Source organism: Strigops habroptila, chromosome 10, assembly GCF_004027225.2.
Source record: "Strigops habroptila isolate Jane chromosome 10, bStrHab1.2.pri, whole genome shotgun sequence".
Lineage (NCBI taxonomy): Eukaryota > Metazoa > Chordata > Aves > Psittaciformes > Psittacidae > Strigops > Strigops habroptila.
In genome coordinates, this window is record NC_046359.1 from 11,242,739 (window position 1) to 11,314,827 (window position 72,089).

At 38.9% G+C, this 72,089-nt stretch overlaps 2 protein-coding genes across 6 annotated transcripts; one reads left to right on the forward strand and one right to left on the reverse strand.

Moving 5' to 3' along the window:
• Positions 1–15,925: 15,925 nt before the first annotated feature.
• On the reverse strand, positions 15,926–43,395 carry RNASET2 (ribonuclease T2). 4 transcript variants are annotated; one of them, XM_030499341.1, is made up of 11 exons: positions 43,279–43,327; positions 43,205–43,239; positions 38,842–38,946; positions 36,147–36,213; positions 30,316–30,371; positions 29,320–29,377; positions 28,444–28,514; positions 24,026–24,139; positions 21,718–21,763; positions 21,416–21,490; positions 15,926–18,881 (listed from the first exon to the last, which is right to left on the reverse strand). In XM_030499341.1, the coding sequence occupies exons 3-11, from the start codon at positions 38,928–38,930 to the stop codon at positions 18,690–18,692; spliced, it is 768 nt and encodes a 255-aa protein (XP_030355201.1). In that variant the 5' UTR covers positions 38,931–38,946; positions 43,205–43,239; positions 43,279–43,327; the 3' UTR covers positions 15,926–18,689. The 4 variants fall into 4 exon arrangements, with proteins under 4 accessions (XP_030355201.1, XP_030355200.1, XP_030355198.1 ...); XM_030499340.1 differs by lacking the exon at positions 43,205–43,239 and having other exon boundaries at positions 43,254–43,395; XM_030499338.1 differs by lacking the exons at positions 43,205–43,239; positions 43,279–43,327 and adding an exon at positions 43,346–43,373.
• A 5,329-nt stretch (positions 43,396–48,724) lies between these two features.
• CEP43 (centrosomal protein 43) lies at positions 48,725–70,215 on the forward strand. Of its 2 annotated transcripts, none has more exons than XM_030499343.1 (12): positions 48,725–49,040; positions 54,672–54,725; positions 55,756–55,810; positions 56,467–56,555; positions 58,366–58,500; positions 59,257–59,340; positions 62,590–62,807; positions 65,153–65,262; positions 65,848–65,916; positions 66,644–66,683; positions 67,363–67,456; positions 67,896–70,215. In XM_030499343.1, the coding sequence occupies exons 1-12, from the start codon at positions 48,951–48,953 to the stop codon at positions 67,968–67,970; spliced, it is 1,113 nt and encodes a 370-aa protein (XP_030355203.1). In that variant the 5' UTR covers positions 48,725–48,950; the 3' UTR covers positions 67,971–70,215. The 2 variants fall into 2 exon arrangements, with proteins under 2 accessions (XP_030355203.1, XP_030355204.1); XM_030499344.1 differs by having other exon boundaries at positions 65,153–65,214.
• The last annotated feature ends 1,874 nt before the right edge of the window (positions 70,216–72,089 follow it).

The following is a 72,089-nucleotide window of genomic DNA, read 5'->3' on the forward strand; positions in this document are numbered from 1 at the left end:
GCTTGCCCCCTCAATGCCATAGCAGCAGGGCATGCTGCAAGGCCCACAGGGCACAATGGAGAAAGACAATAGCTTCAACCTGACCCCTCCGACTACTCAAACTTTTCTTTATTAAAGGAGCAGGAACAGCTCCATGAAGAAAGGAAGCCATGATCAATTTTTGGCAGAAACATTAACAAGACAATACAGCAACAAGTCGACATCTCACCAGTGTGGATGTGACTGCACTGAAACGGGAGAAGAGCATCTGTCCTACTCCAACATACACAGAGGGAATTGAGCCCAGAAATAAGTTTAGGTCTTCATTAACATTCAGTGATGGAACAGACTACTCTTACACAGGTCACTGTTTCTGTCAGTAGTCACATTTAGAAGTACAAGGAAATTGTAATTTCATAACAAAAATATTAGTTCAGATATAGAACATTATTCTGGTGACAGAATGCTCAGTAAGTACATTTTCCAATAAGCAGCCGTAAGTCAGGAAGTAGCCTAAGAAACACTGATAGCAAAGAAGATAAGATTGCCTGGAAATATATGGAGAAATATCAGGACACTGCAAGCAATACTTCACAAGCATAAATCGACAGTGGTTACATTAATGTGTCACAAGATTACACATTGAGTCATTGAAATCCACATGGTAATTTACCCAATAACTGTGACAGACACTCTAGGTGACTGAGGACAAGGGTACCAGATCACTTCAGGGCATGCTTTCATTTAGATCCTACTAAATATGTAGTCAGCTTAAACACATCAAGATAAACAACTTCAGATTATAATGTTCCTAAAGAAGATCCATTTTCCAATCAACATTAGGGAAAGTAGCAAAGTATCAAGAAAAAGGATTGCCACTTTAATACAGCATGTTGTATTCGCTAACTGCCCACTTTCCTTTTAGTATATCTACTCAGACAGAAGAAACTCATCCAACCTTTAAGAGACAAGCGTTCCTGCAACTACAATGATATTTGCAGAAACAGTGGAGAAAAAACACACCCATTCAAAAAATTCACATAGAGCCCTTCTGACTTTGGGAGAGTTGAAGCTGCTCTCTTGAGCAGAGGGAAGGACCAGGACATCAGAAGGTTTTGTTGGTTTTCACTCAGTAAATCATGATCTCACCCACTCAGAACATGAGCAAATGCAGCACCAGCTGAAGTCATAGTGACATACTTCAGCTCCACCCATCCCTCCTCAAGGGATCTAATCTACAGTCAGGAAACCAATAAAGACTGTTCAAAGTAAACTGCATCAATCCTCTATTATTAGAGAAGCTTTACTACATAAAGTTTTCTTAGTTTCAAATGGAATTATTACCTCTGAAACAGAACACGTGACATTCAAATCAATAAAGACTGCAGAAAGCATACATACAAAATAAATAGAAAATTGAGAATTTCTAACCCAAAAATGAATGTTCAGTATGATTTCTTCCCCTTTAACCAGTTTGCATTTGTCTTTTTAAATATGACCTTAGCTTGAAGATGAGAAAGCAAAATAGAGTTGCTAAACATTGCAGGTGTTATGTATCCAGTTCTGGGGAAAAAACACATCCAACCTAAAATTGATTTAATTTCTTCGGTGTTTTGAATTTTAAACCACACAGAAGTTTTATAGGTTTGGGTTTTTTTAAAGTATGTCACATGCTGTATTTTGGTTCCTTTTCCCAAATGAATACCATAGTAGCTGCTTATTTTTACAGACAAGTATATGAGATGGCTGAGGTACAGCCTTAAATGTGTGAACTCAAGAAGTGAAAAATATTATGGGTGATGGTTGAAGGCTTTTTAGATTGCAGCCCAACCCACATTCATCAACTGTGCGATTCCAGGAAGAACTCCCCCTCATCGTTGCAGTTGCTATTAGCAAAGGTGAGGGCACAGGGGAGAGCCGGGGACAGAAAGCCACAGACCAGAGCTACAATCCTGTCATGCTGTGTGAGTGAACAGAAAATCAGGCTACGCAGCACAGCTGTATACCACCCCCACATAGCTCACATTTCATATTTCTTTTGGGAAAAAAGCCCAAAGAACAGCTAGATGGGCAAATTAAAACCACACTGCACAAGGGACTAAACCATTTATCACTCATACTGCCCACTGGCAGAGAAAGAGACGCCAGCTGAAATACAGCCACTCTCCAAAATAGATATTACAGGTCAAGTAAGTGATTTTCACCGCAGTATCACTGAGAACAGTTAGATGCCCAAACCAGAATTCCTACCTGCCAGCAAGGCAGGAGCACACAAGGCTGGGACAGGGGTACCCACAGGTGAGCCTGGCATGCCACACAGCCAACCTCCCTCCCCACAGCACAACAGCAGGATAACCCACATAGAAGCAGCAAGCCTGCTCATACAGAGCATACATTTTCCACACCATTTATCACTTTCTCAAGTTCAATAAGACAGGCTGGTATCACATACCTTCTGACCTCTAGGTGCCCTTCTTCCCTCACCTGAAGAGCAATAAAGAAATGAGGCTGGTCAAAGCCACTTTCCCACCTTCAGAATTCAAGGTGTAGCAGCTCCCAGAGTCCACACCGGTGATGTGCTTCAACAACCACCATAGAGGAAACATTGCTGTCGCAGAGTACTACCTACACACACAGAAGTTGTAAAACCTACAGAAGAGACCACAGCCAGAGAAACTTCTGGCATACCCACCCTGTGCTAATTTATAGCTTCTCATTAGTGTAATGAGGGACACCTGAATGAGAGCTACATGCACCTGGGCTCCAGGGGAAAGGACAGTATTCATGGTGTTTGTGCTGGGAGTGCTTTATGGGTTGGAGTTTTCCAGAAACAGTTTCCTGGGAAGGCTGGAGCTGTTGCTTCCCTTCTGCATTAGTAGTGCTCAACCTTTCATGGTCTTGTTTGCTACAGGTCAGACACATGTCCTCCCTTGGAGTAAAGGCAGAGAGTTTGGAGGTGAAGAAACACAAAATGCAGGCACCTACATAGTCTCAAACCTGATCCATCGGAGTGTCAGTCAGATATGTAGTAGCTCACTGCTATTTTGATTCAGATTAGTGTTAAGTTATAGTAATAGTAACTTGCTGCTGGCAGTAACTATTGAGTGGAAGAGGGTATAACAGCATAAATCCAAGCTAGTAAAACACACTCATGTTCTGAGTTACTGATTTCTTGGGTTTTCTCTTATCATCCATTTGCTACCTTGCTATCTATATAATTTTAAACGCTCTGGAACATGTATAGATTAATAAATTTGTCCCAATATTCATCTGTTCTTCTTGGCTGTAAATAAAATTAAGCCTGCACTAGAATTTTATATTTGGCTTATGTTTGATGTCCTCTAAGTTATGATTTCCATGTTCTGCTTCTAGAATCTTTTTATGTCACTAGCTTGCTTTTATATTTCTCAAAAAACAAAATAAAATCAAAGCATAATTTGTGAAGCAAGGCAAGAAAAACACAAGCCTGCCAAGGCTGTTGTATGAGTACTGATCAATAAAAGCTTACTTTGTGTTAGAAAAGAAACACAGTTGTTCTGCAAGTATAGCAGAATTTATTATCATAAATTGCTTTTAAGGCCACTTCCAAGAAAATTTCAAGGCATTATGCACAGGTGAGCTTGACCATCAGCTGGCCAAAAGCTTAACAAAACCAAATAAAAATTAGACCAGAGTTGTAGCGCTTCCATAGCAGTACTAAACCAGAGAATGCAGGGCAATGGTGACCAGAGGCAAACCAAAGGTCTTAGTTCTGTGCAAATAAGGGACGATTTTCCTTGCAAAGAGCAGAATTCTGCAAGAGCAGTCATGCTTCTAGATTTCAAAACAAAGCTCCCTTGGCCTCATTAGAGCCGTTCAGACACACAGGGTATGCTGCAGGCTTTGAGATGTTGTTACCCAGTAGACCTGCAGTTTGCTCTTCAAGCTTTAGGAAGCTTGTATAAAACCAAGGTCATAGCAGAAAGAATAAAAACAAAAGGCTCGAGTTTAGCTGGATTGCACAGGCTCTCAGTCAATTCAAATCTGGAGTAGTGTGGTAAAAGTTCCTCACAGCCCTTCCATCTATCCTCAATAAACAGTAAAACAAAATGCAAGGGAGAATTCCTCTCTCATTCCCCAACTTCTTTTAACATATCCACACTCATGTTCTCTCAAAGGTCTAGTGTTTCCCCAATCTAGCTTCATTATGTCTATCTGGGTCTTCAGGGCTTAATTAACTCCCACACATACTGATTGCCTTCAGCTGATTTTTTGATGCTAATGCTGGGAATTAAACATAAATGTTCAGCTGTTCAGCTAACCTGGACCATCCATACTAATGTCCCTGCTAAGGACTTCAGGGCCTTTGTAATGCTGACAGAAGTCCTGTCACCTTACCCGGGGACCTCCACACTCAACTATTTTCCACAGGGAATATCCCCTTGACCTTCTCCGGCAGCAGGCTGCACCAATCCCTTTTGTATACAGCTTTTGACTGCAGTGAGCTCCTACTTTCTGCCTCTATAGGCTGTGCACATTGAACTGGCATCTTAAAGGACACCACATGAACCTGCTCTCACCTTCATGCTTCCCAGGTGGCAGCCAGGCATGGGCTGTCTGATACCTCCTGTAACAAGTGCACGAAACAAGGGCCATGGAGCCTATTGCTGCGATGTTTTTCAGTAAGATGTGTTGAATCTCTTTCCATCCTTCCAATTATAAAGCATTTTCAAGTTTTCTGAAGGCAATTATCAAGTTCAGTGAAGAGGAACTGGATTCTAAACTATTTGCATTGCAGAATGACATCCCTCGTAAGATCTAAAAAAAAAGAAAAAAGCACAGAAAGACAGAAAAATAATTTTCACCTAAACAAAATAATTATGGAATAATGAGTCTCCAGATTAGTTGACAACTACCTGTTACTGTATCTACATGCTTACTGCCAACACTTTTCTTCCCCATACCTCATTCTTTGATATGAAAATGTCTGCTAGGAAGTAAACAAAAAGAAGTGCATTGCAGGATTTGCCTTTCCTTTTCAGCACTGCAGATCTGCTGCTAACTTTTTGCCCTGGGGACACTTTAACCTATACTTCCTACCCTCCACACCCTGGTGAGTGTCCTTGATTTTATTTCTGGGTGGAGAAACACCTCAGTCTTGCTGAAAAAGTTGCCAAAAAACATCTGAAATTTCACCAAGAAGTAGAGAAGAGGAGATTTGTGACTGTATTTAGTATCTCAGATATTTAGCAGATGGATAGGAGTCCTGAGATCCAGTCCTGTCAGCAAAGACTCTTGATCTGTGTAAAGGGAAACAGCAAACAGTTGCTGCGATCCAAACCAGGGTGTTCTGCCAGCTGAGGGGCTCATGAGTGGTGAGAAATATGGATTCTCTTGGGCAAAAAAAGGAGCTAAAGGAAGGATCCTTACATCCTGAGCAAGTGTTAGCCCCTCAACTAAAACAAAGTATCACCTCACAGGGTATTTCTTAGTATTTGTGTTGCTTTTCTACATATCATTTCTTTACATCCCTCCATATATGTAAAAATACCCCATAAGGGTATTTTTACTTTTCAAAGTCATTGGGATCTCGTGCTCCCACTCGGCATTAATTAAAGTATTTTTTCACCTTTCTGCATCAGGGGTATTGCTCTGTCTCACACGTCCTCAGACTTCCTACCAAAGCTGTCCCAATTTAAGACTTTGTTTAACTTTCCTAAGTAGTTTTCAGCCAGCACTATCACAGAGTATTATTTTATGGTAAAACTAAGATTAGATCCTACCTATCTTGGCCTTGAAAATGAGCTTTAAGACCAAGTAAGATCATAGGATCAGAGCATATTGCAACTAGAAGGTTGCAAAATGATACTAACTGCACAGAAGGCAAGCAGGAATTTCTGTCACGAAGGACTCTTGAATCCACTGTTCAATGCCAATCAATGAAATTGCTATGTCAGTCATCTTTGTCCAAGCCAGTGTTAGTGTTCTAAGGATCTGGGCTGGTTTTACACACACACACACACACACACACACACACGCGCGCGCTACTTTTCCTAGACCTTTCCTAGTAGCATTAAAATACAACAAAGGAAAATGATGCTTAGAGGTCCTCAAAAGATTTCAAATTTAATTACTTGCCTGAGGACTCTACCAACAGGACTTGAAACTGAGGGTCAGAAGTTCCTTTACCAGATGAATTAGCATTCTCATTGTCAGCCAGAAAGAAGTGAGGAAAATGCAGTTAGTTTTAATGACTTGTTTGACTTCATATGGACCCTAACATCACTGCAATCAGAAAACTATGTAGATTTTTTTTTTTTGCTATGGAAACAAATCTATATCTTGCATAGATTCCTGCAAATGTTGCAATATATTAGTATAAATATTTTGTATCATTACAGAAAAAAACACATTTGTTAAAAAGTCTCTCTACATTCTAGAGGGTTTTTAAACATGAAAAGAGGCTCGTGTATGTCCTGGAGGGACTGTTCTGATGGATGAATCATTACTTCTAGAAATCTATTTAGGTACAGATTCGTAGGGTCTTAAAGACCTTTTTTTGATAATTGAATTTTGGCTTGAAAAAGAAGCTCTACTAATGCAATGAAAAACTCATGTTCTACTTCCTTCCCATTGTACCTGATATTCTGTGACAACCATTGAAAAAGTAGGAAGCCCTGTGTCCTTGCTGAGTCACTTCAAGACTTACACTTTTGCCAAGATAGTCACTAGCCCTTCTGGATAACCTCCTGTATATGATGCCATCATGAAGAATACAGGTGACCTCAGGGATCACCTGTACAACCTGGGCCACCTGAGCTCGCTTCATGTCTCATATTAGAGTGGAGAAAAAGAAGTCAAAGCTCTCTAGAAAACCAGTTTGTGTAGTGAACAAAGAATTGTAGCTTTGCAGCTGAACAGAACTGGTCATGCACTTCTATAAAACCAAATGTGGCATTACATTGACAAATACTTCATGCTAGCAACTATTATCTGCTACATATATCATTTCTAGCCCATAAACATATAGAAGAAGACAGTATCAGAGGGACCAGAATTATTTTGCAGATGGCATAAACCCAATTACAAAATTACTGGACACATTTCATTCTTTAGTTTTGTTCACACAATGGAGAGCGAAATGCAGCCCTTTTCCTTTTTCGAATAAGGGCACAACTAGTTTTCCAGAAACTGACTTTGTATCATTTCCCCAGAGCTCCTTAAAAAGTATTCCACTTAATGGGTTTGTTTTATTTGTTTGTTTGTTCTTATTTCGATTGGGGATGGTTATTTGGGATCTACACGGGTGGAAATTAGGCAAAGAATGAGAATGAAAAAGAGTTCAATATTACCGACAGCCACTAGAAGTCTGGAACCTACCTCGTGCCGGGTATTCCTATCTTTCTCTCTTCTCCTCCCATTGCCTCCTCTATGATTGCTACTTTGACAATTGACCTACAGTTAACTATAAGCAAATATTATTTCGCAATGGTTTCCACAACAATTCTGCAATGCTTAATATTAGGATACATGTTCTTAGGCACCTTGTCCAATAAGGTTGAATCACATGTGGTTATGAAGAATCTCTAATTTATCCTCTGATTTTAACACCATAATGATGGCTGACCTTTGTATTGTCTAATGTGGGAAAAGTTATATTTACCATAGCTACTTTAATACAGAATATGCATAATTTCAGCTTTTAAATTGTTCATAAAAAGTAGTTTTATCTTAGAATTTGCTGTTTTCCAAACTCCTACGTTCCTACCTCACATTTAAAATATACTGTTTAATTACTTCCTTTTACTGCTTCTACTAAAAGTATTCCTAAACATGCTTCCACATCTTATATGCCTAAAGTAACCACTGGCTTATATGTTCTAGAAATAATTATACACCTATCATTTCTATAGGTCATCAATATAAATTCCTGTATGTATCTCTGAATCTTCATTCTGCTCACTTAATTGGGGTATGGAAAATCTTATTTTCTCATGTCAGGGTATTCTAACTTGAGTAATTACTGGTATGATTTTCACTCTAATAATCACCAACCTTATTATAAGCAATAACAAAGCCTCACAATAGCCTGTTGAAAGAAAAAAAAAAAATTATCCTTGTTGAATAGCATATGAGAAGGCGGCATATGAGACATTGTATTATTTTCAAAGAGTGTCTTAATCACCTGTCTGTTATCACTGGATAGGCAAAGGCTTACCTGAATAATTATGATACCTCAGTATCACCAAAACCAGGCAAATGTTGTTTATGACACCCTGTATCATTTGCAAAACATTATTCCAAGCTTTGCTGCAATTTCCTTGAGGCATTACTGTGACACGGTTGACTAGAAGTTTCTTACATAAAGAGATTTAAACCATTGCTGTGACTGTATTATCTTGCAATATAACATGAACAAGTAGCTAGATGTCACGTAGCAGAAAAAAAACCCCAGGCAAACAGCTGCCCTGACCTAGATGTGTATCTAATTACTAGACCTCTCAGACAGCACCCTCCTAACAGATACAGCAGAGACAATTCTTCGCCTTTGGCTCTTGTTCTGCTTGGTTCCAGCCAGAAAAATCTGTTCCTGCTCAAAATGTGCAAACTCCACCACAGATCACCAGCGGAGTCAAGTAACTACTTTAGGTTTGGACCAGCCTATTCATCGCACTCATGCTTACGTCCCAAAATAAGCAAATAGCTATTAAAAAGTTCTTCAGTTCATTTACTTCTTTCTCACTGGATCTAATTGAATGGATTAATGTCTGCGACTCTGCTACCTGTTTTCAAACCTCTGACACTCAAAGACATAGAATCAGAAGTAAAATATCCACCAGGAAGATGAGCACTTTCTGACCCATGCCTCCCAGTTGCAAAGCTCTGTCCTGCCTCATAGCATCTCTCAAGGTGCAGAATTTATTTCAAAGAAAATCTCAAACCCCTTGCAGAACTCTAGAGAAAATGGCTCATGTGTATCAGGCTTTGCAGCCTCTAGGTACAGTCTCTGTTTTGGGAGAGCCTGATACAAGCATTTATTCTGCTTGCTAAGAAGGAAAGCTTTTCAATCCTAAATAACCCAAATCAAGCAGAACAGAAATCTGCAGCAGTGTCTTCCACAGGCAGCACCCTTCATGAAGATCAGGAAAGCTTTCTGAAGGGCCAGTGGTGGATACTTCATAGAAACACACTCTTTGGGTAACTGACAGCACACCTTTCCACCAGCTCCTGTGCACAAAGTTTTCAAGGACAGTGAAAATTCATGTCCACATGAATGCACATTGTCTGGGGGAAATGGAAGTCTTCTAAGAAGTGCTTCAAAATGTATGCTGACTTAATGTTATAAATTAGTACACTTTGAACTCAGATATGTGGCACTTTATTTTTAGACTCTATTTCTCCTACAGTAATTTTATTTGTAAACCTGCACCTGTAGGAACAAAACATTATTATTTATAACTCCATTCTCTGTCACATAAACAACCTTCTGCCAAATTCCTTACAATACCATGCAACAAAACACAGCAACTAATGCTCCAAATCTAATTTTACCCAATACATGTGGCACTAAATGAGGTTCTGGCCATGCCTGGTTTTACTTCTCTGTGTAACCAGCAGCAAGTCACTTGGTGTTTCAGTTGCTTCCACTCTTCTAAACAACCCAGAATAAGAAGGCTAATGTAAATGGGGCAGAAGTTCAGATTAGAAGTACAAGTAGTCCCAGAATTTCAGAACTGAGTAGTCTGAAATGCTGATGTTTTGATCCATCTACAGAATAAAGCACAGCTCTGCATTGTGATACTGTTGGAACTGCAAATATCTTGGCTGCATTAGGAACGCTTTCTGGCAGTTGCTGAAGTCCAGGAAAAGCTCACTGGGAAATAAAATTCAGACTTGCAAAAAATGGTTGGCTTGGGAAGTTGTTCTTCCAGGACAGAAATGAAAATGTTGCCAATGATCACAGTGTGAGCAACCAAGACCCAGAAATGTTCTGTATGAGTCTGGGAACAAATTCCCTGTTGGTCCAGCCTGGACACGGTTGACATGCCAGCTGGTTGGTGGCCGCCTCTTCTGATAAATCCCACTTTTCACCTGACAAACTGGAAAAGATTTCTCAAAACTAAAATGTTTCCCAAAAAGGCACAGCTAGCAGAATTTGGAACTGCTTATTGTCTCGTATAAATGACATCAACTGTACTTTCTCTATTTTACAAACTACCCTGAAATGCTTCTGAAAGCAGATCACGTGGTAGTTAATTTCAATAAATATATAAAGTGTGGAAGAAAATTTAGGAATAAACTGTCTGGCGCAGGCAGGCAGCATCATGGCATGCTCACTATCTTAGTGTCTTTGTATCTAATTGCCTGTGTGGAATAAATTGCTCTCTTTTTCCTATAGAAATGTAACTACTTTTCTAAGGCAAAACTACTTAATTAAAATGCTTTTCTCTGCAAACCTTTCTGCTCTGTTGCTTGAATACAAACTCCAATTGTCTTGACAAACCAATGTCTCTTAATGAAACTGAAGTTGACATTTCAGGGAATGCTCATGTAAATTGTACCTCCACAAAAAGAGAGCACAAAACACAACCTCTCAGTCTAAATGTGAATAATGCTAAATAACCTACAAGAGACACATGCTGTTACTGAAAGGGATTTAAAACAGCAGCTTTACTGTAAGTCATTTGTGATGCAAAGGTTATTGATTAGCAGAGTCTGACTATGATTTGTTCATCTGACAATAAAACTTTACCTTAAAGCAATAAGACACCCCAGTGCCTATAGCTGGAGCCAATAGCACTGGGCTCTTGTGCTGTAAAGAATTTCAGGGTGAAAAAAAATGTTAAGCAAGTTTCTGAAAAGCAGCCTCAGCCTGGTTTTCTTTCTCTAAATCTAGTCATGATGCTACTTAATATTTCATTCTTAAACCCTTGGCTAAATGGAAATAATTTTATCCCAATTTGTCTGCTACAATATATTAGTATTACCCCAATACTGGTAATTGGCTTTTGGCAGCCTTGTTACACCTTAGGCAATCTTGTAAAAAAGATAAATATAATACAAAATTTACAGAGACGGGTGGAATTGAAATCATTAAAAATTTCAATCATAAAAAATTGAATCTGTGTGCATTGAAGTAAGTGTTCTTCGTATTGCTTATGTCACTGAGCTATAAATTACTGGAAAATTCCCAGTGTTTTCCAAGCTAAGCAAACATGACAAACTAAGCATATCAAATATTATATTTTCTTGATTTTTCTTTTTTTTTTTTTTTCTGGCCAATGTACTGAAAGTCATTGGCTGCTGAATCAGTTCCTATTGCATTATCTGAAGCAAGTCTTTCTCTCATTCTAGTCAACACGTAAGCAAAAACTCAAAATAGACTGCTAAGAAATTGCCAGCATAACATATATTTTTCACACTCACTATCTCATTTCCCAGTGTCCTATGATGACATACTGCTGTCAGATCACCATAAAACATCAGGATTGGAAAAAGATCTCATTAGAAGTTATTTATAAAGAAGGCAGTACTTTTACATAATAACAAAGAAGCAGTTTTTTCTCTCAAAACAGCTAGTAAAATATTCTTTTGAGAAACTGTGATAAATACCTGCAATTTAAGTCCATATAATTCTTGACTGATTGACTCTAATGAGTCTCCATTTGTCTTGTAAACTGAATATTTAATCACTGTGTTCAAAATGACATCAAGTTATTAAAGTCTTTGGTATGTCTAAAATGAAAAGTTATTAACTAGCTAATTTGCAAGCCTGAAGGGACTTCAGAATCTGTATTAAATAACACATTATTTATTTTTCAGAATTATGGAATTGGCTCCTTCTGACTCTCTTCTAAAACAAGCTGCCTCTACTTAAAATTTCCATCACTGACCACTGGTGGCTTCCAGCAGATTTCAGCTGGAGAAGGTGAAATGTGCAGAAATACTGCTTATCAGATTTTAAGAGATGGATGCAAAAAAGCCCGCGTGCTTCTTGTGAGATTTGGGGGATTTTTGACATGCAAATCATAAAATCTGATCTGATCTGGTTCACCTGGCACCTAGTCCTGCTATGTCCTTGCTCTCACCTTTTTATTCTGACATTCCCCAGGCACTTGGATGCGGATAGCTCACCTGGGTGAGGAAGAGGAGTTCAGCACCCAATGCACTCCTGCCTGGCCAGTTTATTCTTTCACCCACCAGTCCTTGGGGCAGCTTTCCAAGAGCCCATGTCACTTACACCGACAGGGTGAAGTTTGTTGTAAAAGACAACAGCATTGTGTTTAACACAGAGATGAAAGTTTGGTGCTGTTTGTTTGTAGGACCCACCAGCAAGTCAAGCAGTGGTGCCAGCCACAGGAGAGGAGGTCTCTTGCGCTCTACCCTTTGAAGGGTAAAACAAGGACAAAGACTTCTTTTTCCCCATTGAGCATTCAAACCTCCAGACTGGGAGCTGTTTTGCACAGAGTGTCCTCCAAGTGTCTCCTTGTGAAGCTGTGAATAAAACTGGCTGCAGAGGCCTAACGCAGGGAGAAGCCCTGCGTTCTCACCTCTGCTACAGAACCCACACATGCATTTTCTCCAGAGGCCATTTGTAGCTGCAGAAACCTTTCCTGGTGACTGGAAGAGTGTGACTGTGCCATGGGACTGTGTGGTGCTTATTTACAACCAGTGCTATTTGGGCTCCTTATGGGAATGCCATACTGGGTTTATCCAAAAGGCTGAGGGAGGGCTGCCCCAGAGCAGCAGGGCATGACCCCTTGCCACCCTGGGAAGGAGCCAGATATAAGACAGTCCAGCTACTGCATTAGTCATCCCTCTGCAGCAGCGCTTGGTCCCCACCATGAAAGCACAAGGAGCTCAGCTGCTTAAACCAGGATTTCAGTTCCACTGTAGGGACCGGATGTTCTAATTGCCTCCCAAAGCTGTAACAGTTTTAATAATTTAGCCTAAACTTACTTGTCCAGGGCTAGGGAAATGCCCCTCTGCAGACAGTAAGTACATGGAAGTCTTACTTCATTTGTGTGGGACTTAAAATTGTCATCAGATTTCAAGTTTAATTTCACTCTCAGAGGTATAGCAGCACAGTTAAGTAAGAAACATAAACCGATTTCCCTGTTCTCCCATCTGCCCACACAGACCAGGCTATCCATGCTGTATTTCTGCTGAAGTAATTATGGAGGTCTCAGACTATGAACTGATTTAATAAATATCCATTTTTTCCGTCTTTTTTAACTAATTTTTTGACACATTGTTCTTGGTGAGGTGTGAGTGTCACAGTAAGCCTGTTAATCAGCCAGACATGCCAAAAAACAGATGCCAAAGAGATAACAAATATAGGATTAACAGCTATCCATCAATATGCCTGCCTTCCTCCAGACCTCCAGTGACCCTTGCAGTCAGAATCTCTCAAAGCAATAATAGAGAGGAAAAAAGGAGGGAGGGAAATATGTATTTATTATGAGTGTATTTTGTCCATGAGATTTAAGAGATTTTTCTCTGCTACAATATCTGTGCCTTCATAAATGGTTTGGTTACTCTGCAAGATCAAAGAGCGTGGTCTACTCATCCCTCAAGTCACCGAGGATAATGAAGGGAATCAAAGGGAAACGTGAGGCATTGGAAATGAGAGGGTAGTTTGTGTCCAGAGCTATTTTGTAACAGTAATCATCCTGCAGCAGGCTTCAGAAATGACAAGCTGCTCACTGAAATCCACAGAAACTGAGACCGAAATCTCTTAAGATATCTAGAGGCTGGAGGATAAATAAGACAGGGCCAGCTGTTATGTATAAAACTACTACCACAGTAGGATACCGGCATTGTAAGCCTGGGAGACAATAAAGCAGTTCCCACTTCACGCATCAGTCAGCCAGCCTCCTGGCTAACAAATCCTTGACAAATGCATGCCCTAGGCATTTGGCAAATACTTGCAAAACAGGGTTTATGGGAGAGGACAGTCCCTGCATAATATTCATTTGAACATAAACCCGCACCAGCTGGCACTGGGAACTGATAACTCAAGTCATCCAGACACATGTAGTCTCCATGATCATAACTTAACCAATGAAATCTTGGTAAAGGACATGGATCTGTGGGTAACTGATGGGCTAAAATGACGGCACTCAGGTGATGTGACAGCTCTTCCAGTCTCTGCTGGAAGCATGCACAGCTTCTCTACACTCAGCTGAGCACTTTGGAAAGAGGGAAGTCCTTCTCCAAAGCTGACAGCACCAAGTTCTACTCAACAATACTAAACAGAAGTGATCTAATGGTGGGTACCTGCTGGGATGCAACATACTTGTTTGCAGAGATTGTAATTATTACAGGGTAACTGCTGTGCTTTTAGTTCTTGCTGATTTTGTTTTGGCTTGTCTTCTCTCATTTAAATGCAGAGCACGGGTAATGCAAACAACAACTATGTGAGTTATAGAAAAATCTTAAGTGAACAGCCTCTTTTCTGGTAAGTGAGGCTGTGCTCAGGGAAGTATTTCTTACAGATAGGACCATGGTATTCTTCAGATTTTTTATTCTTCAGAATTTTCTATCACCTGCTTACTAATTTTCTTATCAAATATGGTCATTTTTGCTTCTCTTTTATAAAGATTCCGGAAACAGTCCTTCAAACTGAGCACTGTGTTTGAACATCAGTGCTGTGATTTTCATGCTGAATATATTGATAGGATTCATACCACCAATCTGTGACCATGGTTGGGCTTGTCTGCTCTTGAGGTCTATCTAATGCTTGCCCAATCTCTGATGTTCTGGTGTACTTTAGCGTAAGGAATAATGAAGAACACAGCATGCAAACATAAAATAATTTGCCCGTCTACCACATCAGGTCTTGCTTAGTCTGCATACTAAAGCTTTTATCCTCCAAAGCACAAGAAATTGAAAACCCTTCTAAAATGAATTCTTGATATCAACTCTGGGTGATCTACAGCAACTTCATGGAGCAGGAAATACCTACACACAGGAAAGGAAGGTATGCAGTGAGCCTTATGAAGGAAGCTGCCTGAGCAGCAAGACAGTCCAAATTTAGAATAAATGCAACATTCCTCATCATCAATTGCTCCATTCCTGTGAAAGTGACTTGCAACATCCTGACATTTTCCCTTTGCATCATCAGTACCATCATGAGGCAGCAATAATGTTAGCAGCAATATAAACCTTCTGTGGCCTTGGCAAAGCCAGATCCAAACAGAGCACATCTGCCTGAAGCTCAACCACACCAGAGGTTGCCCAAATTCAGGAACCCACCCCTGTGAAAATCCCCCTTCCCACTGCAAAAGCCTGCAGCTGCTGCTTTGCTGCTGGATACCTGGGCTACCCACGTTTGTGCGACTTGAGCTGATTGACATGCTGTGTGGGCACTGCAGTCCTGCAGCCACTTTTTCCCTTCCCCTGGGCAGTGGCTGGGACCAGCAGCATAGCACAGTGCTTGCCAACTGCTGAGGGTGCAGAGTGGGTACGCAGCAGAGGCTTAGGCCACCTCCATTTCAGCCTGCACAGGTAGCTTTGCCTGTCAGCTGGGCAATGGCAATCGGCTGCTGCCCCCAAGGAGAACAGAAGCAACGGGGAGCAGTCTCCTCTGCTTTTCCCATCTCCTGATCCTGCTGGCAGTGGCAGATCAACTGGCTGCTGGTAGGGAGAGATAAAAGTAGCCTTAAACACAATATACATGGGCATGGGTCATCTGGCTGAAGCTGGGTTCCTGTGCAGCCAAGAGCTGCAGCACAAGCTCAGTGCAGGCCAGGAAGAGAGCAGGAGAGAGAAAAGAACCTGCCCATGGTCTAGGAAGAGGGGCTGTCCTTGGAAAGATGACAGACAACCCATGCTCTAGTGTAAGCCCAAGGGATGCTTATGCATTTTGCATGATAATGCACACATGGACAAAGAGTATAAACAAGCTAGGTCCCTTTGTGGAATTGACTAGTGTTTTAATGCACAGCACAAACACTGCCCCTGCTGGGATTTAGTTCATTTATTTAACGACGCAGAAAAGAATATAGCCCTTATGTTCCCCAGGCTATGCTGAATCTTCAAGGCTGATAGATTTTTATTTTGCTTAAGGAAGTGAGTGACACTTTTCAGAACTGAAGCGATTTTTAAGGCTCCCAATATACTTTTGTTTACCTCTTGTATTTAAATTGTGTTAATCCAAGTCTTGAAATTATATAAATTCTGATGGAAAGCAATTTCCAAGGCAAGTAACTGGCTGTAAGCCATTGCTAAAAAGAACATAAAGGACTGGACATGACCCTTGGTCTGTCATCTGCTCTCCTGCATCTCCCACATCCACATCTCTTAAATATATCACTTAAAACCTTATAGTGCCTTTTTCTCTGCATAAAAATCAGTCAGTAGATTTTAAATTACATTTGTATCTTCCTTGAAGTTAGGCACTTGGGATTGTCAAAATCCAAGCAATGGTAGTCACATATAGTGTTTTATTGCTACTACTAATAAATAAACCATGGCAAATTAAAATATTTAATGTGTAATAACATTGGCATAGCAAAAAAAATGTGGGAATGGCTTTATTAAGGCAAATACAGTACCTCAGGTACGTCCCTTTAAGCAGGACTTCAGAATCTTGAGAGATTATTTTTAGCCAGTCTTAACACTCATCAGTCATCTTTTACTCAGTTGCACACTGTTTAGCATGCTGCTGGCTTCGCTCTCTCCCTTTCTTTCTCATTTCAGATTATGCTAGTTTCTCCTCAGTGTTTTAAAACTTATCAGCTCCCTCACATTTCTTGCATTTGAAAATAAAGTTATCTGTCTACTTTGCGGCAGAGGCTGAACTTTTCTGACTCTTGTCTGAACCCACTACTGACAATTTGGCAAGGGTCAGTTTTGAGCCTCACACTGTGAAGGCTGTTAGTGTCTGTGTCACTTCATTGTAAGGTACATATTTGCAGCTGTTGGCTTTGCTTAAATTAATGCATTCTCTTGAACTGTAGAGAACTCATACCGTTTAGCTCCCTAAACACTGTTTGGCATTATAAAAGAAAATACAATTTATACTGAAATGAAAGAAAAAAATCAGGCTATTGATTTGAGCTTTCATTAAGCATATGTTTGTGCAAGAACTAATGCTACCACTGCTTCCAGTAACTAATAATGTTACTACCGAGGCTTCCACATTTGAGCTTTCTTCTAACTGTGAACAGGACCAAGGAATTAAAACAACTGCAGAAAACTAGAAAATTCAACACTCACTCATCTGGCAGTACAGCACACTGCTGTGGATTTAATGGGATTGTTTTTCTACTGCACCTGCTGATCCAAGGTGGCAATATTTATAGTGAGATTTTGAGAAGCCTACTGTTCTATTTAAGGACTGTGTTCATAACCAAACTGATGAATTAAAAGCCCTGAGGAAGATGTTCATGAGATTGTCTGATGGTGGTTACCAAACTCTGTCCTGTTTCCACTTCCGTCACTGCTGATTAGCTTAACAAGCAAGGATTTGGCACCGCGCTCTGAGAGCTTTGAAAGGAAAAAGAACAAAGGACTTCACAAAATGACAAAAACAAACAAACAAAAAATCCAAAACATTAAAAAATAGCACAATTTTGAGGAAAAGATGAGTCTCACTTCTTTAAAAAAACCCAACAACTTATGACATGAAATGTAAACTAATGTTCATTCTAAGTTGTTTGCATTCTATGCAGTCCACCCCAAACCTATGCACCATTTAAGTATTATTTGAAAGAGTTAAGAGAAATTTGTACTTTCTACTGAAATCTTGTGGCATTTACTGTTTCATTTATAAAAAGCTGTTTCTTGGAACAAAGAGATAATGTGACAATCTCATTTGTAAATAAAAGCGCAGGCACTCATATTTGTGTGGTAATGTTAAATGTTCAAATACAACGGAAAATTAATAACAATGTATTTGTAGGGCCTAACATTGTCCTATACTACAAGTAAGTTCTAAGATTGGTTGTTCTTCAAGACTGTATGGAGCTACTATAGCAAAATCATGTAGCAAAATCAAACAAAGAATAGGTAAGGTTACAAATACAGTATTCCTGGGGTCCTTCCAACAGAAGTGCCAAAACCTGGTGAATATTATTTCATTCACTAAGAAGTTATGCAAAAATTATCATCTTTGGTCCACTGTGAACTCTGAGTGAGTAAAGGTTTAATGTGTCTCAGGGGATGCAGCCTCTGATCAGCACTTCTGGAAAGCAAATTTACACAATTTGCACAATTTCTGTCCGGAAAAGGACCCCCAGACAGGTCTCTCAGCTCTTTCTGTTTACAGTATTTTCTTCTCAAAAATTTTTTATCTCATCTGAGAGAGACAAACATCCTTTCAAAACAAAGAATGACTTCATTCCCTGACTCACTGGCAAAAACCAAAAGTGGCTGAAGTGGCAGACTTAACTGCAAGTGAAACTAACAAGTCACAGTTCTCTTTTGAACATTGATTCAAGCCATAAGCAAGCCAAAAAGTCCAAGCAAAGCTGTAAATCAGATTCTGGTCCCATCAATATCAGAGCCAAAATGCAATACTTCAGCCTGTGTAACTGACATTATAATGTGGACCACTCTCCTCTCATGGCAAAGGAAGTGTGTTTTCCAGCAGTAATCTTCACAGTATGCCTGTGATATGGACAGGGCTTTGTAATATTGCTAAGTCAAGACTGCTTCCCAAGGCATAATGTTTTAAGGATTTGGGGTTTGTTACTGTTCAAAAAGTTTTTCAAACTCTTATGGCTTCATTTGTGATCTTGAACTTGTGAAGGATAATATGTTGGGAGAGTATCACTGCAGACAGACAATTCCTCAGTTCCAAGCTTATAGTCAGCCGGCATTGGGTCGGATTCACCCTTCTGTGCTGTGCAGTTTCTCAGCTGCAGTTCTTTGGTGAAGCAGAATTCAATCTGACCAATTGTTTGTGCTTTTTCACCCTAGAAACAGGAAGGATGAGATCAGCTTGATGGAGAGAAGAAATAAATCAATTCTTCAGATATACTGCCTTATCTATAGAATACAGTAGTGCTTATTTGTATATTTGCTACTTGAAAAATGGGAAAGAGACAGGTACCAGAGGCATCAACTTTCAACAGCTTATCATACATATTTGTCTTTAAGGAGCAAGCAGACAAGGAAGCAAATTCCAACAACATAATTCAGTAACAATTTGGGGAATCTGCCTAACTAGTAAGTCTCATTACGAAATGCTGTGACATAGATCATCTTAGCATTTACCAAATCTGCACTATACACAGAAGCTGTCCACCTTAATGACGAACTCTGGCTAAACTCTGAATATTGAAGGGTATGTGTAGCCTGAAAGCCACCTTTCATCAACTCTTTTGTAGGATGAGAATTAAGGCAAAGAAAATTCTCCAAAAAGGAGAAAATAAACTTGGTTCTTTAACAGCTGTTACTGTAAAGAATACAGAAGCAAGCTCTCAAAAGTATCAGAAATGTCATTTTTGGACTACAGGACACTCTAGGAAGGAAAATATCAACCAGGAATAAGGCAAGCAGGCATGGAAGAAGTTTATATGAAAATCCCCCAAAATACTCAGGTGTGACGAAGTGCATGTGGAAAAAAAAATGGTTTTGAAACCACTAAGCAGGACAAAAATATGTGTACAAGACAAAAATTACTATGGTGGGTATTTTTTCGTTGTTGTTGTTGCTGCTTTGGTTTGGTTTTGCAGTTTCTTTTGGTTGTGGCTTTTTTTTTTGCTTGGTTTTGGCTTTTTTTTGTTGTTGGGGATTTTATGTTTGGTTTTGTTTCTTTTCCTCTTGTTGGGTTTGGGGTGTGGTAGTGATTTGATTTTTTTGTTTTAAAAAACTTAAGAACACAGCAAGTGTGTAATGCTTTTTAAACATCAAAGCACCTCCACAACACACTTCAGGCATTGACAAGGCTGGAACTCTGAAAAGGGCTATCTTTCAGTAACTGGAGTGCACATTTTCCTTTCTATTTACCATTAGCTTCAGCTATTAAGCACAGGAGACTCAAGCTGTAAATTACTTTCACATAACTTAAGCAGTATCCCAGTTGTACTAAAAGCAATGGCAGAACTACAGCAGAGCTAGAAACTGGGATTTGTTTTAGCTCTGTATTTCTTCAACATCAAGAGGTGGCTGAGTGTGCAACCCACATTCAAGTCATATTCCTTTGTGGCTTAAAGTAACTTAAAAATACATTTTAAAAATGTAACATAGAATCCTTTTCCATGTGAACAAACATCCGAGTATAAAAACCTCAGAGCACTACTAAAGCAAATGAGCTGACAACACACGAGCTATTAAACTCCAACAGCAACTTTATCTTGGCAAGTTTTCATAAAATTGTTGTCTGCGTATGGGCAATAACTCTGCCAAGTGTTTTGTTGTAAACCACTTTTATCAAGCTGAGATAATAAGGAAGCAATTGTACGAGGGAAAACTATCTTGTGGGTTTGGTTTTTTATTTTCTTTTTCAATAAAAGCAGAGTAACCTAGCTGGAAAAGGAAAGAAACAGTTATGCAGCCTACCCACGTAATTGTTCAGAACACTATTTTGTTCCTTCAAAATCATTTTTAGGTCAGATATGGTGACCTGCATTTTACACTACAGCACACTCTCTCTGCCTACCACATTCCCTACTGCGTCATGATTCACAGTATAATTGTTGGCAAGGAAAAGTAGAAGTTTTAGACACTGTTGGCTCAAACAGAAAGACTATAGTCATCCTGCCTTTTTTGTACGTCTTTAGGTACAGGCTTTTGACAACAGCCTCTGAGACAAGACTCTGAGCTGCTTTATTTCTGAACGATTTTGACCACTGAGTAACAACTTCATGCAGAACCTGAGTGTGGCCCAGTGAAGGGAAGACTGCTGTTGACAGACAGTACCCTTGTCAAGGCCAACAGTGACCAGTTCCATTCAGCTCACTCTTACTGGTTCTAGTAATTTACTATATGGCAATTAAGCTATAGTAGGAGGAGTGCAAAGTACTCAACTACAGCAATACTTCTCGCGTGATGGTTACAGCATTCATGGAAGGGATGCTGGTTCAAATCTTTTAAGACAAAGAGATCTTTAAAACCCAGTGCTCCCAGTTTCTGGGTAAGTATACTAACAGCAAAGTTCCTAGGTAAAGAATGGACACTTCTTGCACTAAAAATATTTCTGCATTAGGAAAAAGCTGTGGCAACAGTAACATAAGATGATATCAGTGGTGCCAGTATGTAAGCAATGTGGTTTCACAAACTCAACTCCAAGAATCAAGCAATAGGTATCTGCAAAGAGCTGTATATACAAGTAACATCCACACCTAAGTTTCACCATGCTGAAGATTTTTCACTCTTTTTGCCTTTGTTTTTTGATAAAAAGTGCTCTTTGAAAAAATAAGTTGTTGGGTTTTGTTTGGTTGCTTTTTTGTTTGTTTTTCAGTTTGGGGGCGTGGCGTTGGGGAGTGTGTGTGTTTGGGGTTTTTACCTCTTCTGGAGGAAGACATTGGATCTTTGGCGTTACACCATAAAATCTTGTAAGAGCTTCCTTTATGGCAGTCATCTGAAAAATTAAAAAGCTTATATAAATTAGTAAGTCACTAGCGCATCTTCTAACAGCTCCTACACTTGTTTAGTTCACAAAAACTTAGATAAAGCACAACATTAAAGAACTATACAATTTTTAAAAGATTACTTATTTTCTATTAATTACTTATTAGTTGAAATTGCTCAACTCCTGCTGAAAAAAAGTATATGCATGTGACTGTTTTATAAAAGATTGCTTCTTACCTCGTAATATGAACTGCTTGGCTTTATTCCAGCTTTCAGGAGACAACTGAAACAAAGATAAAACATTTTTTCCATGGCTCCTGTATGGAAATGTAACTTCATAATCACTAGGTAAACAGATAATCTTAGTGAGAATTTGGCAGGAATTACAGCAATGAGGAGCAAGGGAAGCTCTGCCAGGCCAAGGAAAGGTTCTCCTTTTCTGAAAGGCCACTCCCATCCAACTTAGCAGGGTCAGGAAGAACCCTCTCCTCCACCTTAATCTGAGGAAATGGGAAAGTTGAGTCTTCAGACACAGCTACAGGAAAGGCAGTATTACTGTTATTTGCTGGACCTTCAGAATGCTCCGTTGAGTGCCAAGTAGGACATGCAGTTTAACTGCTTTGTTTCCCCTGCCTTGAGCAATACCCAGGTGCACTGGTCATCAGAGAGGGACAGAGGCAGACCTGTAAGGCTGCTCTAGGCACCCTCATGTTCTAACATAGGACGGGCTTGCTAGAGTGGGAGGTGTATAGCACACTGGGAGAGGGACATGGTGCATGGATCTGGACCAACACCAGGGCAGAAATGTTTCCTAATGAATATGTTTTCTGAAGAGGAAAAGGTTGGTCACATCAGAGAAACAAGGTAACTCTCATGAACCTCAGGCCTGTATATCCCTTCCTTTAAATTACTGAATCTAAAATCTAAATCTTCCTGAGGGAAGTCTGTACTCCCAGGTTGACAAGACTCAGGACACAATAGGTGCCAAGTCTCTAAGTCCCAGCTTCTTCTGTAAGGAGTAGGAATGTTCAGCATCTTGCAGGATTTAGTCCATAACCACTGATAATGCTCAACCCTTCCAGGGTCAGGTTCTGCACAGGGAAGGTTTAACCCAGTTGAGTAAAGGCCTAGCTGTGTGGCATAGTCATTTTACCCTTGATATAAGGAGGCAAATAAAATAGATGATGTTCTGTTATTCTTACAGAAGCCTGCAAGATGTTCTCTTTTTAACAATTTGCTTTTTGGAAACAATCTTTTAATCACTAGCATTATTTTTTTTCATTGAAGTATAAATGAAGTAATGAGAACATTACCAATCTTTATTCTTTCCAGTAAAGATTAAATTAATTATGCTCATTTTTACAATGGAGAATATGCTCTGAGCAATTAATTTCAACATGTTTCAATCTCTATTCTTTTTTGGTGTTACACATGCTGATAGAGCCACATAATAAGTGACTGTGTCATCTGTAAAATGTTTTAGTCACACCATCACAGCTACTTAGACAATTGACTTATCAGACATTATTAACACTATATATGACATGCTCTTAAGCACTGTGTCTAGAAAAGTCTGATTAAGTTTTACAAGATGCCTATAAAAACGGTGGGGGGAGACTTTTTTCCCTTTTTCCTTTGCGCATATGCAAAGTGAATGAGACTTTGTTAGGAGATTGTTCTGTCAGTGTCAGAACATAAACAGCATTTTAGGATTAAAAAAAAAAAAAAAGGTATGTTTCTAGCTACAAAAGAACTTACTTATTTCCTCTCTCAGATAGTCTCATCTTACTGAGAGAGAGAATTCATGCTCAACAAATCCGTGTCAAACATCCTCCTACCCATACCAAGCACTGATCAGGAAAGGACTCCGGCCTCCTGGCATTCACCTGCAGCCAATATGTGTATATACAGTGCTTGGACAAGCCACCACATTCCCATTAAGATTTGCTATCTGGAATGGCCAGTGCTTTGGAACCATGAGGAGGAATCAGCCGCTAGGAAAAAGCAAGAGTGTCACATTGCAGTTATTTGAAAGGATAGCATAGGGCTGCCTGCAGTGGCTGAACACCACCCTTCAGGACACCCTGCCTTGCTGTTAACTCTCAGCCTTTTACCCCAGCTGTTCTAATGATTTTGCCTGCAGCTTGTCCCTTCCTCTGAGCAGAGCACTGTCTTTTCTAAAAACAAACGTTTGGGCTTCAGTATGACTCAGAAGTTTGGGTGTTCCTGTCACCTGATTTAGAAGTTTACTGGTACCATAGCTTTAGGTAGCAACATATAGCCCATACAGCTTCTCAAAACTTACTGGCTCACATTGTCAAAAATGATGCTGCGAAGAATGCTGCTGGCTTACCAGACTCTGAAGTGATCAGAGAAATACTTCTCAGAGTACACAACCCTTCCTCTGAACTCCAGTACTAAAAATAATTTATGCTAATACTCATTTCCCTTCTACCATCAGATATTTAGACTTTTTTTAGGCTAGACTTGAAACTTTTAGAAACTGTTTGAAATAAAATGCAGACCATGGACTTCACTTATGTACCTGTTAAGATCGACATGATGGTAGAGTTCTAAGGCTTTACCAAAGTATTTCTTCTGAGAATTAAGGACCTGAAGCGTGGCTGCACAGGTGCCATGTTTCTCCCACTCATGTTTCCTATAGGAGAAAAGCAAAATTTAAGTTTTAGAAAATATTATTTGCAGGTACATTTGCTGTGCAAGCTACCCAATATACTTAAATCAAGTATCTGAAAGGCTGGATGCTGGAGAGGGACTCTTCATTAGGGACTTTAGTGATAGGACAAGGGGTAACAGGTTTAACCTAAAAAGGGGAAGTTTAGGTTAAATATAAGGAAGAAGTTCTTTACTGTGAGGGTGGTGAGGCACTAGAACGGATTGCCCAAGGAAGTTGCGAATGCTCCATCCCTAGCAGTGTTCAAGGTCAGGTTGGACGGAGTCTCGGGTGGCATGGTTTAGTGCGAGGTGTCCCTGCTCATGGCAGGGGGGTTGGAACTAGATGATCTTAAGGTCCTTCCCAACCCTAACTATTCTATGATTCTAAGTTAGCCCAGTCTGGATGTTTAGTTTTTTTAGCTGTCTCCCTTGAATCAGTTTGCTTTTTAAATAATTAAGTGAAGGAATTTATGAAGTATATCATGCTCTTATGATACAAAGGTCTCCTGACGTATTACAAAGAGATGTTTGGAGGTCAGAACAGTAAGAATTTGCCTAGAAAACATTTCTAAGCATTGTGTAAATTTTTGTGGAGTCTTTGATACTAAACATACTTGCAAAGCACTAAAAATTTTTCAGAACTGAAACTGCAGTTTCATTATTCCACCTTATCCTCGGTGGAATAGTGAAACTGCACAAGCTGCTAAGACGAGACTGTTGCCTCAACTTCTACTTTGGCCTGTGGCAGTATTTTGATAGGCCTGCTCTCAAGTCTTGCTTCTGTTCTACTACCAAGTCTTCTAATACCAAGGAACAGAGTGAAAAAGAAAGCAATTTTTGCTATTCTATGGCAAACTCAAACAGGACCAATAATGAGGCAAAGTGTTGTGCCTGTCTTTTGAAGGCTTTCACGAGTACGTAAGTGTCCTGCTGATTCCAGAAAAAAGGCAGAGATACAGAGCCAAAGATCTCATGGTGCTCAAGAAGCACATTATTGCTAATCTGGAACTGTTATTGGAGTGGTTTTGTCCAGTTCGCACTGACCACAGGTCCCAGGCAGTGGCCCTGTCGGGATGCCAGGTGAAAATACACAGAGCTACCCACAGGCAGTGCCCATGTATCATCAGCTGCAGCAAGCCAAGAATACACCAGGCCGAAGTTTTTTTCATCAGTCCTGTGAGCTTCCAGGATGAACTACTTTATATTCACTACAAACCAATTACTGAAACTTTCAGATGACGCTCTTGACAGTATTACTTAAATCTTGCAGCACAGCCACGTGAAAAAAATATAATGATGCAGATACAGCTAATCCAGACCATTCATTGCAGGCATATGCAATTTCACCTTCACCTCTTCCATTTAAATGCAAACTGAAGCAGTTAGGAAATGAAAGAGCTGTAGGTACCAGGGAATAACATAACATAACTTGTTTAGAAATCAAAAGAATTAATGTCTCAATGTTATTCACCACAACACATCATACTTCACCTAGACCACAATGAGACAAGGTAATTCTACTTGAGTCTCAGCTCACAGCTGGGTGGCATGTAGATACAGAACAAGCTGCCTGCATTCATGAAGGCCACCCATCCTTCTGTACCTCTTGTATCCATGACCTAGGCTGTAGCACAGAGTACACATGCTAGCTGTCGAGAACTTTGCTGAACGTTTTTTCCTTCCTTGTAGGATACCAGTACTTTGGCAGGCATACAGGAGTGGGGCTTACAGCACTAGACTGACTTCCACTATATAAACTGTCCTTCTCCACCATTCTCTCTACGGTGCTGCTAAGAATAAATGTTACACTTACATACCTCAAATCTACAAATGAAGTGTCAGAGGGTTGCAGAAATGCAACATTACAAAATCGGTACAACTCAGCCGTGTGAAAAGGAAGCTAAACCTCAGATTTTGCTTCCTGTTTGTACAAGGACAGAGTTCACCCAAACACATTCATGTGGATGTGACAAAGTCAGGAGCATATAAGGTGGGTCCAAGGATTACAGAAACCACCCAGCTTGACGGCTGGCTTATTACTAGGGTAGGAACAAAGAAGTCTTGTAAAGCACAACTGCAAGTGCTGCCCACAAAATGTAGAAGATTAGGGACACCCAGCTGTCCTATAGGCTAAACACTGATTCCTTCTTCTGTATCATATATACAAACTGATCCTGAAGGGAATTCTCTTGGTAAAGAAATTTTTATTTGGTTAAAAAAAAAAAAAAAAAAAATTACTTACTATAAAAGAGATTGTTTTAGTCAATAAATTTGAGATACAAAGCACACCTAATCCTTTGCCCTGTATTAAGGCATTCTATTGTGTCCAGTTCAAACTCTTGGATGGCAATTGTCACAGCCTGTAAGTTAACAAGGTGAACAGAGATATGCATCTACTTTTACAGAAGTACCTACAGCCATTGTAAAATCACCAGGAAGATTCCTTACCTCCCCTTTTAAGCCAGGGCTACACTTACAGGTAAAGCCAGGAAGAAACACACTACACAATTAAGCAGTCTTGGGAAAACCCTTATGTGATATGCTAAGATATTCAATAGCTATTTTGTTTGTCACTGCTCATGCTTTTTACTCACTTAAGATGCCTTTAGTATACAACAATGAAAATTGTGAATGGTCAGTTTCACTTTCAGATTCTTATTTCTGCTGTACTGGGATTTTTACACTATAGAGTTTGATTTGGGGTTTTTTTCCTGTTAATTTTGAAGTAAATAAAGTATTTTAACTGAAGGAAGGCATATAGTGGGATTTTACTGGCTTTCAGGTGGCTTAAAAGCTTGCATTTACAAAATCTGCAGTTACAGCTGCCAATTACAGTGCACTTGTCACCTTACTGAAAGGGAGTGAACTTCTCTATCAATCAAAATATTAGTTACAGTGTTATAACTTGACTTCTGAATTGCTTCTGTGATATTTCTAATTCTATTCCCAGGTATCAAAATAAGTGCTATTTGCTAATCTTGAACTGAAAGGGAAAAGGTTTTAATTGTACCTGTTCACACCTGCTGCCTACCAAAGTATTTGTGTTAGCAAAATAAAGACTGGTATGCACCTATTTTTCTGAAAACAGGTCAAGGCATGGGAGGTGCTAGATTTTCAACATGTTTTTCTTATTCTAATTCCAGGAACAGATTGAGGTTGCATAAACTTGTGCTATCACAGAAAGAAGTAGTCCTGCTCTCCTGAGCACAGGGCAAGAACAGAGGAGTGGAGAGAGGAAAAAGTGAGACCGTCACTTTTGACAGTTGCAAGTTTAGGTTGTCATAAGACACTCGTGAAACCAGTTTAAGACTGAGGACAAGTGTCTTCTAGTGTCTTCTGTAGAGCAAGGCCAAGACTAAAAGAGATGCACATTCCCTTCAAAGCTCTTCCCTAGTGAGGCAGAGAAGAAACAGTCATCCAATTCAAAGGAAAACTTATGGGCACCTGCAGTTGAGATGGCTTTAAATGCTACTGCCTCTAGCTATGTGCTCTGCTGCTTAGGTGATGTTACAGCTTTCACTGTAGAACTGGAAGAAAGAATTGCATACCCATACATTGGCTGATGTAGCCCATGGTTCGGCAAATTAACTTGAACGGTCATTGATTTTAGTTTAAAATAATGCACTCAAACTAGAGCCTGTGCAAACATGGGGAAGGAAAACAGTTCTGTTGTCAGAAGAGATAAAAATTTCCTTCTCCCTTCCCATGAGCTAAGAAAGTTATCTCTAAATAAATTCCTATATATGATTTTAGGCTACTAGGAACGTAAATAAAAAGGGAGAATTCTATAAAGAAGTAGCTAGGATGATCCAGAGTCCTATTTTTCTATTTCCTTCTCTGTGAGAAAGGCAAAAAGAAAAGGTCTCTCAACGCCAGCAATACAGTGAAGCTAGCTCAGAGGCCTGGAAGCTGCTTTTGCAGCTAGCTGTGACATCCCAGGAGCTACCACTATTCAGATTTAATGTGTCAACAGCAGCTGCTTTTCCTCCCTGCAGGCAAGGGGAGGAAGTACATTCTTTCTTTTTCACCAAGTTTCATTTCTCTAAAACCCCTGCCATAGCCTTCTTTTCAACAGCTGCATTTTGCAGGTGCTCCAACAAGAAAACACATTTATTTTGTAAAGGGACTGACAAGACACACTGCTTTAAATGGCCTCCTGGACACTGCTTCTCATGCACAACATCTCACCTGAAGAATTACTAACTCAGATGGATTTTTTTTTTTTTTTAATAAAATAATATCCAAAATACTTTTTAAGTAGTGCGTTTGGGTTTTTTTTGTACTCACCAGAACTGGGTGCGATTCAGAGACGAATGAAGCACATCAGGCCAAGAGTGTCTCATGTCTGATAAAAGATCCTAAAACCATCGCAATTAATAAAGGCACCTACAGAGCTGAAAAGCTATTTCTTACACAATCTACATACACTGACACATTTTTTTAGAACTGACGTCTCATTTTTTAACATCCAAAACTGAAACATTTACTTGCAAAAAAAGGAAAGGTCTTTTCCCACAATATTCTGAAAATGCTGTTGCTTGGAGGTAACAAGTAGGTACAACTATCTAAATATCTGAATGTACTAACACACTGCCCCAATGTAAGATTTTCCTTCAACTACCCCTGCAGCAGTTGTTCAGCCATACAGCTTTACACATTTGTCAGCATAAGCCTCCTATCCCCATTTACAAAACATTTCAATGAAACATGGATTATTTTTCTTAATTAAAAAAGAATGCACTGGTAGAAAACACACAGAAAACTGTCATCTGTACTCTTTTATTTAATGTGTTCTGGCTTTGCAGTAGAAAATGGAAGAGAGAACACTGACTGACTGTAACCACTTTTTCACAGGTACTTTTTGCCACTGCACATCCACCTTCTATGTTCTCTAGATTTTTTTAAGGAGGATGTAGCGGAATGAGTCAAACTGTGTATCTACAAAATAAAGTAGGAACAGCTGCTAATGATCACAAGCACTGTAACTTCAAGCAGTAGCAGAAGTACCTAATAAATTTGTCCTTAATGAGTCCCTAAAAGAACATACCTCTCAGCAAACATTAAAAATTATACACTGTAAGCTACAGATTTTGCATACAGGATGTGCAAAAGTAATTGCGCTCAACTCTGCTTGGTGTGACTGTTTTTGTTTTAAATAAATACCTTAATCTCGTTGACATTGAAATGCCACGTCCTGTTACACTCTTCAGTTTTGTCAGGCCTAGGGAAGCAAAATAAAAGTGAGAAAAGATGTCTCCCAACTCACTAATAGTAACTAGCAGCATTCTATTCTATATCATTAGCCTAAATTTTAAATATGCAGGTTTATAGATAAAGATTTTATTTAGAAATGCAAGTATCCCATCAGCATCTACAGTGGTTTAGAAGTAAAAATTCAAGCCATTAATTATGGCCAAAACATTTCCCATGCAGAAGCTTTTCATTAGGCGCTTGAGTCCCTCTCACTCTGTGTTGAAGTCATATAGGGGGAGTAAATTATACGGAAGGGTCTTGCACATGATGTCGCTAATGACAATGACCTCCTCCAAGCACTGCACCAAATGATGATTCTGCAAGTATCACCAACACACTCACTGGAAACCTAGACATAATGTTGCTCACCTTTCCAGGATGCATAGCTTAAACTCCTGTACTGAATTTTTAACTGTATTTCTTAGGAAAACCTTTGAATTGCTGTCACTGGCACCAATCCCAGTGAGCTGATTCCTTTGAAGCAAATTAGTTTTGCCTATACTTTTGCAATGTTTGTGCTGAGTTAAGATACTTAAAGCCACAAGCAGTCACAAGACATTAACGAATTCTGTGTACTCATGGAAGCAGGGGGGAAGGGAAACTTCCCTTTCTGTTTGAGAATACTACTGATCTTGCAAGGAGATGTACAAATAAAATGTTCATGTGGCAAGAGGATTTCTGGAGCTCAGCAAGTCATGAGATACAAAAGTGTATTTCAGTTCTGTATCAAACCATAACGTTTTGATTTCTAACAAAATGCAGGCTTTTGTTTCAAGGAATCATAAAAGCAGATAGATTAAGCCCTCAAAAATAAATAAATAAAAATGTAAAAAAGCACTCAACATCCAGGTACAAAACTTGATTTTCCCTTTCCAGGATGAAATGAAAACACTTTTATGATCATACCACAGCCCATGGATTGTCCAGTACTCTGGAGGGTGTTCACAATCATTAGCACTCATCTGTGGAAAACAAAAACACGTAGTATTTGTTGCTTGTGACCAATAGCTTAGAGGAAAATATAAAACCTCTTCCACTGGTGGTCCAAGGCTCTAGTGAAACATGAGAATTGTTGCTTGCCCAAGTCAGGAACTGGTGAACCAGTTACTTGACGCTGTCATGGACTGTGCCACTTAGCAGAGACCAGCTGGCATTAAAGTTTTTAAGCAGATCAAGTGAATGCCAGGGGGCATCCTGAACACACAGTGTAAAATGAAGACAAAGGACAGGTTCTGAAGTAATAGAAAGTAGCCTGATAAATGCTAAATGTATGGAGCTACATCTGCATGTATCATATTCCAGGTGGTAGCTCTCTGTGTTTTTCTCATAATCGGATTTTTTCAAGGAGTGCAGAACCATTAAAATAAAAAACATCAAAATAAACTATAATATTAGACAAGCACACAACCACCTTTAGCATCCAGTAGTTTGTTATATTAAAAGGAAAAATACAAAGAAGAGATAAAATAGGTTGCTTCTTCCAAATAAAATAGTTAGAATATAATTTGTAAATATTTTGACTTGAGGGACAATGAAATGGAGAGAAGAGGAAAGATTATACACATCCCTACAAAAATAAAAAGGCCCCAGCCAAAACTTTTGATAATGCAGGAGAAACAGTCTACACATTAATTATTGTTTAGAGCAGAGTACATACTCCTGAACAAAACAAAACAAATTCATATTCACACATCACAATTATTTTCCCTAATTATTGTAATGGTTGGACTCGATGACCTTAAAGGTCCTTTCATTTTTTATTTTTTTTTTTTTTTTGTAAACACTATTCATGATTAAGTAACGACCTTCTCAGATTTAATTCCCTATAGCTTTTCTTTTTGGCTCTACATCCTGCCTTAATTATGCCACAATACCTTTTATGTGATGCCAGAGCAAGAGTAGAGTGTAGAGAAGAGCAGAGAAGCCTGTAATCTCACTAATTGCCTTCCACATGCCACAAGCCAGCGGCAGCTAAACTGTGAGCTCTGCAAGACTTTCTTGTTCTGCGCCCATTTCCTTCCTCTCCTTTCTTGTCATCAGTAACAGAAGCAATTAAACGCAGCAACAGCTTTTTTTTTTCCTGAAAGGAGTATTTTTCAACAAACACACACTGCAAGTGCTTCAACAATATTGCTCCTGTCACGGCACAAGCTTTGTGGAGCTGAAAGAGCTCAGCTATCTAGCCCAAAATACAGCCAATTAATACCAGAAGCTAAGGCATCATCCCCTGAAAAAAAACCCCAACCAACCAACAGCTAACCAGCTTGCTCAAGCAAGGTGATAACAAGAACAGTGCAATTGTGCTCCTTATCCAACCTTTAACCGCAGGTCTCAGACATGCTAAAGGAAAGCCCGAAGTATTTTAAATTTGGAAACAGTTCTCCCCTATCACAGCACTAACCTTATTAGCAGTTTCTTCTACACATTTCATCTGGCTCTTAGTGTTACACTGTGTGCTGGCAGAACTGTGAGATCAATGTAATGTACAGTGCATTAGTTCACAGTTCGCATGCTTTTCCAGCTTCATTCATCCTCCTTTTTAATTCTAGCCACAGCATTTTTCTATTGTTCATTTTAAATCAATACCATGAAATCAACAAATGCCAGTTTGAGAAGCTGGGTACCCCTGCTGCTTCTGCAAAAACACTTCTTGTCAGCCTTCCCGTTTATCATATACCGATCGCTGAAGGATTAATTCAACCTCAGGCAACCACCAACTTCAAATAGTTACAAATGTGTATTTTCAAGTAGACACTGGACAGCAGAAAGCCTTCTATATCTAGATTAATTTGAAAAAGGAACATTGCTTTCTCCTGGTTTAAAGCAATCTGATAATCAAGCAAACACAAATTAACCATACATGACATGTAACACCAAGAAAAGTGCCAGTGAGCCTCTACTGCACCCACCGAGCTGAAAGGGAGCGCTGAAGAGAGATTAGCATATTTGTAACAGCAAGACACAGGACAAATAGTGGCTGCCAGAATTGTGGAGGATGCTTTCACCACCAAAATGAAGTGAAACACCATCAAACTATTATAGAATTGTTACCTGTAGGGCTGCCCAAGTTACAAATCCCTTGGTACAGCAGCTGGTACATAGGAGAGGGTAGTGCTACTGGATCACATTCGGATACCCGAAGTTTAAATAAAAAATCAGCTTCTGGGAAGTGAAATATTTAATCCTGCTCTCCTTTTCCACCACCCTGTTTAAGAGGGCCATCTCTTTAATTAAGATCAATTTTAAGTGTTATTTTGGAATGAAACATCACAACTGCTATGAAAAATTCTTGCTTTTGAAACTGCGGAGAGAGTTCACCTCCTCAATTTCTCTCCCCAGACAGTGTGTAATTATTCCCCTTCCTCCTTCCCCCACCCCCTGGGGTAAAACTAATCAATGAATGAACCAAATCTATAAGGTTGGCGAAAAAACTTGGGAGGAGGGAAATAAAACAAATTTACTTCTTGTTGAACACCTCCCCAGCATGAGCTGGTAAGCTAAAACCTTTCATGTGTTTATCCTTATAGATGATAAAGACCCAGAAAAAAATCTAAACCAGATCTTGTTCACAGAGACATGTGAGATATAGATTAAGAGTTCTCTTACAAGTTACATAGACATTTACAAAAAAAACTTTACTTTGTTCCAAAATAGCATATGTGAAAAGCTGGACTCATTTTGACACACCTGGCTTAATACACAAATTAAGAAATAAAGGTATCCCTTTACTTAAGGAACTTTATGACCTAATGCTAGATATGACTACTTCTATTTAAAAAATAACAAGAAAAAGGTGTTTCTGTTCTTCCTTTGCTGTAAAATTATTGACAAAGACTGAACTTAGAAAAATTTTTTATCTCATGTTCTTCAAAAAAAAAAAAGTTTTATTTGCTACTTAACACTACATTCAAACTTGAATTCAGGCTGTTCTGTTCACCAACCTATTCTGTTGCCTTTTCTTTGATCCTTTCATTTGATCAGCACATACATGCAGTAAAAGGCAGATGACAGCAGCATTTAGTACCCATTTCTTGATCATCCTTCCCATTCTCAACCCAGGAGGAAATGAATAGCCTACAAACTTGCACTGGATTTTCCCCATTTCACAAGGAAATGCCCACAGAAGATTTTTCTCTTTTTGCAATCTCCAAGATGCAAAAGCTGCAATATTTCCCTTCTTAAATTCCTGAATTAAATATTTTCACAGCTCCATAAAAAGGGAGTGGAAAAGTCCCTCTTCTTGCCCCTGAGTTGCTCGTATTTTCACCTAGCAGCACTAACATTAATTTGTGACCAGAAAGTTGAAGTGTGACATGAATTAGTCACATGAAGTTCAATAAATTGCACCACAGGCACAATTTATTACGGGAACATTAAATTCATAACCACTTAGGTCAGCTTGAAAATTTGGTTTGGATATCTCTGTTGAAGACATAGTCACTTTAGGTCAATTATATGATACTGGAATTTCTAATCACACGATGAGGAAGAATCTCTCTCTCTCCTTCACCCTTTCACTGCACTAGTCTGTAATTAAATCCTGAGGTTATTGTGGCTTCCATGATACTCACTATTTTATTTTAATAGGTTAGTTTAGAAGATACGATTACAAAACACTTTTCAGTTTAATTGTGCTGGTCACAGTATTAAAAAGCAGCAGGTGTACTCAGTTTAAAGCATAGGAAGACCTGGCAGATGTGTATTCTCAAATTTCAGTTGTGCCACTTAAGAAAGGCCTTTCAGCTCTTCAGAAGCCTGAAAAACTTGTTGAGATAGATATGCGAAACAGCTAGGAATTAAAGGTAGGTCATCCACATACCTATCAAGAACACAGTATGTAGTGAAGTAGTCTAATTAGTACTTGCACAAAGTAGTGTCTCAAGGTCTTTCACATAAATGATACGAGTTCTGTAGTTTCCTTCATCCAGCTATTCTTCCTTTTAACATCATGTCAACAGTTTTAAATTGAAGAATGACATAAAAAAATATTCCCTCTCTGAAATAACATAGGAATCATATACAAATACACTGAACATGAAGAATAATCTGTGTACTTAAGAAAAAGCCCACAGCTGAATTTAGGAACCTCCCTTACACTAATGTTGGCAAAAAGAAAGCTGTTATGGGAGTACAGTTGAGATTCTATTTCTCCATATGACTCAGTGATGGGAAACTGGGCAAAAAGTCACTTAATATGATTTTAACCTTTTCTTCACTTCTTCGAAATGCTTCTGTCTACCTCTTACTATAGAAGATCATAAGGAATTAGCAAAGCATAAAAGAGCCTACATTTTCTGATGCTTCATGTCTTAAATTATTCATTACAATTTCACTGGAAGGTTATAAAGGTTAGTTGTTGATTTACCAATGGCACTACCCTGGAATTCAGAGTACCAGCCAGCATAAATATACAGTGGGAAAAATGCTTGGTAGGGGTTTTTTGTTTGGTCGGTTTGGGGTTTTTTTTTTTTTCCTTTGTTGTTTTGGGTTTTTTTTATTATTACTATTCATGTAAGCAAGGGTTTGCACTGCTACAGACTCTGAATGCCCACTCATGCCAGGCACTACAAACTCCCGAACACCAACATCCCTGCTTGAAGTCAGTAAGTGATATTTACTCAGCAGAAATCACACAAACTGTAGCAAATCTGCCCTTACTCCCCCTCAAAAACAGGCAAACAAACAAATAACAGAACAGTGGCCACTCCTTGGCATCAGTTAGTCATGCACATATGACGTTTGTTACTGATACTTCCCTCTACATTTAACTAATGTTAAATACATCTAGCTTTCCTCAGGAACTTAGGCAGCATGTGAGTTTTGTTGCTACTGCTTTTATACATATTGCCAGAAACAGGAATTAGAGAAATAAAAAAGTACCTGAAGTACAAAAAATTAAGACTCCAATATCGTAATAAATAAACCTAAGTCTCCCAGAATTGGGACCTTTTGGGCTCCAGAGATTTTGGCCTGAAACTGAAGCTTCTCTATTATCCACAGGGTTCTTCATCCGTGTGTCAGTAGACCTGATCACATCTTGAACTTTTAAGTACAGCATATTTTTAACTTAGCTGTGTGAAGAGAGGCCTTCGCATATTTCCACCAGAGGAAAAATGTTCCACTTAACAGATGGCAGTAGGTATTTAATAGCAAAAGGGCCATATGTAGTATACCTTTTAGCTGTGCTTCTGATAGACATACATTGGAAGGTTAAGTTCATTTTTGGTTCCCATACCCGGAAACACAGAAATGCTCAGACACCGCTGCATAACTGCTTTATACCTCTTTTTTCTGACTGAGTCTGTATTTGGTGACTTATCATTAAAATGCTGAAGCCAACATTATAAAGTTAAAACTTGTTGTGCAGCAGACAGTTCAAGTATGGTCTTCAGTCAGACAAGGCAGGCAAGTCTTCCTACAGAGTCTGGTGAAAATCTAGGATTAAGTTTACAATTAACAAAACATTACAAAATATGTTACAATTAAGGCTTAGTGTACAGTATGTCCTACATTGACTATTGTATCTCCATCACTCCACAATCCTGTCTTGTTTATTGCTACTCTGGAATGCAGGGGAAGTAGCAAAACGTGCACCAAGATCAGTAAAGCCTTTATAAAGATACAAGGGCATAATCAAGATTAAATGCTTGATAAGCTTTGTCCACTGTGTTTTCAAACATTGATTGTCCAAGGCTACCTTTGTCAGGATAAAAGAGAACAAAACACAGAAATCTCACCTTACATACAGTCACTGGCCAATGATGAACAAGATACAGCTTCTTCCAGGTATGAGGGTGGTTGTCGCTAGAGAAAGACAGACAATCTATTTTTCCTCAAGCATTTTAAGAAAAGCAACACCAGCAGCACAATGCTCACTAGTATAACACATTGATTTTAGAGCTGGTTGTTGCCTATAACTTCTATTGCAATATTTGAAGACTCCAAAGCAGGACAAAACTAACAAATCACACAGAAACAACACACTTGGAAACCTGCTGATACCCCCTCATTGCTAAAAAAATTCTATTCCTGGCATCCTATTTCCATATGCTTTCCATTCCTTAAATATGGAATAAACATGTTATTCTGTTTTATATTTAGGAGAGTGCTTACTGGCAAGCTTTTATAACAACAATTAAAAAAAAAAAAAAGTCTTTGTTTAGAATGCTAAGAATCATCTAATTCTTATTGATGGGTATATTAGCTGAGAAGACAGTATACAACATTCTTAGAACTGTAACTACTCTTCTGAAAGACTACAAACGACCATAAGCAACGTAGCTGACACTGCAGGAGATGCAATCTGACCCTGCAAGTAGCTCCAATCTTTTAGAATTAACCCAAACAAACAAAAAGCCCAAACAAAGCCAGAATAAAAAGTAAAAAACATATCTAAAAAATGCTGACTTTATCATTTCATGGACATTTAATTGTAACACTACATTTTCAAAATGCTTAATACAAATTAAGTGATTTTTAAATTAAAAATAAATGAATTTTATTCAATAAATAATCAAACTGTGACACACTCTTAAGGTTACCTAAGGAAGAACTGAAGAAGGAATACCTCATATTTTACAAAAGCACTTGTGTTTCAAAGCCTTTTACAATAGAGAGACCTGTAACTCACAGAGGCACCAGTACTATCTTATTCCTATACAGAGGGAGGAAAAAAAAAAAAAAGCTTAAAAATTTTGTTCGAAAAGTGTTGGAAGCCTATGTCTTTGCCAGTTCTACAGAGACATTTTCCAACAGTTTTAAGCAGACATATTAGAAGTAGATACAAAACCTGCTGCTTCAGACTACAGCAGACATAAATAGCTATTAAGCAACCACACTGAGCGATTAAATAGAACAGCAAGTGGGAAAACTAACAAAAACAGAACTCTAAATTATTTTTCCATCTGACAGCACTGTGTGCAGTTCTGTAAAAATAAATTTATATTCTCTGGAAGTTATTAGATACACGTCCTTCATTAACATTTGCCAGAGATTATATATAAATAAACAAATGAGATAGCTAATTCCTCTCAACCTGAGGAAGTAGGGATGTTCCCACGTTTCATCACTTCTCATTTTTTTCCTCTAGTTTTGCTAGTTTGCAATAGCCACATTTTCTCTTAAGCATTCACATGTATCTGTGGTTTCTAAATAATTTAGCAGAATAGCTCTGGAACAAATCAGGCATAGCCACAATGAAAATTATTAACACTTCCAACTGCTGCTGTGGAAATCTGAATAGAAGAAGAATAATTCCCCAATACTGTAGAGCAGTTAAATTTCCTTGCTTTAAAAAAGCAAAAAACAAACCCCAAAAAAACCAAACAACAAACACACAAAAAAACCCTCCAAAACCCCAAACATCTTCCATCTGTATTTGAAATAGCAGCTGAGCTTCCGCAATGAGAATCATGCCAAAACAAGTTCTCCTAGAACACTTTCTAGCTAAGGATAGGTGAGAAAATTTTGGTTATTAAATAGAGCAAGTTTTAGACACTTAAGCTCATAACTGGTATCCAAGGAAGGCCTTGGATTTAATACCTATCCAGCTTCAGGGATACCTCCCCTCTTTTTGACCCGTTATCCTGCTCTGTGCAGTTCAGCACTGTGCTTCCGCTGCCAAGATGGCCAAGCCACTGCGCAAGTGCTGGAGATTCAGGAAACCTCAGCACAGTGCCTAAGCTACCAACCAACTGCAATGTAGCCATTATATGAAGTTCAGCACTGAACTGCACACCCTTAACCACAATTAAGGTTAAGGGTGCCAAAGCATTGAAAGGAAGGAGGAAGGTTTATTTCCTAATAGAATGCAATAGAAATTTGGGCTTTTACCACAGAAGGGTGTCATCTGGGGCATGGGTCCCCATGGCCCATTGGTATTCAAGCTCAGATTTCGCCAAGTGCAACAACCACCAAAAGGCTGCCTGGCACTGTAAAAGCCTCAGATGGGATGCTGTATGAAAAGGAATGTAAAATCATTGCAATCAAGAAAATAGAAAGGGGAGGGAGGAGAGATTAAAAAAAGTATATAATGTAACAGTTGGTAAAATTCATGCCATAGGGATGGTTCTGGTTTTTTGTTATAGGTCACAAAATTGTTCCTGATTTTTGGCGTTGCTATATCACAAGTCTAAATGATTCATTTAAAGCAGGACTGCAAAGGTCTTAAGTGCAATGAATGACTTTTAAGTTTCTTTCCTTTTTTCACGCTGACACATTAATAAATGTAAAGCTTTTCTCAGGCATGACCCCCACTCCTCCAGTTAATGCAGATGCCTCATTTTACCAGTCACCTAAGGGCGGAATAACACATCAAAAACAGCACGTAATAAAATAATAAAATAATAAAAATTCCACTCATTAGAAGTTAAACTGCTTTATTCTGCACTTAAGTAAAAACTGTCAGAGATTCTAATTTAAAGCATAACTTACCTTTGAGTGAATTTATCTGAAGTACACCAACCACATAATGCCATAGAAAACCAACCCAGAACCCAACAGCGCAGCTTTGCAGGCTTCATTTTGTTAATCAAATAGCTGAAAAAAGGAGTTAAAAGAAGAAACATGTTACTTATCCAATGCACTAAATTACAAGTGTTGAAATGCAAAAACCCACAACTATCTCAGAAACAGCACGCAGTACCAACACTAGAGTAGATTTACAACCATGTGTAAAATGAGGGTCTCTTTCAAGTCTCTGCCCAATTCCCCAGCTTGTATGCCAATTTTTCTAATCTAATGGAATCAACGATAAGATCATGGTTTCCTTTTTTTCTTTACTTCCACACAGTCCCAACAGACCCACTTTTCAATAAATAGATACATAAACCTTCTATGCAACCATACTTTATGTAATGCAAGACTACTTGTGGTCAGCTCAAATGCCCCAAATGATTCATTTTGAACTTTGAACTTAACACTTAATATTCATGTTGGCTTGACCAAGGCTGGTATTAGACACTCGCTGGAAGTCAAGTATGATGTCCAAGGATGAAATTCTCTCTAAATATCAGTCAACTACTAAACTGATGTGAAAAAAAAAAAAAAAAAGGTACTGCTAAAACCAGATTAGTTTCTGTTCTTGTTATAAACCTGAAAGTCTCTACAAAACCATGCACAACCTGCCTACGGCCTCATGATCTTTAGAAATCAGGGGAGGAAAAAACCCCACCAAATCAGCTTCATTTTCACCAACAGGATGACTTTCACTCGGCACAGGTCAAAAAACCCCAGCTGCCTCCTGTGCCCACCAGCCTTTTCACAGCATTTGAAGTGCTACTTCCTAGATGTCCTAAACAGATGTACATGTGTGTATTTACATATAATTATTAATGCTTTATCGAACCTACTTTCCAACTTTCTCATCTTGAGAACCCTAAAAATATAGCACTATAAGACACTGTGTGTAACCTGTCTACCCCTTCTAAGGCCATTCACTACACAAGTCATATCCTTTTCTCTATGAAGGTTTTAAAATTAATTCTTTTTTGTAGCAGTCAAGGAAAGCCCACTCTGACACCAATAAAGACATTGCTGATTCAGCCATTAAAGCTAACTTTAGGAAATTCAGTGTAATTCTGATCCACAGCTCATTAAAACAAAAGTCCATTCCCCCCACCATTACTGTGGGGCTCTGGACCCAGCTTGCAGATCTTCCCCAAAACACTACCCTGCAGATCAGACCTGATCTGCAAGGGAGGCAGCCTCCCAGCTTGCAAAATGTGCCAAGATTTCAAAACCACTGCTTGGGCAACAACTGTAGCAGTTAACCAGCTAGGTTTATCACAAGGTTTTGGTAAACTATGAAGAAACTACAGCCATTAAGACAGCAGTCTATTTCATATGTTAATGTCTCTCTAATTCATGATGGGTATATTACCAAGATAAAAGGCTTGGCCTAATAGAAGGTATTACTGGATAAATATTAGTTGGCAACTGTTAATTTTCTGATTTAGGTTGTTAAAAAAGGCTTAAGAGATTTGCACTCACCAGGCAATATGAGCACCTAAAAAAAAAAAAAAAAAAAACAAAATTAAATTTGGAGTGTGCTACTTGTGTACAAAAGTAATCAATAATGTAGAACTAATGTTTTTCAAAAGCTACCTAAAGCAAGATGCACACCTTGTATTACAGAAATTGATATATTCACAAAATGTACACAAAATAGCAAATAAGTAATTAACTGCTGGGTATCCAATTTCCCCAAGAGTTTGGCATTTAAAGTGATCTCAAGTCTCATCACTTGAACAGCAGGAATTGACGACGTGGGTTTCAGCCTTATAGACCTGTTTATGATTTCACCTACTGTCATTTTCAACTGATAACCAAGCAAGACTATTTTTCTGCATGATAAACTATCTACCCAAGATAAAACATTGAGAGACGTAAGAAGTCTTTATGTAATACTCTGCCCTACCTATAAAGAGCACATTTCTTAGGAGAGCAGAAAGTACCACTTGAAAGACAATGTCACATACCATCACCAAAAAAGACTGCACTGTACAAGGGTGTGAAAAAAAACATCTTAAGGAAGTAGATTATGGAAGAAAAATAAGCCAGCGAGCATTATGGCATTTCTTTTGCAAACTGTTATGACTTAAGTTGGCAAGCACAAAGAAGTATTTTTTTTCCACCCAGTAACTAAACTGTGAAAAAGCATAAAGGCAATTATCTCTCTTCCTTGCTGAACTCTTGCACGAGATCCAATCCAGACTAGGCACAGAGTGGGGCTTAAAAAAATGCTGCTCTCAGAACAGTGGAATGTATTGATTTATTACATATTGCCCTGCACTCTGAAACCAGAACATACGGACAACTGTGACAGTAAGCAGATCTGAAAGCTCCCGATCTGTAACTTTTACATAACAAATCACATTTTTTTCCACTGATAAACAACACACAAATTCTAAGGCTTTTGCCTGGAAGATAATATTGCAGCTATCATGACACTATCATGATTTACTCAAGCTGACTTTGTTTTCCGTTGTGACATTGATGGTGGGAGGTGAAGTGTGCCAATCTCATCTGAAAAGCATCCACATTATGCACATTTGAAAAAATACAAATTAAAATCCAAATTAAAACTGTATTAACAACTAAGATGTACGAAGCACATCCGATTTTAATAAAAATTGCTTGTTTACTAAAAATTACACTGGATTGCTAATTCCACAAATACAAGAAAGAAGAGATTAACAGGTTTTATACCAGTTCTACTCTATTAAGAGGAAACGGGGATTTCAGATTATGAAAGTTGGTTATAAAAAAAGTCATAATGTCCCAAAAGACTTCATAACAAAGAGAACACTTCAAAATGAAACATGCACACATACATAAAATCATTATTTGAAACTAGGCTATCAACACATTTTCACTAGAGGTAAAATTCCAAATTAATAGCTTTGGGATGACTCTTGGTTTACTTTATCTGGACATGAACGCACAATGCTTGTGAGACTTTTAGTAACCAAGGCAGCACAAGGTCACTCTCAGCTATGTCAGCATTGTTCAATGTTGGTATAAAAATTACCTGCCCAGGTTTATCAAGGTATCAAGGACTAGAACTTGCAATAAACAGTGATGCAATCTTTCTTGAACGCATTTACTATCGTTTGAATTCTAATAAACCATCTTGAGGGGACTGCTGACATGGCACCTGCTTCTTTTGGACACTAGCAATTAGTTACCTGCACTTTATTCCCTGCAGAAGGGGCTGCAGGAGAGCACTTAAGCATTAGCGAGCGAACTCCCATGGCATACACGCAGTTAAGTGTCCCGAGATAAGAATCAGGACACCTAGCCTGGCATCTAAAACCACAAGAAGCACCCAAGGTTTTGGCATGATCTCAAACAAGGCAGCACACACTACCTCCGAAACAAGAGTTTGACAGCCAGGTCACAAAACAGAATGCCAGAAACATTCATTTAATTTATAACAACGCTCTGACCTCCAGCAACTTTTACCTCCACAGCCCACTCCCAGCTAACCATGCGTCCCAAGCCGGAGTGCTCGCCTAATTAACTACAAAAAGTGCTTTATAAAGATTTTTCAGGTGCAACACTCACACCCCCTGACGCAGCGAGCTTTTCAGCAGACTCTTCTCACTACTTCTTTCACAAAGCACAGTTCAAAGCAGAACTTGTGCCGCAGGAGTTTGAGGGTGAGCTTGGCAGGAGCTCGGTGCTGTGTTTAGCCCTTCCGCTGCCTTCCTGGGGAAGCCTTGCGAAGGCAGCACCTTGCTTTTCTCACACACAAACACGCTGCTCTACTTCTAGCACAGTGTTTTAACTTACTGACAATATAACGCTCTTGCGCCAACTAAACAATCATCCAATTTTATTACTAAGGTGTTTTCATAAACTGGAAAGAATGCAAAGCAGCAGAGAACCCAAAACAGGATGCTTGCAAGTGACAGAAGGATGCCAAAGCTAGTGACACGTATACAAAGCTACGAACAGTTTTCCCAACGCTGGGAAATACTGCGATTTCTTTGGCTGACTTTCGACCTGCTTAACAGGGAATTTAAGGTATAAGAAATGAAACCTATAGGACTCGAGCCCTACCAGCCCTGCAAATCCCACCTTGCCTCTTACAAGTCAGTGATCTCACTAGGAGGCAGCAGGCAGAAAAGCTCACACAGACACCCCGCGGGGGGCCGAGCGCTCCCCGCCTCCTGCCTGGCCGCTGCCAGCGCGGCGCAGCCACACGCGAGGCAGGAAATGGGACGAGAGAGCCGCGGGGACGCTGGAACAGAGAGGCTTTCGAGTCCGACCTGCCCCGGACCCCAGTCCTCACCTGAGCTCCCGCCGCTTGGCCCTGCCAGGACCCGCCGGCCCGCGTTTACCTTCCCCCCGCTCGCCCGCAGGAGTTCCCCCGCGGCCCAGGCCTCTCTCCAGAGCCCGGCGCAGCACCGCGCACGAAGACGTTCGGGCTTCCCTCACACAACCCCAGCCCCGAAGCAGGCTGCGGGCGGGAAGGAGGCTGGGAGCAGCACTGTGACCCAGCCAGCACCCGCAGGCCCGGCCCCTCCGCAAGGCCGCACGGGACGAGCCCCGCCTCCCGCGGCGGCGCGGCAGTGTTCTGCGGTCCGGCCGGCGCCTGGCTAACACCCCTGAGATACCCAGTCCCAGGGGCCGGAGGGGCGATGGCGCTCTTAGGCGTCCCCGCGGCCCGGCATCACTGGAGCCGGGCGCCCCGGGGAGCGGGCCCCTATGTGCGCGGCAGAGGGGCCGGGTGACCGCGGAGGAGAACATTCATATGCGTGGTTTTACTCATCCTAATGTTTTGGTTGGTTCTTCTTTAGCATATTCTAGGTTTAATTATTTGGATTTCCTACCAAAAATCTGTGCAGCCCAAACACCTTGTTCAGGAGTGCGGTAAGGAAGCTCCATGTTCTAAAGTAGTATACTCAAATAGCAAATAGACTATTGACTAAAGCAAGCTCAGTAAGGGGAACAGAGGAATGCTGACATACGGGTCTGTGGTGTACTTCTGCAAAATAATGAGGGAAGTTTGAAATGCTAATACTCATGTTTGGAAACAAAAGGAAGCTTCTGAGGATGAAAGAACCCAAAGGGATGAGTCACACGTATCCCAGGTTGGACTTGGTTCACTGTTTTCTCAGTGTTATGGTAAACCAGGGAACATACTCCAACCCCTCTTTTTCTGCTGGTGCATGAATCATAAATACTAAGCGTGATTATTAATTACTATTGTATGGCTTTAAACTGGGGGGGATATGTCACCACCATTTTCCATTACCGCACTTGAGAAATATGTAGGCAGATTTACTTCCACAAGCAAAATAACATTTGTTTGGAACAGATTCATTATAGTCTGTATAATAAGGTCTTTGTTCAAAGTTACAGTATTATTCACTGGTAAAAACTGTTAACTTATGTATACACATTTACACAGTAAGAAAGATGACAAGGTGAAACTAATATCTGCCCACCTTTCTGTGGAAAAATGAAAATGTCGTGCTGGATGGAAGGAGTGATCCATCTGCTGTTGTCTGACAGTGTCTGAGAGGTATCAAAAGTTTCAGAAATGTTGTGGAAGAGTTGAAAACAGTGACGCTCTCCAGATCCTTGTATTCAGTGCTGCTTCTCCTCCTGCTGCTGAGGGCATCCCCGCTCCATCTGGCACTGCAGTCATTGGCACTGCCCATGGAGAATCAGTAGGCATGGGCACCGAGTTGTTCTTTCAGCCTCAGATTTTATCTTTGTCTACAAACTAGGGATGAAAAGAGTGGGCTGTACTGCACATACAGACTATCTTGGAAGGTCTTGTGCTCCAGTGTTAATCCTGTTGTGAAGGCCATTACACTCTGGAGCTGCCAAACTAACACTTTGCACTTTGTGAAAACTAAGCCCACAGACAAAGTTTTCCATTAAAGTGGTTTTAAAGAGAGATCCAAAGCTACTCTAAAATAGTGGAGGCTCATATGGTATTAGGACAAGGAAGCCATAATTTTGTGTCACGATATCATCACAAAATAGTGCATGTTAATGGAGGCTATTATTAAAGAGAATGTTTTAGAGGCATACAAGAAAGATAGACAATGGAGAGCTACATTGGATAATTATCTCCTTAAGACCTACCATTTAATATTTATCTATGTACCAGAAACAAAACAGTTAAAAAATCAGTCATTTTAAATTAAACATTATGTGGGATGCAGATACTGACACCTATAGAGAGAAAGCCAATTTCTACTTTCAGTGTCTTCAACCTTTTTATGTTAAGATTAGAAAATGTTCCACTCTTAAGAAGTTCATTACTTCAGTAATGTGAACAGCTGTTGTTGCAACCTGTTTGAAGAATAAAACCATTCATAACAAGACTGCTTTCTCAAATAATCATTTGTGAAACAAACATACATTAATCTTTCATCAATAGTTGGCAGATAGGCCATCTTGATACAACTCAATACTGGGGATTATTGACACGCATATGTAAATACCAAACTTTGTAAGATGCAAAGTGGTGCCAAGACTTCATTTCATAGTTACTGGCTGGAATTTTAGTATTTCTTGTATGTTCTGACACTTGGTTTTATGAAAAGAAATATTTAGGCACTTTGGTCAATTTTAGCTGCCACTGGTAGCCTCCACTGACTTTGGTGGAATTACGCACAACATAAGAGACTGTTTATTAGGAGTAAGGCAGAAAGAATTTACCATATAATTCATAATAAAAGGACAAGAAATTGCTATGAATGAATATCTGCATAGAGGCCATAGAAGCTGTTGGGTTCTTTGGCTTTTCCTGAAGTGTGGCAACATCTTCACTCAGATACAAGATCTGCTATAGCCATTCCCCCAGTGAACAGGCTGGTCACTCAGCTCAAAAGTCAGTCCCTGACCCCTATCCCTGTCCTTCATTATGGGGATGGGGCTCCATGGATTTGCACACACTCAAATCCTAGGGCATGAAAACATATCAATAAGTTTAGAATACTCTTCTGAATTGGGATAAAACTAAAAAGTACTGAAGTGCTTTCCTGAGCAAGAGCCTCAATTGCCAACTTAGACTTAAACTGTATTTTTAATATTCAGTATGATTACTTCTGAGAACAAGTTGGTCTCCTAAATCAGAGAAGCATTGCAGTGAAAAACAACAGACCTCATTGTGGGAATTTCGCATTAAAATTACTATGATTTTTTGTTCCAGTACTGATTTTTCTCTCCCAATCGCTCACTATTAACACTCATGATGCTGTAACTAGAAACTGGTGGGAATGTCAGAACATTTGAAAAGTTTCTTTTAAATTTTTCATGAAAATAACATTTTCCTCAAAAAGTTCTGAACAAATGTAGTTGTATCTTAGATTTTTGTATGTTTATATGCTGAAATGTGTTGCCTGAAAAAAAAACCAAAAACCAACCCAACCCAAAATGGTTGGCATGATTCATCTTTTTAAAGATCTTACATGAAACACTTCAGAATACATTTTTCTAGCTTCCAGCAGTTTGCATTTAGATTGGGATTTTAAGAGTCAAGATAGAGACTTTCAAATTTTGTCTCCCTAACACAATGTGTTTTGCTTTGATTATTCCCACTGCACAAATAGAATGAATAAGTGTAGCTAGACTTTATTCTTAATTGCGTGTTAGTAAGACATTTACAACACTCTGAGCAGATGCACAAATTTTGGAATGTACCGAATATTCCCATGCCCCAATTTTAAGTCAATAGACTTGCTCCATGCGTGATTTTGAAAGCTTAAATTTGATTTGTGTTAAGAGCCTGTAGCAGTGCCACAACAGCTTGCTTTTTTCTTTTTTTTAATAATGCAGTGTTAATTCTATAGAATCTTTTTAAAGCTGTACTGTCTTTCTCATAAAAACCAGGTTTTTTTTCCATGGCAACATGCTAGTCACATTTACATTGATGTGCAAACAGTAAAAATAATTTTGGTTTATCTTTTGCAGTGAGTTTGATTTCCATGAAGGTAGATTTGGGAATTATGTACATTTAAAATAACGTTTCCTTCAAACAGGAGACAGTTTGAGATGGTAAATTGCATGCTGCATAGGAAGTTGGACTGTTAGTATGCTTTGCTGCCCTCTAGGTGATGAATATTTAGCTATGTAATATTCTGGTATTTTGCAGAGCTCAAAGGGTTATCTGTAGCCTGGATTTTAAATATTCTAAGGTGTTTGAGAGCAGGAAGCCACTGTTACTGAAATGCTGAAATGAGTTTTACAAATTATAAACTATCTTCTAAGTGTACTGATTTTTATTATTTTTTTCCTTTGCTTTGCAATCTCTGTTGAGTATTTTGTCAAGTGGGTCTTGTCTTTCCATAAATTTTTGAGATTTAGTAGACACATAAACATAATACTGTAATACCAGCCATTATGTTTCTGCATTTATCATAGAATGGTTTAGGTTGGAAGGGTCCTTAAAGATCGTCTGTTTCCAACCCCATAGACATGGGCAGGGACACCTTCCACTAGACCAGGTTGCTCAAAGCCCCATTCAACCTGACCTTGAACACTGCGAGGAATGGGGCAGTCACAACTCTGGGCAACCTGCTTCTGACAGGGTTTTGAAAAACTGTCTGTCTTAAAAAGTGCAGTGTTGTGGGTTTACATTAACACGACTTTGTACTGAAGTGAAAGACTGCTAATCTTTCCAGACTTCAGGACTTCAGAATGCAGTGCTCTGTCCTTTGAGCCGCTATAGAAGCGTCTCAGACATCCCGCAGTACCTCTCGTGGGGTCAGTAGAAGCAGGGCGGCACGAAATACGCCTGCCTCTTCAGGCTTGAGTCTATCGGGCATCTCTGAAGGATCAGTGCCACCTACCGTGTGTTTCTGGAAATCAGCTTCCAGCAGCCTCTTACTCTGCCCGGGAGCTGTACTCGATCAGTCTCAACAGTTGTAGTTTCTGAAAGTCTTTATCATACATGTGAGTTCTCGTCAAGAAAAAGCATAGAAAGTTCAGCTTGGGCAAAAAAAAAAAAGAAAAAAAAGAAAAAAAAAAGGTCTGAAAGCAACACGCAGTGCTGCAAAAGACAGACTGAGAGAGCTGGGCTTGTTCAGCCTGGAGAAGGCTCAGGGGACACTTTATTACAGTCTTCCAGCACCTAAAGGGGGCCTACAGGAAAGCTGAAGAGGGGCTTTTAAAATGGATATGTAGTTATAGGACAAGGGGGAATGGCTTTAAACTGACAGAGTGGCGATTTAATTAGAAATTAGGAAGAAATTCTTCACTGTGAGGGTGGTGAGGCGCTGGCACAGGTTGCCCAGAGACGCTGTGGCTGCCCCATCCCTGGCAGTGTTCAAGGTGGGACAGGGCTTTGAGCAACCTGCTCTAGTGGAAGGTGTCCCTGCCTGTGGCAGGGGATTGGAACTAAATGACTTTTAAAGTCCCTTCCAACCCAAACCATTCTATGATACTCAGCACTACAACAAAGAAAGCTTTATAGCTTTTTTTAAGGCACAGTAACGTTAAAGCCTTGTACACCTACGACACCATCCTCCACATTTAACATCACGAACACGCTGATTACAAAACAAGGACTCAAAAAGCCCCTTTTTAATACTACTCGACGCCGGTGGCCTTGTGCGCAACGAAGCGAGGAGACCTCGCCCGCGGCCTGCCGCCCGCCAGAGAGCAAGGACAACATTCTCCTCACTAATAGAGGGGAGACTGTTTACTCCTTAAACCCGTTTCGGTGCCCTTCCCCTCCCGCTTATAGAGAGGGAGGGGCCGAGGGGAAGCTCCTGGAGAGACCGGCTCTGCAGTTCAGCTGTTAACGCTTTAAATTTCCCGCCCGCCGCTCGCGGCACCGGCGGCCCTATTGCTTGTTGGCCGCCGCAGTTTCCCGGCGCTGCGGACAGCAGAGGCAGCGGGTGGCCGCGGCTGCTCCGCGCCCCCTTCGGGACCGCCGCTAAGGGTTGAGGCCGGCCCGTCGCGCCTCGTTTCCTCGGGCCCGCCGCTGAGTCGGTGCCGCAGCCGGGAGCGGAGACGAATCTGCCGGGCCCGTGCTGCCGCTAGCGCGGTTTGGGCCGTTGTCAGGGAGAAATAAGATGGCGGCCGCGGCGGCGGAGGAGGACACGGAGCTGCGGGACCTGCTGGTGCAGACGCTGGAGAGCAGCGGCGTGCTCAATAAGATCAAGGTGAGGGGAAGGAGAGCTTCTCGTCCGCGCACACGTCGCTCAGTGGGGAGGAGGGAGCTCTGGCTGGCGCTGGAGGTGGTTAACGGCCCCATGGGGTGCCTTGAGGGGCGCTGAGGCTTCACGGGTTTCGTCCCCTCTCGCTGCCGTTTCCAGCCGGAGTTCCCGCCTGGGCCCTGTTTCGGCGTGGCGGCCTGGCGGTGGCTCCTGTTTTCCCCGTGCGCTCCGCGGCCGCCGGGCCTGGGGTTCAGCGGAGCCGCGTCCGGCGCCTGCCTCGCGTGGTGGAGCTGGTACGCGCTGGACGCGGAGGCGAGGGCCCGAGGCCTGGCCGCATTGAGGGCTGCCCGCGGCCGCAGGACTCGCAGGTTCACCCGGGCAGGGAGAGGGAGAGCGGCTCTCGGCCGCCGCAGGCAGAGCGGCGCCCGGCTTTGCGGTTTCGCTCTCGTAGATACCGTGTGGCCGCAGGAGCTCTCTTGCTGCTGCCAAACCCGCTGGAAGCGTTCAGCCGCCGGGTGGTGTAGGACACAGGGTAGGGTTTCTCCCTGTTTCGATACGAAAAGCCCCTGTTGAAAATTCCAGGCAGGAGTTCTTGAGGGTTGCTGTTTAAACATTGTTCTTGTGCGTGGGCTACTTGAGCTGTGTCTTGGAGGCTTGATGAATCTGGAGACTCTTGGGGGATGCTGCCCGCCTACAGGGAACAAATGTACGTGTTAAAAAAATATATGTAAGATAGTGTTACGGTGGAGCATACACTACTTCCAAGCCTGTGATGTAGCCTGAGCTTGTGTCAGAAAGGATGTGAAAACTGGTTCCATGAATTCTTGTTCAAGTTAGAAGCCTTTAGTAATAGTTATTGTATATAGCAAAGGGTCATACAGATCCTGTTTGTCTCTCACATAGTGTTAACCAATAAAGATATGGTGATAATACAGTGATAATTAAAAAAAAAAATCACAAGCCAATTGGATCATATTGAGCACATGAACTGTAGTTTCTTAATTCCTATCTTTGTATAGTATGCAAGTTTTCATACTGTGGTACCCAGTTTGAGTTTTGTGTAAATATCTTCGTTGTAGTCTTCACTATTGTGTAATGCTGAAAGCATGTAGTATCCAGTATGGTGTAAGGTATCCTTAAGGCAAGCTAGCAAATGATTTGGAAAAATACAAACTGCATCCTGCTTACCAGGTTATGTCTCTTATATGCCTGCACAACTTTCAGCATCTCTACTATCTCTACTTTCTGTACTCCAAGATGACTGTCGTATACCTCAGTAGATACAGAGCAAGACTGGCAGAGCATTAAGAATTTTAACCACTGGTGACCACCCCAGGCCACCTTTTCTTTAATCCTAGAAGTTACTGTTTGGTAACTGGTGTGCTTATGGTTAAGGCTGTTCATTTGAGGAATTCATGGTGTTTTTTCTTAGCAGTAAACCTTAATTGGCACATGAGTTTGACTGTTGCTTGACAGAATTTGTTCTGCTAGTACCTTGCAAAAAGTCCATTGTCTTCCAAAAGAATTAAGGTTGAACAAGTCTTCCTAAACTGTCAGCTTTTAACTGAAATTAGATACCATGCCTTAAAAACAAACAAACAAAACTGTAATCATTCATTCATTAAAATAAATGAAACACAGTTGCGATCAACAGCAGTTATGGATTGCATCATAATTTTTTAATTATGTGATAGAACTGAAGGAATGCTTACACGTTATCAAAGCAGTTGTTTATCTTGTACTTCAGAATGAGTACTGACCATTTTATTTCAAGATGGATGAGGTTAGAAAGCTAACTATAATAATGTATTTGAGATTTATTGAGGTAAATACATTAAAGAGACAAATATGTGGTCAATATAAAACTGAATTAGTATGAAGCACTATAGGTAAAGACAGCTGGGAACGATTAGAATTCAAAAGGAATTATTTTGGTAAATAGAATGTGTCAGACTGTCAGCTAATACATGTTGTAACTTAATGACTGAGTGATTTTTAGAAAGAAACTTAAGGGTGATACCTTTGTTCTCTAATACAACCTGATTTTATAATGGGTTGCAGTTTATTCTTATTTTGAGATAACAATTTTTCTATTTACCTTAGACTTTGAGCAGTGGAATACTTAATGAAGTCATATTGTGGAAACTAGATCTGTAAATGTTTGCCACTTGCAGTTGAGAATTTCCTGTCTGCACTGTGTGTAGATATATGTAATTTGTTAATCACTGGAATTAATCTGATGGATAAGACTGCTTCCCAATGAATTCTGTAAACGTACAGAATAGAACTGTGGATACTTGTAGTTAAGTGAAAATTATCATTGATGCTGTGTGATGCATGCTGTAGAAATAGAAATGCTCTTCTGTTCTGAGGAGAATATGATCTTTCTCTTTCCCAGCGAAGCTGTTTTCATCACAGCTAGAATCACTATGATGCTACTTACTGTGTTCCTTTGTTATCTTACTTTGTTTTGGTGGTTAGGGCTTAAGCAGGGAGGGAGGAGCACACTGCCACATGCTCAAGGATGAGAACACCACTGACTGCAGATGGAGGGTGACAGGGAGGGTACTGAATAACACTGGTAGTGAAGTTGCTGTTCACAGTTTGGCACAAACTTTGGGTTTGTGATGCATATAAGCTGGTATGGGCTTTTAGCCTGATGCACACAGGGTTTTGGCCTGGGGTGGTCACCAGTGGTTAAACTCCTTAATGCTCTGCCAGTCTTGCTCTGTATCTGCTGAGGTATATGACAGTCACTTTGGAGTATAGGAAGTAGAGATGCTGAAACTTGCGCAGGCATGTGTCCGTGTGCCAGTAAAGTTTACATATGCAAGAGATATTTACTTGTGGATGCGTAGGGTTCTTTCATAGCACTGGAGCAGATGGCAATTATACATGCCAGTGCTTTGCCTGGAATGTCTGTAAACCGTTTATCGCAGCAGCGATACATTCTTTTACCCTGCAAAATCTTACTCATTACTTGAATTATTTCCCTGCCCTAAACATATATTTAACCACACTGCTGCATGTGTTAGTAACAATTCATGAATGCAAGCTTGCAGGAGAGTTTTGCATCTCCAGCTAGGCCCCTTGCAGATCTGTGAAGTGAATGTCTCCCTTATTAACACTTGCTGAACTTGCCTACCCCTTACTTCTTGGGGAATGCAGAAAGTTGCATGCATGTGGCTTCAAAAACTGTGTTCATCTGCTTGAGTGGATTAAGAAGCGTGGCAGCATGTGCATTTAGCAAGCTGAAATTTGTTCAGTTTTCTGCTAATGGGTCTTTGATGGCAGGGGGAAATTCCAGGGTTTCCTCTGTAAAAGTTGCAGGACTCTAAGGGTTTGTAGAAATGATGTTGAGAGATGCATGAAATGACAGCAAGGCTTTGTCAACTAGCACACAATGTTATGCTCAACTGTATGTGTGCAAAGCATTTTATGATATTAAAGTGACCCACTTTTTGATCTAGTATTCCATAGCATGTCTAGATCAGTGGTGTGAAGCCATTGCTTGTTCATCTAAAATACTGCTTCAGGAATAGAACGTATGAGTAAAGTGTGATAGGAAAAATTTTACTGAGATCTCTTTGGAAGGTATTGGGATGTTTGCAAGTGAATTGTATAGCTATGCAAAGGAAACCAGTGGGCAAGGATGAGCACTATCCACAGTTTGTACTTAGTGCCTGTTATAATATGTTATCTTGGTCACTGATGTGTATACATGCTTTGGGGCATAGAAATGACTTTCCTATGTCCCCAAGTGCTTTCCTATTGGAAAATGCTGTCTCAAGTTTTGTCCTAGGACAATAAGCTGTCCTGTTTAAGAGCTGGACAAATGCGTTCTAGCACAATAAAAGACAAATGCCTCAATAAAAGAGAACTCCAGGGACATGCTACATACCTATGTGTGAAGGTCAACCTGCTATTCTGGGGAATGGCAACATCTGGGAGAAATTGACACCATGTCATTACATAATGAGAAGTGGAAGAAAAGCACCTCAATCCATATTTGAAAGCTGCTGGGTTGAACTTAGAGGAGTGGAGCGAGCAAATAATCACAGTTATGTGAAAAGCAATGACAATTGTGATGTTGTTCCTCTATCTCAAACAGGTCACACACTGGATCGGCTGATGTAATGGCAACCACTTTCAGACAACTTTGTTCTATGGTCTCATGATCCAGACCCTTAAGGGGGTTTACCCCTAGCCCCATGAAATGGCTGTTGTCTTTTATTTTGAGCAGTTGTAATAGCCAGTCTGTTTCACAAATGCTTTGTTGTTATTCTTGTCCTTTTATGTAAGTATACTTGGTTTCGGTAGCATCAGTGGAAAAGAGTGAGCATTGCAACCATCTAAAACTTTTCGTACTGACATAAGGCTAAATAATGAAGTTGTTAGCTGTTGGTTGGAAAGCTTTATGTAAATGGATTTTGTAAGATAATATTGTAATTAATGGGTTGTAAGAGGTTTTGCTGATGGAATACTGTACCCCAGCACCTGAAAAAAACATAACAGTGTCTGTATGACCATTGCATACAATTGTGGTAAGTGTTTTATACCTCTGATGCAAGAAAGTTAAAAAGCTTTCCTATTACTTTTTATTCTTTGAAAAGGTGTGTTTGTTGGTTTTTTTTGTTTTTTGTTGGTGGGTTTTTTTTTTATGGGAGGGAACAGTCACAGGGTAATCTGTGTTTAGTTACCTTTTGTAATATATGTGAGAAAATCCAGCCACTCTTCATGCTGTTCTTATTCTTAGTTATGGAAATTAGTATTTCTTTAAAAGCTTGCTTTCTTCTTTGCTCTTGAGAAATCTGTTATAGAAGGTAGCACTTGCCTTCTATACTTCATCACGGCAGTGTTATCTACTGGTCACTTCAAAAGGTCAGATTTAGAGTTGATTAAAGTGGCAAACTACTTCATCAAATGTAATGTGTGTTGTTCATTTGATATGTTCAATGAAAGAAGTAGTGAAACTGTAGGGTTAAAAAATATTAGAAAATAGGCCAGGCTAAAACTTAAATATTCAAAATAGTCCTTAGAAGAATTCTGATCCTTAATATGAAGATATTAAAAATCAGTTAGGTAAAACCTCACTACAGGAGTATTTGACTGGAATCATGCTGTCTTTTCCTTGAGAAATTCAGTTTCTTTGAGTGTGGTCTGACAAGCAATTGCAGGAATTTGTATATCTTAACATTAACTTTAAAAAATGTATTATCATAAGCTGTTTGTTCATGTTTCCTGAACAAATTGTAAATGAAGGGTAGGTGCTTCAGAGCTGTCTGAAAGAGCTGGATTTTTAACTCTCAGAAGAAATTAGTAAGAAATAATGTAGGTAATTTGGATTTTTTTTTTTTTTTTTTTTTTTGTGTATGAAGAAATAATTTAGAAAGTCTTTCACCAAACACCCTTCCCACTAACCCCTTGTTCTCATACTGAAAACTTCTTTCCCAGCCTCAGGTCACACTGTCTGTAATCTTAAGTGTTTTAATTGCTCCGATATAGATTACAAGCAATGCCAAATTGCTCGAGGAGAAACAAATAGCTCTTAAGCTACTTGCTGACTCTTTGCATTCTATTTGCATAGGGAAAACAGTGCTTGTAGAAATGCAGTTTGTTTTGTTTTTTATTTGGCAGGCAGAGTTGCGAGCAGCTGTATTTTTGGCACTAGAAGAACAAGAGAAAGTGGAGGTAAGAAGGCCTTAAAAAATAAATTAAAACACTGGCATCTTGACAGTTCTTCATGTAGAATTAAATATGATAACTTTAATACTTTGTGAAATGTAACAAGAGAGAATTATTTATTGCTGCACAAGAGACACAAAAAGATTAAAAATTGCTTAAAGAACACAAAACAGGACTGTCAAGAGTTTTCTGATGTTTAGAAATAGGAATTGTTATATAGCCCTTTGAAACTGTAGCTTTAAGTAACTATATCTCTGCTGGTTTTATATTGCTTCTGTCCAATTGACCATAATAACTAAATGTCTTTTCTATCAAATAATGTCAGAGAACAACCTCAGACTATCTGGAGAATAATAGGGCTGAAGAGAGATTTGCTGCAGTTGATCTAGGCTCACCCTTTTTATGGCATTTAGAATTTGGTTTGAAATATCCCTGAACAATTTTGACAACCCACATTGATTTATCTCTGTTTAAAAATCAAAGTTAAAGGTGGCAAATTTAACAAGGGAGGAAAAACATTCTCATAATCTCTTTGAAGATCAATTAATAGATGAGTATTGATTTGTGAGCCACTAATTAGCCTGGTCCAAACTTTGTCAAGATGATTTGTAAATTCTCATTGTTTTTAAAAAGGTGGGACTGAATTTCTGTAAACTTGGCACAATATTAGAGGAGCAGTCTGGGAAGTATATTAGAGTAGGAGTCTGGGAAGTTAACTGCTTAACTTACCTTTTTAATCATTAAGTAAAGAAAAGTCAGTACACTATTAAGAATTTTGGTGAAATTATTCCAGTTCTGTATCTTTTATAGTAGAAATAGTGAGACAATTTCAGTTTGCCTAAATGAATGTATGGCTCTGCAGCTTTTATTTGTAGGTAATAGAATTAATACAAAGGTAGATTTTGAAGATGTGATTTGCATGTGCCAGGCATCATTGTGGAACAGTGTACACCAAAATGCCAACTTGCTGTGGTTTTCAATTTCTTGCTAGCACAAAGATGATCTTAATTTCTGTTTGCATTTTGTTTTTTGACAGAACAAAGCACCTCTGGTAAATGAAAGCTTGAAAACTTTCTTAGGTACAAAAGATGGTAAGTTCTTTAGTATACTTCTCAAAATACTAAAAATATAAAGCAAAGGATTAAATCTTTGAATGTTTCATTAGCAGTACAGTTTTCATGACATAAAGAATGCTTTTGTTCCTGTCAAATGTCATGGTTACTATTCATTCAGAATAGAATTCAATCTATTATTTGTGAAGTTAATATTGCTGAAGTTGTATTTTTAACTGAAGTGACTAATGCACTTTAATACTGCATGATAAGTTATGATTGTGCTAATTTGGAGCCATTCTAGACTATAGAAACAGTAACCAGTGAAAACCACTACAGAGGTACAGTAGTGAATGCACACATAGCACAAATGTCAAAATGATGTCTTTAAACCAACTGAATAGTAAAAAAAAAAAAAAATGATCTTACACCTGAATTTTCTAAGCAGTCAGTATTTATGCTCCTGCAGTATTGCTGCAGTTATTGAAATAAATAACTGATATGATGGCTGAGTTAGAGATTATGGAATTGGTATGCAAATTAGCTATGTGGTGGTAGTTTGCTGAATGTCTAAATGATATTTGTAGGAGTGTTGAATCAGTATACTTCGGTACTGAAGCCATGTTAATGTTAAATCTTTGAAATAAGAATTGTTTCTATCTGGTGTGTCTTTACTCTTCTCATTTCCTTTTTAGGTCGTTTGGTAGCAGGTCTTGTTGCAGAATTTCTACGTTTTTTCAATCTTGATTTTACATTGGCTGTTTTCCAGCCTGAATCAAGCACAGTAAGATATATTGGGTTTATTTGTATGCTATGCTGATTGTTTGGAGTGTGTGGCAATGAATACAGAAGTTATAGTAGATTTGCTTAAGCCACTTGCTTGTGTTTATTCTAAGTAATTTTTTCATGTTTAGTCTGTAAAAGGTACTTAATTGCCATAAAGACATGTATTGCAGGAAAGTGTGGTAATATGAGGGAGTATTCCCTTTATCAAAGATGAGTGCTCAATAATATGTTAATTTTGAATTAACAAATTACTGTTATATGATTTCAAAAAAATATTCTATACAACAGAATACTCTTGCAACATTTTTTGCCGATAGTTTTACTATGTCATGATACTAAGTTAGTATTGTTACATGAAAATTATGTTAGTAATCGACTCTGAGAGAAATTTCAGTGAAACAAAGGGCTTTGTGCAGATGTATGTGACAAAGTGATTGAATAGTTCAGTTGGAAGGGATCATGTAGCCCAGTCGGTTGCTTTTAGGCTTTTGATACTGAGCTAGAGGTTTTTCATTGTATTTGTCCCTCTGTCTCTATTTATGATATAAATGTTTTAATAATAAATTTGAGTTTGAAACATTTCCATTTAAGTGAAGATTTTCTCTTTACACCTCATACTAATTTTTATTCTTAATGTCACTTTAAATATATCAGAAGTTAATTTATTAAAAATACAGCTCTTAAATCAATTAACTGCCTTCTGTTTCTCAGCAATTCATGTTTCTTTTTAGGTGCTTAATCAAAGAAGATCCCATACACCCTTGTTCTTAGTCAAACATCCTTAGATGCATTTATTACACAAGGACACATCTGTACAAAGATTCATGTTCGTGCTAGCAAACAGTCATGCTTTCTGTCATGATGTCACTCACTCTTAGGAGCAGTGCTTCATGTGCATTGTAAAAGCATCTCATGCTCTTTGAAACACCTCCTTCCTTTTTCCAGTAAAAGCATCTTTTTCACCTAATGCAGTGCATATATGAAACTTAGCCACGGTTAAGAAAATTGGCCAAGAATGCTGTGCATAGTGCTGAAAGATTTTTCCTTTGTCTTCCTCTACTACACCCTATTTCCGAGAAGTCTGTTGTGTTGTCCCTTTATCCTCCATGTTGACTAGTGATGGCTTGCTTCAGTATTTGCTTGACCAGTGTTTTGATAGGAAGCATCACTAAGTAATCGTAAGAATTCAAAATGAACCGGTGCCCCTTGCATTTTTGCCATTCTGAGGTCATGCCAACCACCCTGGGTTTGCTGCAGCGTTCTGCTTCTGCTATAATGTGAATTACAGTCTTTAAAAGTGTATTTTTTTTTTTCCTCTCTTTTTTTCCTTTTTTATTTGGCTGATACTGGATTACTTTCATCCCTGCTTCTGCCCAAACCCGTGTTTTTTTTTAAAGCAAAATAGACTGAAAGTAAGCATTGGCCTATGCTGGTGCACTTCTATATGCACTGGAATGGGGACTGTCTGTCATCTATGAATTTACTGGAACAACTGGCTAGGTGTCCTGGGGTCCGCTTTTGAATGCAATAGGCTAAACTTGACTATATAAATCCTGATGCCTGATAACGATGAAAATTTTCATATTTAAAACAGCTTTTGGTGGTAATAAGTTCAGGTACAGATCAGAAGTAAATGATGCAATAGGCTATCATTACCTTAATATACACGCAACAGGAAGTCTTACTCACTGTTTAGTCAAAATATTGCTGTGTTAAATAGAATCAAAAAGCTTTAGGAGTTATATTACAATATATATGTAGTGTTTTCTGACAGTTATTTCAGTGCTGTGATTTTTGTTTTCCTCCAGATAAATGGCCTTGATGGTCGAGAAAACTTAGCTCGAGATTTGGGAATTACAGAAGAAGGAGGTACTGTGGGTGGTCCCCTCTTATTGGAGGTTGTTCGAAAATGTCAGCAGAAAAATATTTCAGGCAATGGAGAAGTAAGTAGTGTTAACATGTCATGTCTTTTTTCATAATTCTTTATTTTCATTTCAGTGTTGAAAAGTAAAGAATCCTTAACTATTGTTGTAGTATATGTTTCAAGTCTTTATTAAATTATGCCTTCAACATAACTTACAAGAAAAAATGTTGAAAAATAAAGATTGACTATTCCGTTATTTTCAATGCCAGCCTTGCACTCTTGACTAATATTCTGCTACAACATAGTAACACAGAGTGAACCCAGATAAATGACATGAAACACTGTTGCTTATTTTCTTATTTTTACTGTGGTTTAATGACACTTTCAGCTGGATGTATTTTCTTTGGCATACTTCTAATTTTAATATAACTTGAAAAGCCTAGAATTGGTTTTGTTAAAATCTTTAAAGCTGTTCTGAAAACCTATGTATTTAAAACTAAATATATGAAACTGTTAAACTACCTGAGGGCAATGACAGTAATATTTTAAAGGAATATATAATTAAGTTGTAAATTAAATGAATGAAATCCAACCAGTTGCATTTGATTAGTCTCTGTCATGATTGTGGCTTGAAAGAAAATTCTCTGCGCCCAAGATGTATTCAGTACCCCAATGAAAGCTTAAATTCAGTAGCTGTCATAGACTTCCTAACATAGCATCATGGTGTTGCAGTTTATGTGCTGTGTGAGTGAGGATGGTAGCCTTGTTTCTTGTTAGATGGTATTATGACAAAATTCAATATATTTTTAAGAAATGTTTATCTGAAACTTTCTAGGTGCCTCCAGTTCTAAGTGATAGCCTGTGCCCCACATCAAAATCATCTGATGGAAGGTCAAGTACACACCCTGTACCAAGTAAGGTAAGATTGTTTATGTATAATGAAAAAGCTACATAACATACACAAGATAAGTAAAAGAGAGAACTCCTATGAAAATGCAGATACAGCAGCATACACTTAAATGATCTGCCAAGTCCTGTGACTTTCTGACTGGGTAGGTGACAGTACATACACAGAGTCTTGTCTGTTCAGGGTTGGCTGATTGCTGCTTGGTATTGATAAGGTATAGGGATACATCTGTCTTTGTGTTGGGCCCTGTGGTTTGTTTTTTTTTTTCCTCTGTTGCTTCCTGTTAGCGCAAAATCTGTTACTAACTAACATCTTCCAAGTCATTACATTTGGCTGGAACTGATCAACAGGTTGAGAATTACCGGGAAAAAGTAGGACATGGAAGGGGGCATGATCACTTAAGCCTCTTTTCCACAAGAAACCAGCTACCCACCTCACTGAGTTAAAAAAAGAGGGGGGGGGGGACACGACACACAAACGGGGGAAAAAAACCAAAACATCAACAACAAAACCCCCGAGAAAAAAACAACAAAACCCCCTGAAAAACAACTAAGCACAACAACCCTGATTTAAGTAGTAAATTTTGTTCAAATTATTGATGTGATTTGATCACATAAAAAGTTATAATAGTTGGGGTTTTTTTTGTTTGGTGTCCCCCCCCAGTTACTGGAAATAACTTGGAAGCTCTCCAACTCATTGCTGAAAACTGATAAATGTAATGTTGCGTGGGTTTTGTTGTTAGTTTATTCATTTGTGAGAGGGAGTGATAAGAGAAAATATAGCTCAGTTTGGAAGATATTTCTTGCTTGGCACCAGCTTTTAAATCAAATCCACTAAAAAGATCTGAATGCTGATTTAATATCACTGCTAATAATAATGTTGCTTCATACCTGAGCCCTGCTTTTGTCTTGGAGTGGTTCTGGATTAGCTAAGAACTACTAAAGAACTTCCTATAACCCTCCCACTAATGTACAGAGTGGTCAGTTAGTGTCCACAAGGTTACATCCTTTTCATCAAAAGGACACCCCAGTCATGTTTTGCTGACACATGAAGCCGTAAGTTGACGATGTCCATGTGTTTACCAGGCTTCAAGGATAGTCTTTCCTGATTAGAGATTCGTTAGCTCTGTTTCTTAATCTGCCTACACAAGGGCAAAGCCTCCTCTCCTGCTATCATTTCTTTCTTTGTCAGTGTTGTTCACCTTGAGGTTGTAGGAGGCTCTTGTATCTGTTCAGGCTTCTCCATAGTAACACAGGTTTCAACTTTTTAACTCTATGCCTATGGAGCTTGAGTGACTCTAGTCGTATATACTCTCTTACTGATGGGTGTAAAATAAATCCTCTCACTTTGCTTTTAGAAATACAAATCTAGTTTCCTTGTTTGGCAGCCGCTGTGTGGTTTATCAGTACATGGTGCCTTCAAGTTCCCGCTCCTGCAGGGAGTATAACAGAGCCTGGCTCCGGGGCCATCGTTCAGCTCCACCTTCCATTCAGTTTCTCTTAGCATATGCCAAGGTTGCAGGGTTGCCTGGAGAACGATCACTGGGCAGATTCCATGCATTCCAACTGCATCCCATCCTGGAAGTAGCAGCTGCATTTTACCCTAAGGTTTCCTTAGTGTTATATTTAATATAACTTTGGAGGTCTGGGGGCAGGTGGTCTCTAATTTCCCCCGTTTTCCCACACTGATGTGATGAGGTTGTAGGTAGAATATAATTTCCAACAAGTTGTAATTTATGATCAAGCTTTTTATATTCTTTATACACATCTTCTATGGCAAGCAAATAATAATTCTATTGCAGTGGGATATAGATAAACATGTTCTGGAAATGCTTTTCATAATATATTGCTGAATCCTCCATGAAAATATGTTTATTTCAGAAACAGGAGAAAATTGGTTTCTGTATGGATGTCTCCTCATAGAAACAGTAACAGCTGTTGGTTGAACTACACCTTCCTCTAAGTAGTGGGTATCTTCATGGGACTACAGTTCTTGGATACATTTTTTCCCGTCTCTCTCTCCTTGGCAAAGGCAGGATGGGAGAATATTCTGCCTGTGCAACATACTTGGAATAGAAATAATGCAGAAGGAGGAAATTTTAGCCAGTCTCAGCTGGAGCAAGATGGAAGTTAACCTAAGCAGTTTAGACTTCCTGATTGAAACAAGATTCTCTGGTGGTTTTTCAGCGAACTTGTGAGCTGAACTGGCTCTGACTGTGACTTGGCAACGAATATATGTAATGTAGAAGGGAGTGTGTTAGGAGAGACCAAGACCACAGCTCTTGGCAGCAGCAAAGAATTACGTTTAAGTGCAAGTGTGAAACCACATTCTGACTTATCTTATTAACACCATTAGTTTGAAACCCAAGGTAAGCATGTTGCTCTTTGAACCTTTAGCCATGGTTAACCTATCACTTCAACTTGAAATCAGTTATTTAACTTTAGCAGAACTTTACAATATATGAATTCAAAGCAAATGACAATTGTAGGTAAATTTGAATATTGTTCTTTGGGCCACAAAGATATGATTTGAGCTGTATTACTTGATCTTAAGAATTAGCATACAGAATAGTTCTTAGACGCTTGAGTATCTGTACAACAGAGCCATAAGCATGATACAAAGGCTAAAAGTTATGTACTTTCAAAGTATCTTGCTTGTGTCATTTTTGGTTTTAGTATTTGGAGGGAGAAGGTGTTATTAACTGCAGTTGTCTTATGCTTGCTGCTTTAAAACTAGTATATTGCAGAGACACTGTTTAATATGGAAGTTGGAGTAATTTGCATGGGTTTAAATTGTTGGGTTTTTTTAAGACAGTGGCTGTAACTAACAACAGCTGTTTATAGATGAATTTCAAAATAACGCTAATAAAGTATCATGTAACTTTCAAGCTGTAAAACAAACTCCCCTGTATTCAAAGCTAGGAGGTAAGAGTCAGTCTGTAGATTTCTTTATTTGATGACCAACGTATTTTAAAATTGTCTGCTTTTGTAATAGAAGTGATCTAGGTAGCAAAACAATTCAGAGGATGGAACAAAAATTTTTAATGGCAGCAACAATAAAGAACACTTCCTTTCTGAAGTGGTAAAACATCTTTTTTTCTCTTGCGTGATTCCTGATGATACTAGTAAATTCCTGAGCACTAGTAAATTTAAGCTAACATCTTAAAAAGTGATGGTAGGTGTCTTTTATATTGTGTATGTTTATATTAACACTTACAGTATCATAAGACATAAATACTTCTTTCATTCTTTATCTTTCAAGGCTGCTGAAACCACTCAAAATGATACAAGTGATTCATCAGGGGAAGGAAGCAAAAGAAGCATTCATTTTCTGCCTAATGAAACAAACCTAGATTCTCAACTAGAAAACAAAGACTTAAATACCAAAGAAAAAAGTGATCCAGGTGTGGATGAAGATGATGTAGAGGGAGATTCTTTTTTCGATGATCCTATACCCAAACCAGAAAGAACTTATGGCTGGTAGGTAACATGCAAGTTCTATGTTATACAGGTTTATTTTTGTCCTCAGACCTTAGAGAGCTATCTGGTGTTTGATTATTCACACTTGTAAATGTGAGAGTTTAGATCTGTTCTGTAACATTTTGTTTCTGAAATGTGCATTTCTATGAATCTGTTCTTTGAAATACACAGTGTAATCTGGAATCTCTTGCATGTACCAGAAGTAGAAAAACCTATATCACTTTAAGGTACATAATCTAAACTGTATAATGTCTCCAGCCTATTTGTTTGGTGCAGTGGACATCTGAGACACAGACATCAGTGTTTCTTCTTGCAGCAGAGCTGCAGTGGTGGTCAGTACTAAAGGGATAGTGGTTTAGATATCTCTATTGAGAAGTGCTGCAAGAGCATTTCAAGGTGTTCTTTTGCTGTCTTTGAGTAATTGGAGAATTGCTGTAGTTTAGTAGAGATTGCCAGAAGAGGTTGCAGAAGCATTTGCAAGTTTGCAAGCTCCCTTCATGTTGGCTTTTTGCCCAGTTGTTGGCAGAACAGCATAAACTTTTTGTATTATTGCTGCAGTAGATGCTTACTTCTGGAATGGCACCATTCTGGTACGGCACAAAGCATTCATGCCAAGTAAACTTGGTCTGTTTTTAGTAAACTAATGAACTATTTGAGAAAGATTATATATGATACAGCTTTCATTAGATGTATTTATTTGGAACAGAATTTTTTTCCTCAAAGAGCAGTGATTTTTCTCTGGAAAACGTTGTGTGTTACAAATAACCCTCCTATGGTATTTCTTTTCTCTTTTTCTTATTGGGAATATCAAGATTAAAACTGCATCTGAGTGCATTTACTCTTACTTCTCAGGAGCAAATTTAACTTGTCTTTAACCAAAGTCCAACCATCCTAGCAGGAGGTGGTATTGCCATAAAATAGGTTTAAATTATAAGTTGGGAAGGCTAGAAAAGGCTCAAGAAAGTTCTGGATAATAATGATATTTACTAATTTCTTACTGTTTGAGCATTTTCGTATGAGAGGATTGGAAATTCACTTTGAAATTAGGTAAACAGTCTTTCTTTAAAAAGACCATCTGAGAAAAAGACTCTTAATTATTCAGTAAAATAAGGATTTTTTTTTTTTTTTTCCTAAAAGAGAAACTTCCTACAGAAAAACTGATTTCCAAATTATGTCTGTAGTAGAGTCACAGTCCACCAAGTAGTAACTTGAATCTCATCATGTTTTTGTAATGTCGTCATTATAGTAAGATTTGCTGAATATTTTAATGAGGTAGAAACTAATTTTAACTGAGCTGTCTCTGCTGGGTCTTTTGCTTCTGCCCCCTTGGTAGCTCCTCTAGAGAAGAAAAAAGAACATACTCTTCAGGTGTTCTTTTGTAGTATGTTGTGCTGGTGTGCGCAGGTCCCAGGGCATGAGTAAATAGAAGAGATGCCAGCATTGTTTGGTGTGCAAAAAGGTAAATTCCTTATGGGATCTTTGCCCATTCCTGTGAGGAGGGTGCATTAGAGAGGAAGGGAGCAAGCGGTCACTAAGGACAGAGTAAGAGATGATCCAGACTTTCATTGTCCTTAGGCATCTGACCCGTTATTCAAAATTTGGAAGTGTTTACATATGTGATGATATTTTGGTGATATATAATGAATGATTCAAATTTTGTCCATTACTAACAGGAATAGAATCACGGTAACAAACAGTTCTGGTAATACTAAATGTGTAAATCTCGATCTCTTTTAAATAATCTTTCTTTATTCTTTAGTTGCAAGTAAATGATTTGAACTCAACACTTCACATTGACATTCAATTGTGAACATTCACAAAGTATGTGAATGGAATAGGTAGTAGCCGAGTGAACTTTAACACATGATGATGAGATCTGTCATGCTATAACTGAGAGATTTTCATTCTGTGAACTGACTGCTCTTAGGGTTAATAGTTTTGTCAGACATAATCTCCTTTAGTTCTAAACCAAACTAATTTGAATACTAATTTATATCTGAATCTTTCTTCTTTTGGCTGCATTTACATGTGGGGATAATGAAAGGCCCCTTGATAAAAGCAGTGATTCTGATGAAGATGCAGGATCTCTGTCTGTGAAAGAAAGCAGGCAGAAGTCTTTGCATAGGTGAGAAAGTGACTTTCTTACTGAACATCTTGCTTGATACTTGTGCCAGTGAACTGATTATTGTTTCTAAGTCTGTAGAATAAATAGGTTTTTTCCTCTTGCTCTTTTTGCTGTAAATATTGCTGGCCTAGTTTTGTGACAGTTTAGTAAATATAGAAGAGAAAATCACTATGCACATCTTACAGCTCAGTGGAGTACTTATTTATTTGGTTTGTTCTAGGAAAACTGAAGCTAATAAAGCAGGAGGTCTAGCATCCCTTTCTGATGCACCGCCTCTGAAAAGTGGGTTAAGCTCTCTGACTGGTGCACCTTTGCTAAAGGAGTCTGATAGTAAGTTTTCACTTGTTTTGTGTTCTGATGACTGTAGGAGGGATTCTCCATAATGTAATGAATGATCTACACAATCGGATGCAAATCTGGTTACGTATGTGGCCTCCTTCTGGTTGTAACATGCTTTTTTCACTGAGTGATCACATACTGATTTTGATGTATTATTGGGATAATTATGTTTTGAAACATGAAATTCTCATCTACATGGATTTTTTTTTTTTTTTTTTTGGTAGAATAGTTTTCGGGAATATGAAATTCTACTCAGTTTTTAATTGAAATTAACTTACTCCCATCTATTGTTATCTTACATTATTTGTATAAGTTCTTTAGGGATATTTGCCTTCATGTTGTAAAACCTGGTCCTGAACACTGGGAGATTGTTCCTGTTTACTACTGATGTTTTTAAATGTTAGCAGAGTTCAGACCTGAAAACTGCATATGATATGACCATACTATACTATAAAATTATATAGGGTTAGTAATAAAAGAACACTTCTTATAAATGGCTGATGGGTATGTTTAAGTGGGATCTTATTAAAGAGTCACAGTCAAATTTCTGATAGAAATGCTTTTGTTTTGTTACAGATTTGCATAGAAACACTGTTTTGAAAGACCTGCGGTTGGTGAATGCAAAACTGGGATCACTAGAATTAGGCAAGTAACTGCTTTGAGGAAGCTCTGATATTTTTAGCTGTAAGCTCTGGCCTGGCTTAGAGGAGTCTGAGAAACTGAAATAAGTAGTGAAGGAAGTAAAAGCTTTTAATCAAGATTTTAATTCAGTATGTTTAACACTGCTGTAAAACTTTATGGAGGTAAGAGCAAGATATGATCCAAAGGAATATAGAAAAGTGAAAACTGCCATCTTGTATGTGGATTAGTATTTTACACATGCAGCAATAACTTGATTCATTCCATGCATGTTTGGTAATATCAAGTGCTAAATTCTGTTGTCTAGGCTTCTAAGAAAAGAGGGGTTTATATTTGTGGAAAAAAATAGTCAGACAAGCCTTACTGTTTTTCAGTGATAGATTTCCTTGCCCTTCACACCTTTTGAAAGTTGTCCTGTAAGCTCTAGGAGCAATATGATGTGATATAAGAACTATCAGCTCTATCACAGAACAGAGCTGCCAAGTCTTTAGATTTCATCTTCAGTGATGTAGACAACATCCTGAAAATTTATGTTCAATTTCAAAACAGTTTGTGTAAATGAGGTTGAGATTTATTAATGACAAACATAAAGTAATGTTCTCTTCCTAATCTGCACAAGTAATTTAATCTACTCCCACTTTTGCTGGCTGTCAAACCATGTATTTTGGTGCAGGAATATATTCTTTTGCATTTCTTAAATTGTTTGATTGATACATTTTTAAAAATTATTTAGGAAACGGAGATGATGACGAGTATGCTGATGACTTCAACAGGTAAGAGAAGGATGATGCTGCAGTACCCTAATATTTCATGCATTATAAGGATATCCACTAGCATGCTGGAACTATTTCATAGTATTTAGCTGGTCACTATTGCTGGAATCTGTCAGTATCTCTGAACTCCTTTAAACTTGTTTGCTATTTTAATACATATAGTTACAAATTAAAAAAACCCAACCAACCAACCCCCAAAACCAACAGATCCCTTTTGTGCAGGGGGTAATAAGTTCCTTAAAAACCTAGTGCTAACTTGAAGACAATAAGTTGTTGCTTTTTTTGTGGAAGGTGTTTGGGGTTTTTTTCCTGAACCAGGCACTTAACAATGTTTTAACACTTTAATTAATGCTGTTAGACAATGAGTACAGTGTATGCTGAAATATTAAATTAAAAATAAAGCATCATGGGTACTCAGTAATAAATATTTAACAGCCTCACGATGTGAAGGTATTGGTGTTGTAAGCTGCAGGGGTGAGGCCTAAGTATTTATCCGTATCTGTCATGGCTGCATCTAGGTAGAAAGCCTTTAGTTAAGGGTTTTTAAGTAACTTCATATTTAACTTGCTAGGAAGTGAAATCTCAATCAAATGTGAGGTATAAAGTAAAAGTGAATGTAATACCTGGATGTTCAAAAAGAAAGTCTTATTTCTACATTTATGATTTTCTTTCTCTTTAGTACTAGTCATCGCTCAGAAAAAAGTGATATCAGTATTGGTGAAGAAATAGATGAAATTTCTGTGGGAACAGAAGAGTCAATTGCCAGTGATAAAGTATGATTCTTTTTAAATTATTCTTCTTGATGATCTTCTTGTCTTGACTTTTTTAGCCTTCCATGAAGGAATATGCCATTATCATAGGCTCGTTATATACATGTTAAGATTGTATTATTTATGTTCTGTATTTTTACACCTAGTACTCCTGCCAGGTTAGATACAATACAGATTAAAAAAACCAAACCAAAGATCTCGCAGCAGTTGTTCAGTAGCACAATTCACTGTCTGTGTCCAGGCATGTGAAATGTATTTGAGACTGGTTTAGTATCCCACACAGGAATGTCTTACCTATATCTCAAGAACACCTCCTAAAGGAGTGTGAAATCTCACTGAAAAGGCTTGAGGCCAAAAGGATGGGATGATATATGAAGGACTACAAGAAGTAATGTTTACTGTTTCCATGATTTCTGACTTTGTACTTCCATTTATTTCCTAGCTTGAAGGCATCACGCAAGACCTTACTATTTCTCAGTTAAGTGATGTGGCAGATTATCTAGAAGACGTGGCATAGAATTGGACAGCAAAAATGTTTCATTGTGCTGGACTAGAAGACTGCTGTGGACTGTTAATTTCAGACAATCACTTCTTGCTGGAACGTCCACTCTATTTGTGCCTTGTGTTTCAAAAAGACTATACGTGGAGAAGGCTTTTAAATATTCTTAACAAGAACTAAATGAAATATTGTGTTCCCATTTGAGTCTAATATTTTCTTCATTTGGTTCAGCCAGACCTTTTACAGCAGGAGGTGGATTTTCCACGCAGGATGTCCATTGCTGGCAGTGGGCATAATAAAAACCAATTGATAAGAGAACATCGTCAGAGAAGCATGTGGCTTTATAATAAACTTGCACTGTTATTGTAACAGTCTGAATTTTTTTTTAAAGATAACCAAAGCAAGAGCCTTCAGAGGTAGTAGTTCAACTCACACTTTTTACCATAATTTTGCCAAGTCAGTATGTAATACATATTTATGGTAATTCTAGCCACAATACCCAGTTGCTTGAGACTTACTTGAAACTGCTGGTTTTCAGACTCTTTTGAAAGTTGGACTGTTTTAGGCACATCACATTGAGAGTATTCAAACTCTCAAGTCCAAATTTAGCTAAATTTAAGAGCTAAATTTAGGACTAGTCTTAACTCGCACTATTCTTGTTTAAGTATGTTTTTCAGACCATTGATGTTGAAGACCTAAGCTGTTTTTATACATGATAACTTCATTTATGTTATCTGTTGTTAAAGCATAAGAAGTAATTTTGTAAGGATCCACAAGTTAATCCACAAAGGATTAACTAAATCTTAGTGGTTTTTAAATTTTTAGCAATGTAGTAATGGTTTGTGGAGCTTTTATTACTGACGGCTCTTCATGTGCTGTAAGCTCACTTTCATTCTTGAAAATCCTTATTGTGTAAAAATGAGCGCCAAAAAGTGAAATCACTAACCTTGTTTTTCAGATTGATTGCTGTACAGAAATACATCCAAATGTTTAAAAATACCATACAGAAGATGTTACAGACACTAAGTTCTAGCTAGGAGCAAATTCTTGTACTTTCATTATACTTTTGCAGAACAGGGTCAGTAATGGAAACATTGACAGTTCTTTAACAATACTGTTGTACATGGCGCTGCTATAACATATAGGTCATCGACATTTGTAATACTGAAACAAGACTTCAAAACGTGCACTTTCTGAACATTGTGAACACACTTGGAAAATATACATGTAAGTGGAATATAAATAACTTAATTTTGGGATTTTTTTAAGGCTTTGTAATTTTTTTTTGCAGGAACACTGTTGGCTGCTCATCAGTGATCACCACGGTGGAAGTAGCATGCTAAACTAAAGCCATTGGTTAAACATATATAGAGCTGCTACTAGCACTGGATGCTGACTTAAATCTTTGTTTGCACTGGGCCAGCAGGCATGGAGCAGTGCTGGGAAGTTAGGCTTGTACAGTACATGAATGATCTGAGAGGAGAGAAGAAAAGTGTGCCTTTTATTTCTGTGCACCCCAAAACAGCCAGCAAAAAGCATTAGGATATTTAGTCATGGTGTTAACTTTGTGCCATATTGTAGCAGCTGAACACAGAGCAGAATTTTTTTCACCCCAAAAAATCAGTGTGCCATAGACTTCAAATAGCAACAATGTTGTAACATATACATCCTGTGGAAAAAAAAAAAAAAGAAAAAAAGAAAAAAAATCCCTTTGAGTATGAGGGAACCTGTGCCTCAAGATACTGTGTATGAGAAGTTTGTTTGGGGCTGGTTTGGGATTTTTTTGGGGGGAGGGGGTGTTGTTGAGAAGTGCAACAGCGTGAATGAAGGAAATAAAAATCCATTTGAGCACCTGGGAACAAGTGATTTCTGATATTCATTTTTTTAAGCTGTATGGAATAATGTAGAGGCAGTGGTTTTTTTAATACGTCTTGGGAAAACATGATGTTCTGTTAGCTGTAGATATGGAGCAATTTATCATACCAAAAGAAACAAAATCTTTGCTAAATGATTTCTAATTGCATTTGAAAATGTGGCCTTTTAAATAACTAATTAAGTACTTTAAGTGTGAACATGACTCTTGTTAACAGCAAGGTGGTGTTGTCTTACCTTGGGGGTTAATTGGAGACCTTGCATTTTGGCTGTAATTTAAGGAAATGCCAAAAAGTATGAAGTGTCCATGCTGTTCCTCCTGTGGACTCTTATTGAATTGTGTGTAATAACTCAAATTGCAAAATAAAGCTGTTGTGCTGGCCGAATTGTATTTTTGAGTCCTCTTGAACCAAAGATCTTAAATTTAGGAAATTGAGGAAGCCCTGTGGGTTTTGGGGGCTTTTCTTGAAAAATGTTCTCTTCAGGGTTAGTCTGGTCTGCAGTTGAGAATGAGAGCGTGCTCAGGTCTCTTCTAAGTCTAAAGGATCTTGCAGTTCCTGATGGTGAGTCCTGAAGTCTGATGAAGACCAGACCGAATAGGGTTACTGGGTGTCAGTCTGAGTTATCAAGTGGTTTATGATTCAACAGAAAGGGAAAAAATAATCCAGTCTTGATTTGCAGAATTTTGTGGTGTTTACAATTGTTAGTCTGAGTTACTGAAACATGACTGGCAAGCTAAGCTTTCTTGGTTGCTTGTGCTGCTCTACGTTTCAAACTGCATTGTTTGGTATTTTATGTTAGGCTTCTCCCTGAAGGACCTAATGCAGTTAAATACCCAACCTCATCTGTATGAACCCCATCATAAAAAATGGGAATGTTCCTGTCTAACTGTTCTTCTGTACTGCTTCTGCCTTTTTGCAGACATCTCTGTTCACAGAGAGGGAAGTGTCTGAGAGGGTCACTTAGGACTGGTTTGTGCAGTTCTCTACTAGCTAGGTCTGGTTAGAAGCATGCTTTCTTGTTAAACACTCGCACTCTGTAATTTGGTTAACAAATCCTCTGATTTCCAGAAGTAAAAAGTTCAGGACTAAGCTATGGCTGACAGTTCCTTATCATTAATGTGGTAACGAGGGTGGATTATGAAAACAATACCTGTCTCACTTTTTTTGTAGTGAAGTCACTATATTCCACCCATCTTTTTTTTTTCCTCTTTTTTTCTTTAAGCAAAATGAGAAACCATGCGCATCTGATAAAATTTCCTCATAAGTGATATTTTCTTCAGCTGTAATAAAACCACTCTCAGCTTCAGACTAGTTTGATAATTTAGTCCTTATTTACACAATATATCTAGCTCTTGAGGCAACTTAAATGCCAGTGTAACTGACAAGGTGATTGAGTGATGATGATAAAGAAGGGGGGTTACTGCTTCATTTGCTTTTTAGCATAGTAATTTTCATCGATGAAATATTTTCTACAAAGCCTAGCCTTCTTTTCTGGAAAGAATGCATCTGTGGATATTTCAGTTCAGTTGTAGCTAAAAGCTAACAAACTTCTGGGTTTTAGCATTGTCTAGGCAGCAGCAATTAAATCTTGCCAAGATGACTACAGTGCTTCGTGTTCATTTCGGGAAATGCCAGATGCGTTGGTTTTGGTAGGTCTTTTTGGTTTGAGGTTTTCATTGTAAGGTAGAGCCAAAAGAGAAGTTGAACTGAATTGCAAGAGGTGCAGTTTTGGTAGATACTGTAAGTCATCTCATTCAGCTTGAAGCTACCTCTGCAGGCCATCTATAATGAATTCAGTACTGCAGAAATAAAACTTGCAGCATAAGACTGACTGTCTTGGATTTCTACCAACAAAAAAAAGCAATTGGGCTATTCAGGGTCTGAGATACCCAAAGACTGAAACTCTGTCAGAAATGCAATGAACATAAAAAAGTGGCAGCTCTTTTGTTGGTATGTCATGAATGGTGTTAAGTTCTTTTCATAAAAAGGGGGTGGAGGTGGTGGGGAGGCTAATGCCCAAAAGCCCAGTAACCTCTAGTTTCTGGGGTCGGTCTACTGGTGTACTAAAATTTGTTGCTGTTGTGATTTTTTTTTTTAATATATATATTTTTATTTTTTTAATATAGAATTTGGAATATGTCCATGATGTCTTAGCATCAAACACAGTTCAAAACTTGTTGTGTAACTTTTCCCAAATCATTTATTCTTTTTAATATATTTCAGAGGGCAAAATATAAGTATATACCTTGCTGTTTAAACAAGT

Bases quoted from the DNA above. Each gene is read 5' to 3' on its own strand.
- RNASET2 (XM_030499340.1), bottom strand. From the start codon at position 38,930: ATGAAGCCTGCAAAGCTGCGCTGTTGGGTTCTGGGTTGGTTTTCTATG. The intron at 28,515-29,319 runs GTATTTATTTAA...CGATGGTTTTAG, and splicing joins TCAATGTCAACGAGATTAAG to GATCTTTTATCAGACATGAG. The intron at 24,140-28,443 runs GTGAGTACAAAA...TTTCTCCTATAG, and splicing joins CTGAATCGCACCCAGTTCTG to GAAACATGAGTGGGAGAAAC.
- CEP43 (XM_030499343.1), top strand. From the start codon at position 48,951: ATGGCGGCCGCGGCGGCGGAGGAGGACACGGAGCTGCGGGACCTGCTG. The intron at 54,726-55,755 runs GTAAGAAGGCCT...GTTTTTTGACAG, and splicing joins AAGAACAAGAGAAAGTGGAG to AACAAAGCACCTCTGGTAAA. The intron at 65,263-65,847 runs GTAAGTTTTCAC...GTTTTGTTACAG, and splicing joins TTTGCTAAAGGAGTCTGATA to ATTTGCATAGAAACACTGTT.